We start from the raw sequence: 72,089 nt of genomic DNA on the forward strand, positions 1-72,089 counted from the left end.
GGTTTAGTATATGAATAAAGAAGATAATAGAGTAACATTCATAAGATACCATTCATATATCGAAGTGAATTCGTGGAGATATCTTTCCCAACTGTGGATTATAAACTCGAACAAGTAATGTGTTCAGGTGATCCAATTGGAGGATATATGGTCTTACTTTGGTGACTTACTAAAGGATATATGATTTATCCCAATGACTTAATTGGAGGATATGCGGGTTTTCTTGACGATCCCGATATAGGAATATGTGAGTTATTTTGATATTTCCATTTATGAATATGTTATTTATCCATGAGAGGATATGTGATTTATTCTAGTGATCTGATCAAATATAAAACTAAAATATGTATCTTTATGAACATTAAACTATTAAATTAGCAAATATTTTAAAATATAATACGTATATATATTTATAAAAAGTACACACATATATATATATATATATATATATATATATATATATATATATATATATATATATATATATATATATATATATATATATATATATATATATATATATATATATATATATATATATATATATAATATATATATATATATATATATATATATATATATATATATCAACTGGACATAAGGAAGTAAACATAGAGTGGCCAAAAGTATGCATGGCAATGAAAATCAATGTGGTTTTCATAACCGATAATCTCAGAAAAATAAACACTCATCCCCCAAACATGGTTGAGCAAACTAAAAGTGAAACAGGGAGAATAAGCAGCGACTAGCCCATTTGGTTATGTTATTATTTATTATTTTGAATTATACGACTTGTGTAACTATTGACATACCTCAATTTTGTCAGAATATTTTAAACTTGCATGCCTTCAATTTTATTTTGTTTTATTAGAATACAATTTCGGTGTTATAGACATATCGATTGAATCGATTTTCATTGTGTGTAGAGTTTGTGGACAAAAAATATCGAGACCAGACTTGTAATTATTTGTTTCATTGATCTACGGTTCGCGTAATTTAACCCAACTTATTCGTTTAATTTTATTATCCCATTTATATTCGCAATATATATATATATATTGTTTCTTTTAGATATATTTTTGAAGTTTAATATAATATTAATTTTTAAAAAAAATTATTTGCTAAAATTGAGAAAATAGATGAAATGTATTTTTAATAAAGTATTAGATAATAATTATTTTTAATAAAATACTATTTAATTATTGTTTTCTTGATAAAGTGCTATTATTTAACTATTTGTTGTAAATAATTAAGATTATTATATAAAAAGACAAATAATATTATCAATAGTATATATATATATATATATATATATATATATATATATATATATATATATATATATATATATATATATATATATATATATATATATATAATATATATATATATATATATATATATATATATTATGAGAAAATATTAAAACAAAAAAATGAATAGAGTGAGAATCTTTTATTAGTTATTTTTGTAATAAAAAAAATATTTGGAGAGATACACCACATGTAAGGTCATGGAAAACCATCAACCTTATTGAAATTTTTTATTGAAAATTAACCTAGTCATATGTGACAACTATATTTGATACAAGTCTTTTCTTTTAAAAATAAGTAACTTAAGCACGTCAACTTCATGAAATTAATAGCAATAAATTACAACATTTATATTTATCAATGTATATATTTATTTATCTTAATGAATCTAACATAAAAAAGATATCTTTTCAAAAGAAATAGTGACCGGCATATTTGTTTTGTAATTTTTCATTAAAAAACATGGAAAAGTGATGAATGCATGTTTCATGGACTCACATTTGTCTTTAAACCAAGTTTGGTAAGAGACATTGAGTGAGTAATTTAAAGATAAAGCATTTGTTTCGATATACAATTGTTTATCAATGTAAAATAAAAACAACAAGCAAGAAACAGAAAGAAAATAAACTACAAACGGAGGAACCGAGCTCTCAAAGTATCGACTAAACAATATCTTGAAGAATATGCATGGATAGGAGATCAATCTTCCAATCCCAGTTGTAACAAACTTCATTAATATTGAGAGTTTATATCATTTTGTTCAATATGAGTAACTCTCACAAAGATGACCAGCTATGTTTATCAATAATATAGGTAAATTTTGCATTATTAACATTTCCAACAAGTAAAGGAAAACCGAGATGCTTACCAATGGAATAAGTGTGTTTAAAGTTGATCATACCTTCAAATTTCTCCACTTTAACCCGTGCCAAAGGAGAAACTTGGATTTATGAACATTGATCTTCATACCACATGCCTTGCATAGAGTTTGAATCACCTCACTGACTAACATGCCTTGGGAAACTTTAGCTATGGTAAAGTGTAAATAGTCATCGACAAAAAAAAGATGAGAAATAGCAGGTACATTATTATTAATTATAATAGGTAGCCATTGATTTGCATCCATCTTTTCTTGAATAAGCAATACTTAAGGAGACATAGTGTAACATCCCATATTCCTCCTTTTTTATTTATTTAATAGAGGTATTAAAATGTATAATTAATTGGTGACTTATTTATGAAGGATTAAGAAAGTTGAGTGTGTTTGAGAAAATCAATGATGTGTAGTGGATCGTGAAATTAGAAGATTAAGAGGGTAAAATGAACATTTTATCCTAAAGGGTATTTTAGCCTTTTCATAGATATTTTATGGAACTATTAATAAAAAATATTTTATCCCTTAAGTTATAATTATTAATCTAGGGGCAATTATGAATTAAATGATGAAGTGAGGGTATCTATATAATTTCACATTAACGAAGGGTGTTGAAGTCATTTCACAATATTATAAGATATCTCAAGATAAATCAAGATTAATCTAGTAGTGATTTTGTTTTAAGATAAAAGGTATAATAAGGATTTCACATTTTCAATAAAGGAAAAACTAGTTTTTTTTGCCATAACCATATATAAAAAAAGTTTGTAGAATAAATTACATTTTATTTCTTCTTCTCTTCTCCTTTTTCCTCCATCCACACTCGGAATTAAGAGAAAAATCATGGAAGACGAGTTTGTGTCTGAGCTTTTTTTTTTATTGAATGCAATGTTCATTTCCACAATAATCACCAAATCAAGAAGCAATTGCTTATGGTTGGTGGAGGAAGCAAAATTTTAATCGAAATGCATAAATGATCAAGGAAAGTTCGAAGATAAATAAGGATATTTCTTGGGTACAAGGGGACACGAAATTAGAGTAGAAAATGGAAGATTAATTCATATACCAAGTCATTAATGTAATGAAAGCATGATCACCATCTTCTTTAAAAAAGAGACAGATTTTCTTTTAGTATGATCTTAGTTTGGTTATTTAGGATTTATTAGTATACATGGTATTGAAAACCACTAGTTAAGGAATTAAAACTATGAATGTAGGATGATGAAAATTGCAAGATAATTAACCTTGCATTTGTGTGACTTACTGTATTTTTATGTATATTTGATGTGCGATCATGTATCTTTTTATTCAATAATGTTAGAGAGTAATTAGATATGTTTTATGGAGAAAAATTGTATTTTTATGAGTTATGGATTTGGACTTCGAGTCAAGGAAGTTCATGACTAAAATCATGGTCATTTTAGGCCTTTGATTTGAATTAGGGGATGTATGATTCGAATTAGGAAATCAAGATTTCACTATGAGATTTGTGTTTTGATTTGTGGGATTTCATTATTCGAATCATGAGCCCATATTTTTCCAAAAACCATATTTAAACCCTACAACACTAGTTTAAGGTAGATAATGGTCCCTAATTCTAACTTAACGACCTTAGCCTCAATTATCACTCAAAATTGACTTAGAAATGTGATATTAATAACTGTTAAGGATTAAGATGCATTTGTGTTTAGAATTATGACTAATCACAACTAGTAAGTGTATATGCATAAGGTCTAATAGAAAGTATTAGACTGAGATGAATTTTATGGTTTCTACACTACAACATGATCACTGAATGAAGAGGTTATTATGGTTTCTTATGTAGAAATTATGCACATAGATTAATGGTCCAATTAGAATATATCATGGCCAAGTGGGTTCTCTATTTATACAATAGGACGGGTAAGTCATGGTATGTGTGACACTGCTTATGGAACTAATTTATCTCCAACCTTGCCAAAATAGAATATATATCCAAATTATGATGATATTTATAATGTCACAAATTCATAATTGACTCGTTAGGGTAACTTTAAATATTAGGCTCCTTCATGTTCACTTGTTAAATAAGTTTAGATTCTTGAATTATTCTCTTGTTCAGGGATCCAAATATTCATGCTTAGATTGTGTTAATACCAAATTCAAATTATAATAAAATTACCAGGATTCTTAAGATCTCAGTTATTTATTTTTAGACTATAAATTAAGTATTTCTTAAGATCTCAATTAGTTATTATTATAATACTAGTTATGTTATTCTTAAGATGCCTGTTGTTGGAGTATTAAACATGTTATCATTAAGTATATATAAACAATGACAAGAGGCTTCAATATAAATTAAGTGAGTAGAGTTTTAGATTCTTAGTAGGAAATTCATAGAAAAATTAGTTTCACCCAATGTTATTTATTAATTTTATTCAAGAATGAGAGTTCATGATCAACAAGACAACACAACTGAAGAATCAAAGATAGAAAATTTATAAATTATGTTTTAGATTTTAAAAGAGAGATTGTTAATCATGTAACTCCACTTATGTATTTTTTTTCATTTGTGGATGTCTTACCGATTAAATTGTAGAGGACCACCTCTGAATACATTTATGTTTAACATTATATAACTTTGAAATTCTTATTATACGTTGTTACACATGGGGTTCCATTGCCTCAACCCAATGTTTACTCCATTTAAATATGGGTTTAAAACATGAGTTATTGCTATTATAATTTTTTTTGGATTTTATATAAACAAAACAATTCCGTGTCTAAAATCAATTTTAACCAAAACTTGATTTCAGAGCTTATAAGATAACACAAATGTTATTTGAAATTTATCGATCAAAATATTTATTTTTTGTATAACCTACAATTTTCGTAATAGTTTATAAAACATTTTGTGGATCTATGTGGTTACACATACAACTTTCTGCAACCGTCAAATAACTGTGGTGTTTTTGATGATGACAACATTCAATGTCAAACGGTGTTCAGTTAAGTCCCTCATGATCTCTGGTCCAATAACTTATGGTAATAATGTCTATCAAAGAAGCTATATCAAGTCTCATCAGTTAGAATATTCAAATCTAAAATGAAGTGTTAATTCAATGATGAATCAAGCAAGGGATCTTAAAATTTCAAGGTTTTAAAAAAGAGGAAGTGTGTAAGCTCGACCGATCGTGTGTCTGAATGATCAGTATAATGTAAATGTATAAGAGTAACTCTCAAGATACTAAGATAACTGACACACACACACGCACACGCACGCACACACACACACTTAAAAATGATTTTAAACCTTTTTTATTTTTATGTAACATTTGGAATTTGTTTCATACACATATGTGTGATTATTGACTTGCTTAAACAATTAGGAGTGATTTTTACACTAGTTAATTGATTGACATATTAGGTTTAATTTATTACTCTTTTGTAATGTCTTTAATTTAATCGATTAGTGATATCGAATTTCAAAAATCTTCCTTATTTAACTTATCTAATAAGATTAACAATTATGGTTTATCAAGTAGATCTTTAAAAAAACTCACGATTATTTTTCTTTTTGAGTCATATCTTATCCTATAAATAAATGGTTTCTCCTCATTCTTATGTTACACTATTTTTCAAAATGAAATATACTATACTATTTTCTACTCTCTTCTTCTCTATTTTCTTACTCTTCCCTAAGTTGCATTAGTGCCTGAAAGGTGAACATACATGTGAGTTTGATTATACTGAAAGGGTTTTGCGTTTGCTCTTGGTCAAGGATGCAACTATCTTGAGCAATATTATTGTTTGGTTCTTGAGATTAACCTGTTAAATCTCTATTTGATTCTTGAGATCAAACGGTTAAAATATTTATTTGATTTGTGAACTCAATCTGTCAAAAGCTTTGTTTGATTTAGGGATTGTGTAAAACCTATCATTGTTATAAAAGGCTCATTGGAATATCCTTACAAGCTCAAGACTTATTATTACTAGAACTCTCAAAAAGAAACTATTAGGGATAGGAATAGGGCAAATGGTAGATCGAACCTCTATAAATCTCTAGTGCACTCTCTCTAAATCTATCTCTTTTTTAATTTTTGTCACTTACTTTCATTTTTCCTCTAATTTCTTCTTATTCTCAACTATTTTATCTCTTGGATTAATGTAAACTATTTTTGAGATTTTTTTTTAAACAATCTTAATTTCTAAATAACATAACTCACTCCCCTTCTTATGTTTAAAGTCATTTGGTTAACACATTTTATTGTCAAAATTCTTTTTTTTTTCTTCTAATGACCTTGAGCCAACACACACTCAAATAAATATTTATGTAAATGATTTTAAACTTTAAACTAGAATGTGGTGAGACAAAAATAAGGTAAGTGAACACATATACTCTATGCTTTCAAATTTGAGCTTTATGTTTTGTTTGGAAATGTTTTTTACTATTTATTTAGCAACTAACTCCGATATTACTTTTTTGTATAAAAACATGTATATGGTTAATATTTATACTTTTTAAATTTAAAGAAGAATTTATTTAGAAAGTTATATCGACATAACATTTCAATATTATCTAAAATTGTAGATGTTTGATTGGCTGCATTTTGTGTTAAAACACTAACTGTACTCTGATGTCTTGACTGATGTCATGACATGCTTGAGTAGTATGCTGCAGGATTAGCTAATACAGGATTTACTGAATGTCAAACTGGATGTTATGACATTCATCCATGACAGCAGATACTGAACTATAGAATAGTTGGTTTTTCTGTTATAGCTCAGTATTTAGTTCAGTCTGTTTTTCAGGAAAGTAACAGACCTGACACATAGTCTATTGTCTGAATGTCAAACTAAAAGTTATGACATTCATCCTTGATAGCAGATATTGAATTATAGGCAGGTTGGTTTTTCTGCTACAATTCAGTATTTATTTCAGTTTGTTTTTCAGGAGAATAACAGACCTGGCATATGGCCTATTGTCTAAATGTCAAAATGAATGTTATGACATTTATCTTTGACAGCTGATACTGAATTATAGACTGATTGGTCTTTCTGTTACAGTTTAGCATTTAGTACCGTCTGTTTTTCAGGAGAATAACAGACCTAGCATATGGCCTATGTTCTGGACGTCAAACTGAATGTTATGACATTCATTCCTGACAGCATATGCTAAAGTATAAGCTAGTTAGTTTTTCTGTTTTAGTATTTTTCTCAGGCTATTTTTTCAGGAATCCAACAGCTGAGCTAAAATCCAGGAAACTAACAAATGAGCTACAATTAATGGACCTAACAAATAGCCTATTTGTTAGCATCCTAATATGTGGAAATTAGGTTAACTTGCTTAACCTTATTTTTAGGAAATACAAGTACAAGGCCCAAGTGCTGCAATATAAAAGGATGGCAATCCTGCTTTCAGCAACTCAGGGGTTTTAAGCGTGAAGCATTCATTGTACCATCATACTTCACTGTTGTATGTTATTTGTGTCTTGTATTAGGTTTAACTTGTGAGCCAATCAATTATCACCTAGATGATTGCATTGGACTAGGGTGTTCATTGAGTTGTAAGTGTTGTGTCACTCTAAGCTTTTAAGCGTGAGTGCTGTGTTTCTTGATTAAAGCTGTTAAACACAATCAAGAATTGTTTCAAGTGTAACTTCACCATTAACTTTAAACCAATTAAAGGTTGTAATCACTGTGGTGATTGAGGGGGGTGAGTAGGAACTCTGGTCTTAGTTTAGATTGAAATTGCATTGGGTAGGTATTAAGTAATAGGATTAAACAGTTGGTTTAAGGCCTGAATTAATACTACTAATAGTGGATTTCCTCCCTGGCTTGGTAGCCTCCAGACGTAGGTGTGTTTGTCACCGAACTGGGTAAATAATTCTTTGTGTTATTTACTGCACTTTACATTTACCTGCTGTATACATTCCTGTCTGCGCAGAATTGGATGTCATAACATCCAGTGTGACATCGAAAGTCTGCTAACTAGATTTTTAATTGGCATCAGAGCAGGCACCCTGCCTGTTAATTTCTGGGTGAGATCTAGGAACGTTACTTTCTAGTACCATGGACAAGGATGTAGGATTCTCAAATAGACCACCTATGCTGGATGGTTCTAACTATGATGACTGGAAACCTCGTATGATAGCCTTCTTGAGGTCTCTGGATAACAAGGTCTGGAGAGCTGTCAACAAAGGATGGGAACATCCAACGAAGACAGGTAAAGATGGAATCATTATGCAAGTTCCTGAAGAAGAGTGGGACAAAGAGCAAGAGGCATTAGCCATTGGAAACTCTAAGGCCTTGAATGCACTGTTCAATGGGATAAATAAGAACATTTTCAGACTGGTGCATCATTGTGAACTCGCTAAAGAAGTTTGGGATACTCTCAAAACAACTCATGAAGGTACCTCCAAGGTGAGGATGTCTAAACTTCAGATGCTGACTACCAAGTTTGAAAATCTGAGGATGAAAGAGGATGAGACTATTCATGACTTCCACATGAATATTCTTGAAATTGCCAACACTTCTGGTGGCTTAGGAGAGAAAATGTCTGAAGAAAAACTTGTAAGAAAGATTCTCAGATCATAGCCCAAGAGATTTGCCATGAAGGTCACTGCTATAGAAGAAGCTCAAGATATCTGAAATATGAAGGTTGATGAGTTTATTGGGTCCTTACAAACCTTTGAAATGGGCCTGCGTGAGAATGTTGAAAAGAAGAACAAAAGCATAGCTTTCATATCAAATACTGAAGAGGATTCAGAAGAAGGAAGTATTAGAGGTGATGAAAGCATATCAGAAGTTATAGCCATGCTTGGAAGATATTTCAACAAGTTCATAAAGAAGATTAATCAAAAAGGGAGACCAAATGTCAAGAACATTTCTTCTGACTTCAGTAAAAGATCAACATCTGAAGAAAAGCTCAACCAAGGCAAGGGAATCTAGTGCCATGGATGTGAAGGTTTTGGTCACATTAGAGCTGAATGCCCTACCTTCCTCAAGATGCAAAAGAAGGGGCTATCTATCACCTGGTCTGAAGGAGACTCTGAGAGTGAATCTGAAGGAGAATCTGCTAAACATGTCACTGCACTAACTAGTGTTTGTGCCTCTGATGATGACTCAAGTGGAGATGAACTTACATTTGATGAACTTGCTGCTTCATATAAGGAGCTATGTGTCAAAAGTGCAGAAGTGTGTATACAAGGAGAAAAGCAGAAGAAACTCATCAAGGAGCTGGAAGCTGAGAAGAAAAAGCATCTGACAGTCATAAATGGTCTAAATGGTGAGATAACCTTGCTGACCTCTAAGCTAGATCAAATGACAAAATCCATCAGAATGCTGAATAAAGGAACTGACACTTTGGAAGAGATTCTAAAGGTGGGTCAGAAATCAGGAACCATGTCTGGTTTAGGCTTTGTTAAGAAATCCTCAACTGAACTCAAAAGCTCAAAGGCTGAAGTTCAGAAAATCAAGCAGAAGTTACAACCAATGTCACAACATCAAGGAAACAGGAGGAGTAACCATCAGAAGAAGAAATTTCAAAGATGGAGATGTCACTACTGTGGTAGATTTTGTCACATAAAACCCTTCTGTTACAGGTTGCATGGTTATCCTAACCAGACCCCTCAAGTCAGTCCTAAGCAGAAGGTAGTTAAGCATAATGCCCTCATCAAGAAACAAAAATGGGTTGCTAGGTTAGCTCACACAGCTCTAAGGGCATCCACCAGAGAAGACTGGTATTTTGATAGTGGTTGCTCAAGACATATGACTGGTACGAAGAACTTATTGGTGGATATACAACCTCATACTACCAGTTATGTGACCTTTGGTGATGGAGCTAAAGGAAAAATCAAAGGTATTGGTAAGCTGGACAATCCTGGAGTTCCAGAACTGAATAATATGCTGTTAGTAAAAGGACTAACTGCTAATCTCATTAGCATAAGCCAGCTATGTGATCAAGGGTTCTATGTTCAGTTCACTAAGGAAGTATGTGTTGTGATGAATGGAGATAATCAGGAAGTTATGAGAGGATCCAGATCCAAAGATAACTGCTATCTATGGGAACCTAAAGTCTCAAACTACTCCTCAATGTGCTCCTCAGCCAAGGAAGAACAGGAGGTGAAGCTGTGGCATATACGACTTGGACATCTTCATTTAAGAGGAATGAAAAAGATCATCTCCAAGGAAGCAGTGAGAGGAATCCCAAAGCTGCTTATTGATGAAGGAAGACTTTGTGGTGAATGCCAGGTTGGTAAGGAAACCAAGATGTCACATCCTAAGCTGGGACGTCCTACAACATCCAAAACTCTGGATGAGTGTGAGTGTGCTGCAGCTTGATGTTCAACTTCTATATGTGATGAGTGTGAGTGTGTTGCTGTTTACTATCTACTTGTGCTGCTGCTGTTTGAAGTTTTTATTTAACTTCTATGTCTGCTGAGTGTGTTGTTGTTCGTAGTGTATTAGCTATGTTAATTCATCTGCATGGATGTGTGTTTTCCGCTGCTGTGAACTCTGTTGTGATGCCAAGTTGTTTTAGCCAAAAATTTGCCAAAGGGGGAGTTTGTAGATGTTTGATTGGCTGCATTTTGTGTTAAAACACTAAATGTACTCTGATGTCTTGACTGATGTCATGCCATGCTTGAGTAGTATGCTGCAGGATTAGCTAATACAGGATTTACTGAATGTCAAACTGGATGTTATGACATTCATCCATGACAACAGATACTGAACTATAGAATAGTTGGTTTTTCTGTTATAGCTCAGTATTTAGTTCAGTCTGTTTTTCAGGAGAGTAACAGACCTGGCACATAGCCTATTGTCTGAATGTCAAACTGAATGTTATGACATTCATCCTTGACAGCAAATACTGAATTATAGGCAGGTTGGTTTTTCTGCTATAGTTCAGTATTTATTTCAGTCTGTTTTTCAGGAGAATAACAAACCTGGCATATGGCCTATTGTCTAAATGTCAAAATGAATGTTATGACATTTATCTCTGACAGCTGATACTGAATTATAGATCGATTGGTCTTTCTGTTACAGTTCAACATTTAGTACAGTCTGTTTTTCAGGAGAATAACAGACCTAGCATATGGCCTATGTTCTGGACGTCAAACTAAATTTATGACATTCATTCCTGACAGCATATGCTAAAGTGTAGGCTAGTTAGTTTTTCTGTTTCAGTATTTTTCTCAGGCTATTTTTCAGGAATCCAACAGCTGAGCTAAAATCCAGGAAACTAACAAATGAGCTACAATTAATGGACCTAACAAATAGCCTATTTGTTAGCACCCTAATATGTGGAAATTAGGTTAACTTGCTTAACCTTATTTTTAGGAAATACAAGTACAAGGCCCAAGTGCTGCAATATAAAAGGATGGCAATCCTGCTTTCAGCAACTCAGGGGTTTTAAGCGTGAAGCATTCATTGTACCATCATACTTCACTGCTGTATGTTATTTGTGTCTTGTACTAGGTTTAACTTGTGAGCCAACCAATTATCACCTAGATGATTGCATTGGACTAGGGTGTTCATTGAGTTGTAAGTGTTGTGTCACTCTAAGCTTTTAAGCGTGAGTGTTGTGTTTCTTGATTAAAGCTGTTAAGCATAATCAAGAGTTGTTTGAAGTGTAACTTCGCCATTAACTTTAAACCAATTAAAGGTTGTAATCACTGTGGTGATTAAGGGGGAGTGAGTAGGAACTCTGGTCTTAGTTTAGATTGAAATTGCATTGGGTAGATATTAAGTGATAGGATTAAATAGTTGGTTTAAGGCCTGAGTTAATACTGCTAATAGTGGATTTCCTCCCTGGCTTGGTAGCCCCCAAACGTAGGTGTGTTTGTCACCGAACTGGGTAAACAATTCTTTGTGTTATTTACTGCACTTTACATTTACCTGCTGTATACATTCCTGTCTGCGCAGAATTGGATGTCATAACATCCAGTGTGACATCGAAAGTCTATTAACTAGAATTTTAAAAATGAAAGAAGCAAATATGGGCTCTAACGTCAAGCATTGCCTTCGTATGGTTGCAGATGGTCACTTCACGGCAGCTGTGAAAGTGTTGGGATCTTATGATGTAGCCCTCTATAATACCCATATTATGAAAGCTTTGGAGGCTAAACACTCGTTCAAATAACCTCTTTGCATGCCAACCATTTTGTTCTCTAAAGCTCATATAGTGGTGGAAGTTGATATTGTCTTAAGGTGCATTAAGTTATTCCCTAAAGGGAATTCATGTGGTAGACATAGTTTACGAGCTCAACATTTATTAGACGCAATGTATGGAGAAGGTTATGATGTATCTAGATATCTCTTATGTGCAATCACTCTAGTTGTTAACCTATGGTTGAAAGGGAGATGCCCGATGATGACTTTAGAAGAGTTTGATGCCTCAACACCTTTGACACCATTATTGAAGTCTTATTGTGGGATACGACTAATTACCATGGGTTTTATTTGGAGACAGTTGGTATCCAAGGTTGCAATGAAAGGGGCCAATAAGGATGTGGCACAATATCTCAATGACTTCTGGTTTGGGGTCAACATATCAGGTGGTGTTGAGGACATTTTTCATAGTGCCAACAGGGTGTTAAGCAAGCGACACGAAAATGACTATTTGACTATGCACATGGTAGATTTCACGAATGGTTTCAACCGAGTAGATTGACCAGCTATTTGGTGAGAGGTGAGGGTTAGATGTCCATCTATTTCCTTATGGTTTGAGTTTCTATATGCTCAGGCGATAAGGTTATACCTTGGGGATGGACATATTATGTCAGCCACTAGAGTGTAACAAGGTGACCTGTCAGGGCCACCCTTCTTTGCCTTTATGTTACACCCAATTATTCATCAAATAAGTGGCAACTATAAGCTTCTTCTTCATGCCTTGTACCATGATAATGAGGCCATCATAGGGGATTCAGAGGAGGTGGCTAAAGCCCTTATCATCATTCGGAAGACCAGTCCAAGATTAGGTCTCGAATTGAATATTCATAAAATTGAGATCTTTTGGTATTCGTGAGATGTTATTAAGCTTCGTGGAGAGTTATTTCCTTAAGACAATGGGAAGTCGATGTTGGGGATGAAGTTGCTTGGAGGGGTTGTTAGTAGAGATGAAGGTTTAATCGAGGGGTTGTCCATGAAGAGAGCGGTCATGGTTGTTGAGCTCATGCATCTTCTGCCATAACTAAGGGATCCTCAGAGTGAGTTTCTTCTACTTCGTTCTTGCATGGGTGTTAACAATCTTTTTTTCACCTTAGAACATGTTGATTAGTCACCATTTATATTAGTTTTATTGTCATTTAAATACCTAAAGTAGGTGAATTGTTGTGAGTTTGGGTAGTAGTTTAACCTTATTTTGGTAGATTTTATCATGTCTTGATCTATTGAGGATTTTATTGATTTTGAGATAGTTAACACGCTTAAGGTAATGTTGCATGTGTTTACAGGTCTGAAAATTCAAGAGGAAACCAATCAGAGAAGAAACCAGACAAAGATGCATGAGTAGGAGTGAAAAAGAAGAGTTTACACATCTCCCGTCCATACGCGTATGGCCACTTAGCCACACCTTCCAGAATACGCGTATCACCTGGAAAGGTGTAAAAATCAAGTTTCTGCCCATACGCGTATGGAAAGGCCCATACGAGTCTTAGGCCAGTTAGCCAGGGGCCCTTCTGTGAAGCCATAGCCTTACGCGTATAGATCCAACTGGGCCATACGCCCTACCATAGTCCATACACGTATGAGACTATGAAAAAAGAAGACATACACGTATGGCACGACCCATGTCTAAAAATCCTAAATTTTATCTATTTAACCAAAAAATGCAAATTTCCAAGGGTTGGACGATTTTTTAGTACAAGAGGAACGTGTTTTAAAGGCTAGAGCACTGAAGAATTCATGGTGGATCAAGGATTTCATGAACTTTAGTGATTGGAGACCTCTTTTCTTCCACTAATTTGTAATGTTTACACTTTCTGTTATGTTTCTCTTTACTGTTATGAGTAGTTAAACCCCCTAATGCTAGTGGGTGTCATTGATTCAGATTTATGATACAATTCTAAATTTCTACCTTGTAATAACTTTAATTTGGCGATAGTTGATTTATTCGTGATTTGTGTTATATGCTTTCTCTTTTAGACAAATTGAGATTGATCTATTATTAATATTTAGGCTGGACCGCAATGTTAACTCTTAATTATAAGTAGTTCATAGTAGATATTACCTAGGCCTAGGGATATCCCGTGGAAACCATAATATAGTTGATTAAAATAATGTTTAATTTCATCTGTAATTTACTATGGACATAGAGATTAATTTGAATGATTAAAGGTTTTCTCACTAAGGACTTATGAGTAAACACCCTTAAGGACCGGTAATCAGTATTATTGAATTAAGTTGTTGCAAGGTTAATTTACTATTCTTGATGAATCCAATCACACACCTTCCCTAACATGTTCACTCGTAATATCTTTAAACTATTCAACTTCTTTCTTTACCTTTTATTGCATTTTATTTTCAATTATTCAAACAAACAATCCAAAACCTCCAAAACTTTTGCTTAACTAAGTAGAACCATAACTTTGTATCATCTAGAAGTCATTGAGATTAATACTTGGGATTTCCCATTATTACTACATTGGCCGACTAGTACACTTGCTAATTTACCGATCAAGTTTTTGGCGCCTGATGACTTTTGGCAAGTGTATCGATACTTTCGAAGTAATAAAAAGATCAAATCCACATGGACTGCCTTCAAGTAAGACAAAATATGTGCAATTTGGAAAAACTAGTAAAAAGGGGGGAGATTTTCAAGTTTTAGTGTGAAAAGTAAATAAACGCATAAACAATATCGCGAAAGCAGTCAGGTTGTGTTGTAGAATCCCTTATTACTCTCTTGTTGATGTTTGATGCCCTGTATGAATTATCTAATCACTATAACCTCACCGTGAATTAACAAAATCGTTATAGTCAATCCTTCATGAAATAACTCACTAACCACTACCAGGAGCTTTCTTTTCCTAGTCCGCCAACGTAAGCAGGGTTAGGCGATATATAAAACGTTAATTCTCTATGCCACTACTTGGGGTCTTCTATCCCTATTTAACCATCATAAGTACAAAAATTTCCCTAGATCCAACATATAGACTAATAGTCAGTATTCCCTATGTGCCCAAAATCAGATTAAAAGAGTATCTCCCATAAAAAGCATTACGAAGCAATTGAATAAGATTATACATCAATAGGTTCATACAGTGGTCAAATCAACATAATCCAACAATTAAGAAACATGCCCGTCATAACATAATCTAACCTAGAAGAATTTAACTATTCATGGTGTAATTGAAAATACCATAATTGATAAACAATGATAACATAAGAAATCCCTTGGAGAGATGGCCTTCAATGGCTTCAAATTCTCCAAAAATTATCACTTGTTCTCTCTAATTTGTGCTTCAACTTCCCCAAATCGTAACCCTTGTGAAAGTGCTGAAAAACCTCTTTTAAAGGCGTCATAATGGACCATAACGTGTTAGACACAGTGGTAGCTCAGTTTGTTAAGATCCAAATCCCCAAATTACCTTTGGAAAAAGTTCTCAGTTTGTCAGCTCAAGAATAGAGGAAAATGAGGATGAGAAAGAGAAATAAGTGTTAGCCATGTTGGAAGCACAACCTCAATGGATAAGATCCAAACCACGCCATTTGGAGAATTTAAGAGTTCCATTGGAAGTTCAGAGCAAAAAGGAGTCTGAAACAGGTACAGAGCTGAAGCAGCTATCTGAGAATCTGAAGTATGTTTTTTTTTAACTCTGAGAAGAATTATCCGATAATAATAAGTTCAGGGCTACAAGAAACATATGAGGAGAAATTAGTACAGGTACTGAAGAAATACAAAGTGTTATGGGATGGATCATTGGAGACTTGAAAGGAATTATCCCCACAATATGCATGCACAAGATATTGATGGAGGATGATCACAAACCAATGGTACAACCTCAAAGAAGACTAAATCCAACAATGAAAGGGGTAGTGAGAAAGTAAGTGGTGAAGTTGTTGGAGACATGTTTGATTTATCCGATTTCTGACAGTTCATGGGTAAGTCTCGTTCATGTAGTTCCAAAGAAGGGAGGAACAACGGTGATACTGAATGACAAAGATGAATTAATTCCCACTTTCATAGTAACTAGATGGAGAGTGTGTATTGATTACAGAAAGCTCAACACCACAACAAGGAAAAATCATTTTCCTCTCTCTTTTATTGATCAGATGTTAGAGAGGCTCGCCGATCATGAGTATTATTATTTCCTGGATGGATACTCGAGGTACAATCGGATTGTTGTTGCCCACGAGGATCAAGATAAGACATCGTTCACATGTCCTTATGGTATTTTTGCCTATAAAAGGATACTAATAGGTTGTACAACGCCCCTGCTACTTTTCAAAGGTGTATGACATCCATATTCGATGACATGCTTGAAAAGCACAAGGAAATGTTTATGGATGATTTTTATGTTTTTGGTTCTTCTTTTGATAACTGTTTAACTAACCTTGTTCTGAATTGGGTAAAGTGTCATTTTATGGTATAAGAAGGTATAATGCTAGGTCATAAAATTTTCCACAAGGAAATAGAAGCTGACAAGTCAAAAGTGGAGGTCATTGATAATCTCCCTCCCCCAGTGAATGAAAAGGGGATATAAAGTTTCTTAGGACATGCAGGTTTTTATCGCAGGCTTATAAGAGATTTTTCAAAGATTGCTAAACCACTGTCTAATTTGCTTGTGAAAGACAAACCTTTCACTTTTGACAAAGAGTGTAAGGTGGCATTTGAGATTTTAAAGAGTAAGTTGATTTTTGCACCAATTTTGTTTGCCACAAATTGGTATATCCCTTTTGAGATCATGTGTGATGCAAGTGATATTGCAGTAGGGGTTGTGTTAGGACAAATAAGAGAATTGTTTTTGCATGTGATATATTATGCTAGTCTTGTTGTTAACCCTGCTCAAATGAATTAGAGAACTACCGAAAATGAGTTATTAGCTGTTGTTTATGCTTTTGACATATTCAGGCCTTACTTACTAGGGTCAAAAGTTATTATGTATACTAACCATGCTGCTTTGAAGTATTTGTTTGCTAAGCAGGAACCAAAGCCAAGACTCTTAAGATGGATACTACTTCTTCAAGAGTTTGATCTCGAAATCCGAGACAAAAAGGGGTGTGAGAAAACCATGGCTGATCACTTATCTCGCATGTCCTTGATTGAGGAGCCAGAAGAGACACACCGTATTCATGATGCCTTTCCTGATTAATGCATCTTGTCCATTATTGGTGTTCCATAGTTTGTGGGTTATGCAAGCTATTTGGTATATGGAGTTATACCTGATGATTTTGACTATAAAAAAAAGAAAAAAGTTTTTACATGGTTGCGGGTTACATCCGTGGGATGACCTATTCCTTTATAAAAAAGGATAGATGGGTTGATTCAAATATGTGTTCCAAAAGGAGAGTAAAGGGTAATTCTCAAGGTTTGTCATAATTCTGAATATGGAGGACACTTTAGTGGAGATAAGAAAACAACCAAAGTTTTCCAATAAGGGTTATATTGTCCTACTTTATTTAAAGATGCCCACTTCATAATGCAAGAATGTGATAGGTTTCAGAGAACAAGTAATATCTCAAAGAGGAATCAGATGCCCCATAATGCTATGTTGGAGGAGAAATTGTTTGATGTATAAGGAATAAATTTTATGGGACCGTTTCCACCATCATTTGGCAAGAATTACATTTTGGTAGCAGTCGATTATGTGTCTAAGTGGGTATAAGTTGTGGCATTACCGATAAATGATGCCAAAATGGTAGTGAAGTTCCCGAGAATGAATATTTTTGCTAGGTTTGGAGTTCCAATATCACTAATAAATGATGAAGGTACACATTTCCTAAATCACCTTATGGAAAAATTGCTGAGAAAATATAATGTGAAGCACAAAATTGTCACCTCATACCACCCTCAAACAAGTGGGCATGTAGAAGTTTTGAATAGACAAATCAAACAAATCCTAGAAAGGATTGTGAGTGCCTCCAGGAAGGATTGGGCAACAAAGATGGATGATGCATTATGGGCGTACATAACTACATTCAAAACACCCATAAGTATGTCTCCCTATAAGTTAGTTCATGGGAAAGCTTGTCATTTACCTTTATAACTGGAACAGAAGGCGTTGCGGGCCTCAAAATTCCTGAACTATGATATCTCCAAAGCAGGTGATTCCAGAATCCTTCAGCTCCATGAGTTGGAAGAGTTTAGGAACCAAGTTTACGAGAATGCCAAACTTTACAAAGAACAAAAAAATGGCATGATGGAAAGATTCAGAAAAGGAATTTTTGGGAAGGATAACTGGCTCTCTTGTTTAATTCCAAGTTAAATTTGTTCCATGGAAAGCTTAAGTCCAGATGGTCTAGTCCATTCATTATCCACAAAGTATTCCCTCATGGGGCAGTTGAGTTGAGAAATAACACTAATGGGGACACCTTAAAGGTCAATGGCCAAAGGTTTAAGCCTTATCACTAGGGGCATGGGAGTTTCCTGGTGGAAGAGGCCTAGCTTACAGCATCGTAGATTGGTCATACATCGAGCTATAGACGTTAAAAAGCACTTCTTAGGAGGCAACCCAAGGGAGGTCATAGTAGTTTAATTTCAGTTGTGTGATTTACATTCTTGTGTGTTTATTTTATTTGTTAAAAGTTGTGTGTTGTAGAGCCAAGTAGAGAGAAAAAAAATCCATAGCCAAGGCAAAGAAAAAGAAAACATTTTTTGAAAAAATGAGCCTTCTGCCCATACGCGTATGCCTAGTCCATACGCATATGAGGATGCCTACATACTACATTATTGAACCAAGTTGAAATAAGTTGAACCAAAACTTTGTATTGTCAAGCAGTCCTTGAGATCGATACTTGGGATTTCCTATTATTACTACATTGACAGATTAATACACTTACTAATTTACCGATCACATGTCAACCTAATCATATGGAGAAACAACTATTTGGTTTGATAAAGAGTTGTGAAAAGAAGTTGAAGACATCATGGTTGGTGAAGGTCATTTCTTCGGGGACCTTCAATGGAGGGTGACTTCTTTACCTATTAGAGTTGAATGATTGGATTTGTACTCGGTATTATAGGTTGCCTCATACGCATTTGTGGTTTCTAGGGCCCAATCTTGAGTGTTACAAGAACATATATTGAGAGACAGTGGGATATATGATATGAACCTTGATTTCGACAGAGTTGGATGGTCTTAGTGCGTGATTCCAGATTTTGACCTTAGCAGTTTTACTAGAAAGAACATCATCCTTCCTAAAGCACAACATGATTTGGCGAATGCCCTGTTTAGTAAAAGTGTTTAGGACATGGATGTAAAGTTTGACATTACCACAAGACAAAAAGTAGTTTTTGGTTGTTTGCAAGCAAGCAGCACATGCTCATGATTTTCTTCTACCTATTATTATTGACGGTCTAGGCCAACATATGTCTCTGGTAGAGTATTGTACCATCCTTAAATATCTGCTTATGATTCCCTTGTTTCTTATTGGTGAAGTTTGTCATGTTTGCCACAAGGCGTGCTTTGATACATTTGGAAAACACACTATTCATTGCAAGGAGCTTTCAGGATTCAAATACCAACATGACTTTGTTATGGATGTCCTATTTGATATATTTAGGTGTGCATGAGTATCTGTGAAGAAACAAGCTTCTGTGAATTTTTTGACTGACCTACATGAGGGCAGATCGACTCTTACACCAACAAATATTATGGTGTATGCGTGGGTAGGAGGAAAACATATATGTTTAAACTTGACTATAATTTCCCCACTTATAAGAATGATGTAACACTTCAAAATTTGCCCTCCTCTCTTGGGACTAGCATAACATATTTGCATATCATTTTAGGTCATTAGGCATTGCATATTGCATATCATGTGGTTACATTGTGCAAGTCATCCTCATAAGTCTTGATCAGAAGATAAGAGGTCATGATGCAAGCTAGGGTTTCATTGATTGAATGGACTGGTCACTAACTATCTGAGGGTGGTGGTTCAAATTAGGGTTTGTGATTCTCAAGGAGATTGATCTTGATCTTGGTTGAAGTAATACATCATCATCATCATGGTCTTGTTATCATCCAAGAGATTCAAGAGATTGATCAGATACTTTGAGATTAGGGTTTTGACCATTGGTCAACCCTAATCAGTCTAATCATCTACATTGGGCCAATCAGGGCATGGCAAGGAGATGGGGTCTATAATGGATGTGGGGATCATAGTGTGAGTATATTGAGCTTATGAAGGCTAGGGTTTCATCATTGTGCCATTTCATCAGGAGTTTGGGGCTCAATTTGATCAGCGCATTGCCAAATTCATCTATCAATCAGAAAAGTCAACTGTGGTCAACTGTGCTTGATTTTATGGATTTGGAGGTGGGAGAGAGTTGGATATACTTCATTCATGTCTAAACAAGTTTCATTTGACATTTCAAACATCAAGAATGAAGAAAATAAAGTCAGACAAAAAGTTGCCAAAAATGGAAAGTGACTTGTAATGAAAGTTTCCAAAAATGGAAAGTTTTTCACCTCAAAATTACATATCTAAAAATGCTTCAAATGAAATTTTGTTCAACATGAAAGTTGTAGGTCTTGCTCTCACCTTTCCAAAAAGTCCAAGAACTTGAATTTCTCATGTATGGTTGACAAGTTATGGTCCAATCATTTTCCAAAAATGCCTAAAATCAAAGTGGCATAACTTTCACATGGAATGTCCAATTTGAGTGATCTTTTTTTGAGAAAACTCCATTTCACACGTACTTTCATGATGCATAATCAAAATTCATCAAAAATGGTCAAGGCAAAAAGTCATTTTTCAAGTGGTTTCTTTTGAATTTTTGGTGTGAACATGTGATTTTGAGAAATACTTGGATTTTTCACACAAGACCAATTCCAACACTCTCCAAATGGCCAATGTGACTTGTTCCAACTGTTATTTTACTGTTGCATTGAATATTTGGAAAGGTCATTTTTGGACTTTCACTAAAAATGCAATTATGCTAATCAAGCCAATTTGCTAATTGTGATTAACAAAGTGGATTAAGGAGTGAGTATAAGTTGTTAATCATAACAGAATTGGTAATGACATTTCATTCTCCAAGAATCATAACAGAATTTCCCTCCAAAACCTCTCAAATTCTTCAAAACTTCAACACACTTTTTTCATCAATTTCATCACAATTCTTCACCAAACTTGTTCATTCTTCGTGGATCCATGCTCCATAAACCTTGAGGAAGAACTGTTTCATTGAATTCGTGGCCAAAGAGTGAAGAATTCCAACTGTCCAAAGCTTGCATTTCCATGGCATTTTGATGATTCTCGAAGCTGAAGCTGTGTTGAGCTAAACTACTGGTTGTAATCACTTTCCTAAGCATTGATCTTCATCTGTTTTGAAGTTTTGCACGAGGAAACACAAGAATTCATCTCTGCCATCTCCAAGAGGTAAATGCTCGAACTCTTCGATTGTTTGAATCATTATATGGCTTTTGTAGGTCTTTGAATGTAGATTATCATGATGTTTATAGTTTTTGATTTGGTTGAGAATTGAATGAGAAATCTGAATTTGAAGTTTGATATGCATTTCTTTTTTGGATCGATCCCGTTGCTATGTTGAGAATTAGGAGAAATCGTTAGCATATCCCTAATCCTTGTTGAAAGACGGTCACGATGATATATAGTTTGTGTATTTTGGATGAAAAATGTTCATGTGATATTTCTGGATTTTCTGGTGATGTTCTTGGTGAAGAACATGAAGAAACGCGTGCTAGATCTGTTGCCTTGGCTTTCCGTTTGAAAATTGTGTTTACCGCCCAAACCAACGAATCACGCTTTGCCATGTAATTTAAATGGAGCGACGCCGTTTTGGCCTGGCTCTTTAGTATTACGAAAATGCCATTATCCAATAATTATTAATATTATTTCAATTTCTTTTTCATTTGTTATTTCATTTTGATGCTTGAACTTCAAAAATTCATAGGAGCTTCATTTTTTATCCAAATTGAGTGAGGTTTTTTTCATGATGCTCCTTGTGATGTGTAGAATTTAATCATGATTTTTGTGATTTTTGTGCACGTGTAAAAAATTAAAATGCCTATGGTTTTCTTGGTAGTGTCACATTTGTACATGCTTTGCCATATCATTCATAAAATGCTGATTGCTTTCAAAGAAATGGATGAAATTTTTTGTGCATATTCTGGACACTTTGATGGTGATTTTGATGTAGAGTTTGTGGTTTTTGGATACCTGGTTGTTGAGATATGAATTTTTGAATAGAGGTGTGACAATTTGTGTCACACCAAGCATTGTGAATTTCATGATTTTATTTGCCTTGTCTAGGAACCTTGAATTGAGCCAATTTTTTGCATGGTTGAACATATGTATGTTGAGATGACATGTGAATTTTTTTTGGATTTATTGATGGCATTTCCTAATTGATTGGAATTTTTCCCTCTGTTTGGTCATTTTGTTGATTGTTTGTGACACATGTTACCATTTGCTTTGTGAAATGCTGGTTATTGATTGTATGAGTGTGAAATTTGACATGTGGATTGTAGACACATTATAGGTCATTGTGGTTTTGATCCCATTCATTTATCTTGTTGTGTCACTGTTTTATGATTTATGGAAGTTGATAATTGTTTGGATACCATGTGTTGGCTTGCTTGAACTTGTCTGAACTTAGTGAATTTAATTTCCATACTTCCATTGATCCAAATGAGCTGAAAATTAATATGCTATTCATTGAATGTGTCCTGTTTAGGTTGGAATTTTTGTGGAATTTATTGAGCTGTTTTGATATTGATTTGATTGAGATCTTTCTGTTTGGTCTTTTGAAGTTGCAAATTGCATGTTTGGTGCTATTTTGTGCATAAAATGATAATGGTGATTGATATGAGTATTGGACCAATTGGTTTTGATTTTAAATTGTTTGATTGTGGTTTTGATTGATTTTCACTTGCTGTTTTGAATTTTTCACCTCCTTTGGACCCTAGGCTTGGCCTAGTGGTCTTGTTTCTCACTTTTGAATTGTGTTTCAGGTTTGAAATGCAAAAGGCTTAAGGAGAAAATTGCAAGTTGATTAAATTGAGTTTGTTTGATGTTGTAAACTAACTTGTTTTGTTTTGTAGGGTTTGATGCTTGAGCTTGGGCTCATGGCTTGCACTTGTGTGCATTAACTTGTGTTTGACTGTACAAATTAACTTTTGCTGTTTAATGTTGGTTTGTCTGAGTACTGATGATACTTGATTGATTCCAGGTACCATAGTCGCTTTAGTTCTTTAAGAACTTGATGTGCTGCTGCTTGGTTGTATAAACCAGTTGAGGTAGACTCTCTTGTCTCCATGTAGTCTGGAAGACCTGGCTTGTTATTTAGCCAGGCAACTGTCTGAAGTCCTCCTTAAGAGGCGATGTTTGTGATTGTTTACTTTTGTCCCCAAGCAGGTTAAGACCTCTATGAGGCAATTGGTGGAACCCAAGGGATATGCAATCTATCCCCCACTATTCTGTTGAGTCGTCCCTCTGCTCACACCACTGTGTTGATGCATTGGGACATTAACCCAAGATCTTGTGCTGTTGCACAGTCGAGTCAGAGTCTTGAGCGTAGAAGGGTCCCTCCATTCTGGACCCACGCTCCTTTGTCTGAAGCTCTCCCTGACTAGGGATAAGAGCTGTGAAGTCTCATCTTCACTCACCTTTCATCAGCTTCACCTTAGCCTCTCAATGGCAAGGTTAAGAGCTAACTCTACCCTTGTACAGATGACTTGCCTTGGCAGTCGAACCCTTTGTTTGAGCCCACTTCTGACTGGATATAGTGTGTGCTATGTGAAATGTTTGTTTTATTTTGATTGATGCTTGCATGCTTGTTTTTCCTGGTTAGGATTAGCTTGCTGTTGTGCAAGTAGATAGAAACCATAACATAGGGCAATGATGCATGATAACACTAGGCTCGAGTCCAGCTCCCTAGTAGTGTGTCTCCCCTTGGTTTCTGGCTAGAATTTCTTTCCCGTTCAGGGGAACTACGTCGCCCTGATCCTCATACCCGATGAGGTACGTAGGCAGGAGACCGTGCGAGGTCTTTCCGGGCACTTTTTTTTCTTTTTGTGTGTGTTTGCTTGTTAACCCTGTTGTGTGTCAGGATATGGATGTAAGCCCAACGATTGGCTGTCCGTATCCTGATTGTGTTTGTTTGGTTCGGAAGTCGATGTAAGTCCAGCGATTGGCGTTCGGGTTCCAGGTTTGCCCTTGTTTGTGTGTGTCTTGTTTGGCGTGCGTGAGCCGAACTACGGCAGCTCTGATTCTCGTTCCAGACGAGATACGTAGGCATAGGATGCGACGTCCTATCGAGCCCTCTTCCTCTTAACCCCACCTGTGTTGTCTTCAGTGTGTGTGTGTGTGATGTTTTAGCAACCTTTTCTTTTTCTAGGACGTGGATCCCGTCGAGTACGACGGACGTGAGGAGTGCTAATACCTTCCCCTTGCGTAACCGACTCCCGTACCCTTTCTCTCTGGTCGCGAGACCATTTCCTTTCCAGGTTTACTCTGAGCGTTTCCTTTCCCTTTTGGGATAAATAACGCACGGTGGCGGCTCTGTGTTGTTTTTGTTTTAGCCCGCCGGTTGTTTTTCGCGGATGCGACAAATGAGAATCGAAAATTTTAATATGGAACAAACAACTATCAAAGTCGCTTCAAGTAAAGTGGTCAAATATGAGAAATCATTTTTGAACCGGAGGTTTTATTATGGATTATTTTGGGAAGATTTTTTTTAAAATTAAATAGTAAAATATATATTAGTAATTACACACTTAAAAAATCATTTTTGATTAAAATATCTCAAATACCTAAGTATATTGGTTTATTATTATGAGTATAATTCTAAAATTTTAAAAATATTTGATATAATTTAAGAATTTGAAAATCAAAGATAAATAAAAACAATTATTTTTACAAAACACTACAACTCAAAAGAAAAAGAAAATACAAAGTAACTTAAATATGTACTATTGTCCTTATATATAATTTCATTTGGCATTTTTCTATACCTATCAAGAAACTTTGTAGTCCAATTGTTGTACTATCTTTAATTTCAAATAAAAATAAAAACTCAAATGTATTTATTCCAAATTTAAGTAAAAACATTTGACTCAAATAAAATAAAATAAAAAATCATTTTACAAAATGATGTATTGAAAACCTATTTTTCAAACACACAAATGTTTTAGATTGTGTGAGTGTTCTACAAATCTTGTACTAGAATCTTAGCAAAACCAAAAGTTTAACATGCCACATGCCATGGTTAAAATAGGGTGTTAGCAAACGTAGAAAGTCTCCGAAGATGAAACTTGAGCATCATGTTTACCAAATACTCCCATAAATAATGGCACAAAAGAAAGAGTGAACATTTTCAACTCTCTCTCTTTCTCTCTCTCTGTTCTTCTTCTCTCACTCACTCACTCATGCCTCACATTTCTCATCTTTCTCTCTCTCACTTTCACCCTGAAATACAGGACTCATTTTAATGACTACCCACCATTTTTGAACCTCTTTTTCTCTCACTCTTCTTCTTCACACTCCCTTTTCTCTTCATTGCTTCTGTCATCCTTTCCAAATCTTCCAAACTATAAAACCTCTCTTTACCTTAATCTCTTATATTTCTCATATCACAGTTTCTCAGATCTGTTCTCACTCTTTCTACATTTCCTCATCTTAGTTACAACCCTTTTGTAAAACATGAGTAAAGAAGAGATTTTGAAGATACAGGTACCATTTTTTTCTTCATAGCTTTAACTTTAAACGGTTACTTTTGAACCTTTTTTAACTTGTTAAGCTTAGTTTCTTGTTTTTCTTTTTCATTTTTGTCTTGTATGTTTCTATGTATGTGTTTATAAGCATATGTCATTTCCGATAAAGTAAAGAGTTTTGTTTTATCCTTTTTGTTGTATAATTCTTGTTATTTACGATGAAATTTTCTCTTTATTCTGTTTTTGGTTTTGGGATTGCTTGTGCATGCAGAAATGTGTTCTCAAAGTGAACATACACTGTGACGGTTGCAAGCAGAAAGTTAAGAAAATCTTGCAGAAGATTGATGGTATGTAATCCTTCTATTCACTCTTCTAATTTTTCAACACAACTAAAAAAAGTGTTTTTTTTTTCATTTCATTCACATTCATACTCTTAAAAAATGCTCTATTTTTCTTTCTTATTCATATCACCACCATGAAAATATTTGTGAAAAGGTTTGTTTTTTATGAGAAAAATCTGATTCTTCCACCACCCAAATCTTGAACATATAGGGGTTTTTACTACTGAGATAGATGCTGAGCAAGGGAAGGTGACCGTTTCTGGGAATGTGGACCCAAAAATTCTCATCAAGAAGCTTACAAAATCAGGGAAACATGCAGAGCTTTGGGGTGCTCCAAAGGCAAACAACAATAACCAGAACAATAACATTGCGAATCAGATGAAGAACATGCAAGTTGACAATGGAAAAGGTGGAGGAAACAACAATAACGGTAACAAGGGTCCAAAGGGTGCTGGAAATAACCAAAATCCACCAAAGGGTGGTGGTGGCGGCGGAGGTGGTGGTGGGCAAGGACAGAATCCTCAACTACAACAACTTCAGCAGCAACAACAACAGCAGCAACAGCTTCAGCAACAGTTGCAGCATCTGCAACAACTTCAGCAGATGAAGGGGTTTCAAGATCTGAAAATGCCTCAATTCAAGGACATGAATATGAAGATGCCACCGGGTAATCAAAACCCAAATATGAAAGCTGTTAAGTTTAATTTACCTGAAGATGATGATATGTCTGATGAGTTAGATGAGTTTGATGATGATGAGTATACTGATGATGAGTATGAGGATGAAATGGAACAACATCCTTTGAATAAGATGAAGCTTCCAATGGGTGGTAATGGTAATGGTAATGGTCCTCCTCATATGATGATGGGTGGTGGAAATCATCCACAGCTTATGAATGCTCCAAAGGGTGGTGGTGGCGGCGGTGGTGGAAATCATCCACAGCTTATGAATGGTCCGAAGGGTGGTGGTGGAGGTGGAGGTGGAAATGGTGGAGGTAATGGGAAGAAAGGTGGCGGCGGTGGTGGACCTGTGCCTGTTCAAGTCCATGGCATGGGTGGTGGAAATGATGGTAAAAATGGAGGAAAGAAAGGTGGTGGCGGTGGTGGTGGTGGTGGAGGGAATAATCCAAATCAAGGTGGAGTTAACAAAAACAATGGTGGTGGTAAAGGAGGTGGAATGCCAGAGGGTAAAAATGGAAACAAGAACGTTGGTGGAGGAGGTGGAGGTGGTGGTAATGGTGGAATTCCAAATAATAATGGGGGTAAAAAGGTAAATGTAATGGGAGGAGAAGGTGGTTTTCAAGGTATGATGAACAATGGATTTCCAAACATGGGTGGTGGTGCTGGTCATCATCCTAATATGGGCCCCATGGGCAACAACAACATGAGTGGTATCCCAATGGGAGGTGGTGCAATGGGAAACAACATGCCAATGATGAACCAAATGGGAGGAGGTAGTAACATCCCAGCTGTTCAAGGCCTACCTGCCGCCGCTGCCGGTGTCGGTGGTGGAGGATATTTCCAAGGCGGAGGTGGTGGCGGCGGCGCTGGTCAGGAGATGATGATGGGTGGAAATCCTTACCAACAACAACAATACATGGCTGCAATGATGAATCAACAAAGAGCCATACCTGCTGGTGGAGGAAACGATAGATTTCAACCAATGATGTATGCAAGACCACCCATGGCGGTCAATTACATGTATCCACCACCGTATAGCTACCCTCCACCACCACAACATCCTCAAGATCCATATTCCAACTTCTTCAACGACGAAAATACTTCAAGTTGCAGCATCATGTGAAATGTGACCAAGAACAAGATCAAGATTGTGACGAAGCTGACAAGAGAAGAACAAGAACAAGAAGTTTTAATTTTAGTTTGATTTTCAATTTTCTTTTTCTTTTGTCCTTTTTTTTTTCATCCAAGTTTTTTAAAAGTTAAAAAACCTGAACTTTAAATTACCATAGGGGAGTTTTAATTTATAGATTTTATTATTATTATTATATAATATAATATTTTATTATCTTTGGGAAGAAAGAATTATGAGATGTAATGGGATATGGTCCTCCATGTGAGATGTCTATGTATGTGTTTATATTCTGCAAAAACAGAAATAAAATTTCACAAAAAAATGGGGGAGAATGGGGTCAACAACAAAAAAAAATATTACAAAAGACTATCTCACTCATTTGTTAAACTTTTCAATTCTCAAGAACTAATTAGTAATTTATCTTTATCCTATAGTATTTTTGTTTATGATTTATTCTGGCACGCAGAGTAATGTGGTAATTAATTAAAAATTGAGTAGTACTAGTACTAGTACATAGCTTTTGGAGTATTATAATTATATAAATTGGTAGTACTGGTCCTTGTTTCAATGTGAGGAAATCATGGATGTGTGTGGGTGGTGGGGTGCACACTGATGAATTTGGGAATGGACCCCAACAATATAAACCTAAAACACTGTTTTTAATTTATAGGCTCTTGTGACTAGTGGGGTTTTATGGTGGGCCATATACATCATCACCATCGCTACAATTGTGATAAACACCAAATTCTTCTGTCAGGACTCTATTTAATTTATGCCATTAAAAATGTTACTACATTCCATTTAATAATACTAATAATCACTATTACTGTACACCCACTCATATAATTTGCACTACTAGCTAAACTAATCATTTAGCTCTACAACTCACTTTGCAACTCTTATTCCAAACTCTAAATCACTTTACAATTTTAATTTTAATAGTACAACATTAACAATATCTTTTTTAATAGGATTATATATATAATAGATTAATTATTTAATATATTTTTATAATAAAGATAGGAGAAAATATTAAATAATCCTTAGCTGTACAAATTGGAAACTCCACTAGCTAGGTGGTGTATTGTAGAATATATAGGATATTCATGCGGTTTGACTGTTAAATCTGATTAGCATTTCTTATATATATATATATATATATATATATATATATATATATATATATATATATATATATATATATTCTAAAATAAGAGTTAAAAAATTAGCTTTTAGTTTTTCAGTGTAAATAAATAAAAAAATTATGTTTGATAAATATATTTATATAGGATATTCATATGGGTTGACTGTTAAATCTGATATTAGTATTTCTTATATATATGAAATAACATTAAAAAATTAGCTTTTAGTTTATTTTTTAGTGTAAATAAATAAACAAATTGTGTTTAAATATATTTTACAAGAGTTAAAAAAATTAGCTTTTAGCAATTGATATTATATTTAATTTTATTTACATATTTAAAATTAGGTTTAATTGCAACTTTAGTTCTCTTATTTTATTTTTTTAAAATGGGATCAAAATTTCAAAAAAAATAAAATAAGAGGATTACAATTGTAATTAATCTTTAAAACTATATTATATATTTTTTATTATATTAGATTTCATTAATAACATTATAATTAGTTATCGGATCCCTTAACCTTTCGTTTTTAACTAAAAAACATTATACTTTAATCTTTTAAAATATTTCCGCTAATTGATATAGTTTTTTCCATCAAATTTTTGTCAAAAATCATTAATTCAATTGATAGGGCTTAACAAGGTTCAATATATATTGCGGACTCATCATATATATATATATATATATATATATATATATATATATATATATATATATATATATATATATATATATATATATATATATATATATATATTAAAAATTAGATTTAAGCGGTATGAATTTTATATTTGGAGTTTAAATATTTTTAAGAATTGTTATAATGTGTAAAATAAGTAAATTATGGTGCAAAACAGTAATACAAAAATTAAAGTACAGATACAGTATTACAAGAAACACAGTAATATTCTAATAAGATTTATAATTGCTTCCAGTTTCGTAGCATTTTCCTGGATGGATGAAGTAAGAGTAATACAAAATTTACAATTGCTTCCAGTTTTACACAAATTCTGCTCTAGGCGATCTTGGCCTGATGAAATTCGTCATAGTTACACATGAAACAGAAGGAGATATACCTGTCTACTCATAACTTCTTGATTGGTGCCACTCATTAATTTCAATCAACATGTCATGCCATCAAATGAAACAGCTTTTAAGTATAACACCTCTAACCAAAATATTGTTTCCGCCACGGAAAAGATCTTTGAAAATTGCTTGAGGACTGAGGAAGAAATAAAAGACTAGTAACATAGGAAGCTCATAGGCTTGTCCAGTGCTAGATTCATTATAGTTCAACTTAGGAAGCTCAGAGGGATGCGTAACAGGTTTTGATATGGTCTAAGAAGAAAAAAATACATACAAGATGATCAAACAATACCGTAGTATGAATGGTTATTAACATGCCCTTGATTTGCTTACCTGTTTTCCGGCCATTGCTCCACCCAGAAAAATGCTAAGAAACCTCATCTGTATCAACATAAAAAATCACATATCATTAACCAAACATCAAAATTGTTCGAAACGAAAATCCAACTTGTTCATTAGGAAGGTCAAGCGACGAGAAGTAAAGAAATGGTGTTAGGTTTTTGAGTTTCATGGTGGCCGGAGAGAAGAGAAAGAGAAGTAAGGAAATGGTGTTAGGATTTGATATTGAAAAACAAAAAATCCAAAAAAAAATCAAAAGTTAGACAAATATTAAAAGTTCATCAAAACTGTCATGAACACAATAGTTAAAGTTTTTTCTTGAAAATCAACGGAAAAGATCAATTAGACTAACAAAAAAAATTAAATAAATATGTTTTTTATTTATAATGAGTGATTTAGTTGATTATTTTAGATAAATTAAAAAAATGAATAAATAACAGAAAGAATAATGTTTTTACTAGATTACTTTTATCATATATCATAAATAATGAAAGTAATATAAAATTGAAAAAATATATTAAAAATTAAAATTGATAATTCTTTTTAAAATATTATTTTATTCAAAATAAATCATCATTGTGAGATTAAAAGTAGTATGTAACGTTTTTCTAATTAAAGAATTAAAATAAAATATTAGATTAAGTTAAAGATTAAAAATGTATTAAAACTTAAATAACAACTAACCCAATAATAGTAATATATAAAATATAATATAATAAAAATTATTAATTAAAAAACATTTTTATATCATCTTATATTTTCTTTATTACTATCATCTTACATTTATCAATTATTGGAATCACTTATATATCAAATATTTTAATTTATTTACTAATTACTAATTATCAATTATAAACTATTTTCATTAAATAGATTTTAAATGCACAATTAAATTTAATCTCTGGAGTCGAAAAAAAATACAATAGAGAAGAAATCTTTAAAAAAGAATACAACAAAGAAGAAATCTTTAAAAATAATAATAATAATGTAAGAGAAAGCACCCGAAAGAAGTTACTCCGCCAACGAAGTATTAGCTGTGAAAATCAGAAAAACACTTAGAAGATTTTTTTGACGACAGAGACAATCTAACAACTTTTATAAACAAGATCTAACGGCGTTGCGTTGACACTAATTTGACACATCCATGTTTTTGTAAGAGTCTAGTCGTGTCAATACAATACAAGGACAAACAAAGGGTATCAGTACACTATCATACACTATCATAACATAACAACTTTTTTTTATAAAGAAAAAAAGACCTATGTGGGGTCCATTATTCGTGATCATCATAGATAGGTCACATGATTATCATGATAATGATGGGGTCATCTAACTCCATCCATCCATCTAAATCTAATCACCACAGTCATTGTCTGATTCCATTGTGTGGGCTCCATCTATTTCTATGTTTTTTGTAACATCATTAATGGACTAATTAGGGTTAAGCTAAATTCAACTCTTGATCATTTTATGACTAGTTTATTGTGGACAGTTATTGAAAGTCACTAGTCAAAAATGTTGAGGAAGGAAACTATTTAATGTGATATAGTAATGATTTTATTAAGCGTTGAACTTTGACTCGTTTCTTTTATTTTTCAATCGGCGTGATCAATCGCTTTCTCACTTCATATCAATAAGGATGAATGAATGCAGGTGACATCATCATTAATATTTTCAGTCTTTTTGTTTAAGTAAGTTATTTATATCAATAGTAATATATATTCTTTGATATAAATATAATATCAAATGAATTTGAATGTATTGTCATTTTTAGATGCATTGCCAAATTGGTTTGACTTGGATTAAATTAAAATAAATTGGTTAGTGAAGTCATTTAAAATCTTGTAGTTGAGTTAAATTTATATAATTTAGAAGTTCAATCTAACGAAAATTTAGTAGTTTAGGGTTTGATAAATTAAATCATGAGATAAAACGAATTCTAAACTTCCAAAAACAAAATATAAAAAAGTTGTGTTATTATTAGTCAACTAATAAAAGTTATATTGTATATCAGATTTCTATGTGAACATTGAACTTTACAATTATATTTGTGAATTTTTAATATATATATATATATCCTGAAAGAATAGTAATTCTTTTAAAATATTTTTAGTATACAAGAATTCTTTTTATGACGCTAACAAAGATCTCAATTATAAGTGTATCAAACGCTCCATGCATTTCATTTTAATAAATGGTGAGCTCGTTATTTTATTTTTCTATAAATACAATTTTAATTCATTCTTTTTCCTCGTATACTGATTTGGACGTTGTAGTGTTAATTTTGCAAGTCTTCATTCTCCACCACGCCGAAAGCTTAAATCTATCATCATTTTCGATCCTCACTCCATTTTTGGTTCTAGAATGGAAAAATGTGCCGACTGTGGGGAAGAAAACTTTTGATTCATGTGATTTCCACGCCCACACATTTAATTCATAATACATTAATTTGTAACCTCATTAGGTCACTGAAACAAGAGCATTCAGAATCGAACATGGAGATCCTTCGCATTCGATCCAATCAAGCATCGTTTTAACTTAAATTTCTTCGAATTTCCAAATCTCTAATTCCTATGATTTCAAGTGATGGTTGAGTCCAAAGCTACTCGGTCTACCGTTACGAGTGAAACTATTGTTGTTGCTCAAGCAATGATCAATCAACCACCTATACCTCCACCTCCTCAGCAAAGCGTCGTGAATCTAGAAGCAGCGATTCCACTGCATCCAAACTTAGTTCAAACTCCTCAAATAGTTGAATTTGTCCAATTACCTCCGATTAGACCTCAAATTCCCCTTTCCAGTTGCACAGTCAGAAGTCTTTCATGGTTTCCATTTGCAAGGCGCTAACGAGTCATTGAAAAACATGCATTATATTGTTCAACAACATAACTCGCTTGCGTTTGAAGAAAGGTTGATATGCCTTGAAGAAAGTCTCCACAATACTCCCCCGCGCGGGAACCCTATCCAAGAGACTATATTAAGAAGGAATCATGTTGTCATCCCGAAGCTGACCAGGGCGAAGAAGAACGAAACTGATAAGTCAAAAAAGTCAACATAGGAGTAGGAAACATCAAAGTACCCTTCAAAGTCCCGAGGCATACAGGGACAATCACACTTATTCCCCTGACCAAGAAGAAGATCGGTCGGTGAATGTTCAACCAAAACATCCCATGTGTGCCTTGGAAAGTAAAATACCACGATCTATGGAGAATCCGTCCAAACTAAGTGAGTACGATGGAAAGGAAAATCCATACGTGCTCGTGCAACTCATAAATGAGCGACTGAACTACTTCAACACTGACGAAGCATCTAAATGCAAGTTGTTTGCTCTGACCCTGATCAGATCGGCCAGATTGTGGTTTAATAGTCTACCTGATGAGAATATTCAATCATTGACTGACTTCTGTAAACGATTCTTCGAGCATTTCACTTTCGAAAAACGACAGTTGATAACTAGAGCCACTTTAAACGGAATTGTCTCTAATCTTTTAGTTTTAGCAACCACCATAATCACCATAAGAGGAGAGTTTTGACCTTATCTTCTGCTTGATTCTTTGTGGAAAAGGTACATATATCTAAATTCTCACATTAATGCATAAGCTTCATTGTCTAACTTTTGTAAATCACATAAGTTTTAACATTAGAATGCATAGTATTTTATATAGAAATACAATCCAAACAAATACTATATTTATTGGGAAAAAATCCACACAATCATATAAAAGTAGAAAAGAAATTTTTAATCAACATGAAAACTATCCAGATAGGGGTAATTTCGGAAGAAAAAGAGTTTAATATTTTTCTCAGTATAGTACTAGTACTAATTAATTGCCTTAAAAACAAAGCTGTACTACTAGTATTAAAAAAAAGTACCAGTAGTATTACTGGTATTAGATATGAGAGAGGGGTGTGGTAAAGTGCAGTGAGACTCATCAAAAGTAGCAATGTACAACCATGTTTGACACGTTAGATTATAAAGAGAATCATGATGATCAGTAAGAGTCGTGCGCTACTGTACTGTGTGCTTGCTTACGCAACTTGCGGTACAGCCTACGCTTCGCACGGGTGCTGCTGCTACCTCAACCAACATTTAATGTGATTCCGACCCGATCCGGTAATTCTTCCGTACCCATTTTGTAACGGAGTTAACGTCGTTATTATTTATTCCGTTAGATGATATTCCGATTCTAACTAAGTACAACGTGTGTCGGTTTGGTTTTTTTTTTTTTTAAGGAAAAGTGGAATTAAATTGATTTTTCTAAAAAAGTTATGCAAATTCTAAATTGATTGAAAATGGATTATTTTGGTTTGTTTTTTTATGAAAAAATTAAATAAAGCTTTAGTTTATATAAATATTTTGTGACTTATATATTTTTGATGTTTACATCACAAGCTTTGTCTTTAGTGCTTCTAAGTTTTTTAACAAGCTTAAGAATGATTAGGGTTTGATCAAAATCTGTTTGATTTTTTATTATTATGTTAAATTATAATTTGTAATTTTTGTTTTTAACTCACATGCATTTAATTGGGTGTTGAATTGTAATTTCTTATGTCAAAGCAGGTTGCTCGACAAAGTAAGGAAGTGTCGAACCACCTAGTGTGTTGAGTTGTGTTAGTGTGTCGAAGTGCCGAAGCATGTTGCTTCACATAGGATTTCGACTTAAGTCTATTTTAGTAGTATTAGCTATTTTGGGCTTTTATAGTTTTGAGTTTTGATTTGAGATCTAAATTAATCTAAATCTATAAATAGATAGAGTAACCCTTATTTTTGTAATGAGGTGAAGAGAGTATTCATAACACATGTAATTCACAGTATTTTGCAGTTGCAAAGTGAATAAGAAGTTTTCCGCAGTTTGTGAGCAGAGAGAAACTCTGCAAAATTCTAATTTTTCTTCTCTTTCATCGTTCTTTACACTCTTTCTTTCTCTATTGTTCTTTCTTTTTATTGCTATTGTGTGGGTGATAACATTCTTGTTCATCAAGATTGATTGAAATTTTCCATAGGTTTTGGAGGATTTCTAACATCTGGTATAAAGAGCCCCGATTTAATCGATTTGTGGGAAGAAAATCACCATGACAACGAATCATCCAAACAGACATTTTCCAGCAAATCTTCTGATTCTCAAGAACAACAATTATGAGAATTGGTGCAAGCAGATACATATTGTGTTCTGTTATCAATATCTTTGTGATCTTGTGAAGGAAAGAGTAGCAACGCTTGCAGAAGCCGCAATAGATCAAGAAAAGGCTGCACATAAAGAATTGAAGAAGAAAGATTATAAAGCTCTCTTTATAATCCATCAATATGTTGATGCAGATAACTTTAAAAAGGTTAGTGATGTAGAGTCAGCGAAAGAAGCATGGGAAATTCTGAAGAAATCGTTTGGAGACACGGAGAAGGTGAAAGAGGTGAGGTTACAAACTCACAAAAGAACGTATGAACTGCTTCAGATGGAAGACAATGAAAGCATAACTGATGTCTTCACCAAGGTTACGAAACTGGTGAATCAAATCAAGGTATGTGGAAAAATATTGATATCAAGATCTGTTGTTGGAAAGATCTTGAGGTCGTCGGCTCCAAAGTTCAACCACGTGGTAGTAGCCATAGAAGAGTCGAAAGATTTTTCAAAATTGGCAAAGGAAGAGCTTCAAGGGACGCTTGAATCTCATGAACAAAGAATGGCTGAAAGAGTTGCAGGAAAGTCGAAGAGTGATATGGCTTTGTAGGCTCAATCAGCAAAAGAAAGAAAAGGCAAAGGAAGCTGGAATGACAACAAAGGCAGAAGAGGTTACAACAATTCGACTGGTCGAAATCAACAAGAAGGAAACTGGTCGAATCAGAAAAAACCCTAGAACCAAGGCAACCAAAGAGGTGGTGTTGCAGGTAGAGGAAGAGGTGGTGGTTAAAAGCCAAACAAGAGTCACATTTAGTGTTACAATTGTCAGAAGTATGGTCATTATTCTAGTGATTATCCAGAAAAGCAGAAGAATCAAGAAACTTATGCAAAACTGGCGAAACATGAAAAAGAAGAGAAGTTGTTGATGGTTACAACAAGAGAAGAAGAGAGATTCAAGGATCAATTGTACTTGGACTCAGGATGCTCATCACACATGTCTGGAAGGAAAGATTGGTTTGTCAACATAAAGCCCTCAATGAAGAACATGGTGAAATTTGCAAATGACAACACTCTAGCAGTTGAAGGTGTTGGTGATGTTCTGATTATGAGGAAAGATGGCAAGAGGTCAGTAATTTCAAATGGTTTGTACATACCAGGCATGAAGAGTAATTTTCCCAGCATAGGGAAGTTGGTCGAAAAGAAATACAAGGTGTCGATCGAAGACAAGATGATGAGAGTTCTCGACTCAAATGGAAGGTTGGTCTTGAAGGCTCCAATGTCTAAGAATAGAACCTTCAAGATTGAGCTTAATGTGATGAAGCATAAGTGCCTTACAACAACAACCATCAGAGATGAATGGATATGGCATTATAGACTTGGCCATCTCAATTTTCAAAGACATCAGAGATTTGAAGAGAACAAATATGGTTTCAGGATTACCAGAAATCGATATTCCAAACGAAGTGTGTGAAAAATGCGTGCAGGCGAAGCAGCATAAGAACAGCTTCAGTAAGGATGCAGGAAGCAGGTCGAAGGAAATTCTTGAAGTTATATACTATGATGTATGTGGCCCTGTCTAGGTGGATTCGATTGGAGGTAACGAATACTTTGTTACATTCATAGATGATTTCAGTCGAAATTTGTGGTCTTACCTGATCCAAAAGAAAAGTGAAGTGATCAAGGTATTTTCCAAGTTTAAATTTATGGTCGAAAGATAGAGCGGTCGAAAGATCAAGGTTTTGAGAACTGATGGTGGTGGAGAATATGTGTCGAAAGACTTCGATGCATTATGTATGAAAGAAGGGATTGTGCATGAGGTGGTGTCACCCTACACTCCACAATAAAAAATGGAGTCGTAGAGAGGAATAATAGAACCATTATGAATATGGTTAGAAATATGTTGAAAGGCAAGCATCTACCCAAAGAATTATGGGGAGAAGTTGTGTCGACTGCGACATATATCCTGAACAGATGTCCGATGAAGAAGCTAGAAGGCTCACGCCAGAAGAATGTTGGTCTGGTGTCAAGCCTAACTTGAGTCATCTGAGGGTGTTTAGATATATAGCACATAGACATGTGCCAGATGAGTTGAGAAGAAAACCTGATGACAAGTCGAGTCAGATCATCCTGATGGGATATCATTCGACTAGAGGATACAAGTTGTTCGACTCAATGAACAAACAAGTGGTGATCAGCAGGCACGTGATCATAGATGAGCTTAAGGAGTGGGATTGGACTGATAATGTCAAGAAAGATTCAGTGAGAACCTTTTGTGATGAACCAGCTAGTGAAGTCGAAAGAGAAGTTCGACAGGAAGAAGTCAGAGGTGAAGCAAGCACAAGCAGACCTCAGAGAACAAGACATATGCCTGCAAGATTGCAAGAATTTGTGATTACATTAGATGATGTGGTCGATGAAGAAGGTGAGCTGGTACATTATGCTTTCTACGCAGATGTCGAACCTGTCAATGCAATTGAGGCATTGAAAGATTCAAAGTGGATGAAAGCAATGGACGAAGAACTCAAGTCAATCGAAGTCAACAACACTTGGTCACTTGTCGAATTGCCCCAAGACAAGAAGGAAATCGATGTGAAGTGGGTATACAAGGTGAAGTTGAATCCCAAAGGAGAAGTGACTCGACACAAGGCGAGACTTGTGGCGAAAGGATTTCTTCAGAAAGAAGGAATCGACTTCGATGAGGTTTTTGCACCTGTTGTGACGCATCCGCGAAAAACAACCGGCGGGCTAAAACAAAAACAACACAGAGCCGCCACCGTGCGTTATTTATCCCAAAAGAGGGAAAGGAAACGCTCGAAGTAAACCTGGGAAAAGCATGGTCTCGCGACCAAAGAGAATGGGATCGGGAGTCGGTTACGCAAGGGGAAGGTATTAGCACCCCTCACGTCCGTCGTACTCGACGGGATCCACGCTCAAAAGATAGAAAAAGGTTGCTAAAACAAACATCACACACACACACTGAAGACAACACAGGTGGGAGAAGAGGGGAGAGGGCTCGCTAGGACATCGCATCCTATGCCTACGTATCTCGTCTGGAACGAGAATCAGAGCTGCCGTAGTTCGGCTCACGCACGCCAAGCAGAACACACACCAACACAGGCAAACTTGGAACCCGAACGCCAATCGCTGGACTTACATCGGCTTCCGAACCAAACAAACACACTCAGGATACGGACAGCCAATCGCTGGTCTTACATCCATATCCTGGCACACAAGAGGGTTAACAAGCAAACACACACAAAAAGAAAAAAAGTGCCCGGAGAGACCTCGCACGGTCTCCTGCCTACGTACCTCATCTGGTATGAGGATCAGGGCGACGTAGTTCCCCTGAATGGGAAAGAAATTCCAACCAGATACAAAGGGAGACACACTACTAGGGAGCTGTACTCGAGCCTAGTGTTATCATGCATCATTGCCCTATGTTATGGTTTCTACCTACTTGCACAACAACAAGCTAATCCTAACCAGGAAGAAGCAAAACATGCAAGCATAAACAAAGCAAATCAAACATTCACAAGTAGCACACACTATATCCAATCAAGTGAGGCTCAAACAAAGGGTCAGACTGCCAAGGCAAGTCATCTGTACAAGGGTGGTGTTAGCTCTTAACCCTGACATTGAGAGTCAGGGTGAAGCAGATGAAAGGTGAGTGAAGATTAGACTTCACAGCTCTTATCCCTGGCCAGGGAGAGCTTCAGACAAAGGAGTGTGGGTTCAGAAAGTGGGAACCCTTCTACACTCATGACTCTGACTCGACTGTACAAATGTACGAGATCTTGGGTTAATGTCCCAATGCATCAACACAGTGGTGTGAGCAGAGGGACGACTCAACAGAATAGCGGGAGATAGATTGCGTATCTCTTTTGTCCGCCAATTGCCTTAATCAAGGTCTTTTCCTGCTTGGGGACAAAAGTAAACAATCACAAACATCGCCTCTTAAGGAGGACTTCAGACAGTTGCCTGGCTAAATAACAAGCCAGGTCTTCCAGACTACATGGAGACAAGAGAGTCTACCTCAACTGGTTTATACAACCAAGCAGCAGCACAACAAGTTCTTAAAGAACTAAAGCGACTATGGTACCTGAAATCAATCTAATACAGTCAGTATTCAAGTCACACAGTCAAAACAGACAGCATAAGAATCAACAGTCAATGTAATCAAACAATGCAATGTGCAGAGCACAATCAACTCAAGTGAGCCAAGCACAAGCTCAAAGCAAGTGAGCCAATCATCCTACAAAACACACAAGTTAGTTCACATCAAGCAACCAAACTCAATTTAATCAACTTGCATTTTTCTCCTTAAAGCATTTGCATCTCAACCTGAAACACAACTCAAAAGTGAGAAACAAGACCACTAGGACAAGCCTAGGGTCCAAAGGGGATGAAAAATCCAAAACAGCAAGTGAAAATTATCCAAAACCACAATCAAACAATTTAGAAACAAAGCCAATTGGTCCCCTGCTCATATCATTCATTATCATCATTTTATGAAAGAAAAGGCATCAAACATGCAATTTGCAACCTCAAAGGACCAAACAGAATGATCATCATCAAAAGCATATCAAAACACTTCAATAAATTCCACAAAAATTCAAGTCTAAACAGAACATATCCAATGAATAGCATATCAAATTTCAGCTCATTTGGATCAAGGGAAGTAGGGCAATGAAATTCATAAAGTTCAGACAAGTTCAAACAAGCCAACACATGGTATCAAAACAAGCACCAACTTCCATCAAGCATAAAACAGTGACGATACATGATAAATGAATGGGATCAAAACCACAATGACCTATAATGTTTCTAGAATCACTCCACCAAATTTCACAATCATCCAATTAACCATGAGAATTTCACAAATCAAACACCAACATGTGTCACAAAAAATCAACAAATGACCAAACAGGAGAGAAAATTCCAATCAAATAGGAAATGAACTCAATAAATCCAGAAAAATTCACATGTAATCTCAACATCCATATGCTCAATCATGCAAAAATTTGGCTCAATCCAATGTCCACAAGTACATCAAATAAAATCATGAAATTCACCAAGCATGGTGTGACACAAATTGTCACACCTCTAATCAAAAATTCATATCTCATCAACCAGGTATCCAAAAATTGCAAACCACATATCAAAATCACCAGCAAAGAGTCCAGAACATGCAAAAAAAATTTCAAGCATTTCTATGGAAGCATCATCATTTTATGAAGGAAATGGTAAAACATACACATGAAGCATACATCCAAACAATCCCTAGGCATTTTATTTTTTCACACGTGCACAAAAAATCATAAAAATCACCATTAAAAACTACACATCACAAGGAGAATAATGCAAAAAACCTCACAAAATTTAGACAATAAATGAATTAGTTATGGATTTTCTAAGATCATGCATCAAAGTGAAATAAAATGAAAAAGAAAAATGAAATAACAAAAAGAATATTGGAAAATGGCAAATCTGTAATATTGAACAACACGACCAAAACACGGTCGTTTCACTTAAAGCAGTGGCGCGCTCCTATTGGTGGACGATGGCGGTAAACAGAATTCAAAAACAAGGCCAAGGCATTTTGGATCAAACGCGTATCTGGACATGTTCTTCATCAAGAACAAACACAGAATTTCCAGAATTTGGACATGAACATTTTTTAACCAAAATTGACAAATGATACATCAAAATCACCAGCAAAGCACGTACATCATGGATATGCAATTGGTTTGACCTAATTCCTATCATGCTAACCGGATCGAATGAAAAAAGGATTGCACATCAAACTTCAATTCAAGATTTCTCATCCAATACTTAATCAAATCAAAAACCACAAGTTGCATGATGATCTACATTGAAAGATCTACACAAACCACCTAACAATTCATGCAATTAAAGAGATCGAAAATTTACCTCTTGGAGATAGCAGTGGTAAATTCGTGCTCCTCAATGTCCAAACAGCTAAAACAGATGAAGTTTATTGATGAGGAAAGTGATTGGAATGAATGCCCTAGCTCCACGATGCTCCAGATCCTAGATTCACTAATTTGCCATGGAAGTGTGAGGTTATGACAGTCCAAAATCCTCTATGTTCTGGCCTTGATTTTGCAAAACAGTTCCTCCATGATGATTATAGAAGATAGATCCAATAAGAATGATCGAAAATGATGAAGAAATCACTGAGAATTGATGAAAAAAGTGTGTAGAAATTTTGGAGAATTGAGAGGTTTTGGAGGGAAAATCTGTTAGAATCTTGAAGAATGTGAAGTGATTATGATATTCTGTTATGCTTAACCTCTTATACCACATACTAATCCACTTGTTAATCACAATTAGCAAAAATCAAGTGTATTAGTGAAAATGAGTTTTAAGTGAAATAACCAAAAAGTCCTTTTCCAAATTAAGCAATGTAACAGTCCAAACTTGGTTCAAGCAAGTTTTAAATACCATTTGTGATGTGTATGAAAAGGTCCCATGTGCATATGGCTTGTATTTCTCAAAATCACTATTTCACACCAAAAATGCTAAATAGTCCACTTGAAAAATGCCATTTTGCCTTGATGATTTTTGATGAAATTTGACCATGCATCATGAAAGTACATGTAAAATGTGGTTTGCTCAAAGAAAGATCACCCATTTTGGCCATTCCATGTGAAAGTTATGCCACTTTGAATTTAGGCATTTTTTGGAAAATGATTTGATCATATCTTGCCAACCATTCATGAGAAATTCAAGTTCTTGGACTTTTTGGAAAGGTGAGAGCAAGATCTACAACTTTCATATTGAACAAAATTTCATTTGAAGCATTTTTGGACATGTAATTTTGAGGTGAAAAACTTTCCATTTTTGGAAACTTTCATTACAAGTCACTTTCCATTTTTGGAAAGTTTTCTCCTGACTTTATTTTCTTCATTCTTGATGTTTGAAATGTCAAATGAAACTTGTTTCAACATGAATGAAGTGTATCCAACCCTCTCCCACCTCCAAATCCATCAATTCAAGCCCATCTCCTTGCCATGCCCTGATTGGCCTAATGCAACTGATTAGGGTTGACCAGTGGTCAAAACCCTAATCCCAAGGTATCTGATCAATCTCTTGAATCTTCTGGATGATAACAAGACCATGATGATGATGATGTATCATTTCACCCAAGATCAAGCTCAATCTCCTTGAGAACCATGAAACCCTAGTTTGATACACCAACCTTCAGATGATTAGTGATCCAGTCCAATGAAACCCTAGCTTGCATACATCAACCTTCTCATCTTCTGATCAAGACCTAGGAGGATGACTTGCACAAGGTTGCCACATGATATGCAATTATGCAATGCCTAATGACCTAAGAAATGCAATGCAAAATGTTAAACTAGTCCCAAGAGAGGAGGGCAAATTTTGAGGTGTTACAGCTGCCCCTATTCAATCCACTGTGAACCTGTCGATATGAATAGCCTCGGCTTTCAGATGATCAGGATGAAGAGTGATTGAATACCAAGAACAGACGAACAATTTGCACTCTGACGGGAAAATAATTAACAATGCCTGTCAGAATCGGCAAAGAACACTCTTGAAGAAAAATCCGTCTGGTACGGAGAACAGTCGGCATGATCACCGAAACAGCAACATCGACCTGGATACCAAAATAAATGGTAACGCAGGGATAACCATGGCCTGAACACCACATCCGCTGGGGATTATTATTTTTTTGCTTTTTCTTGAACCCCGAAATTTCTTTCGCGCAAATGATCCCGGATCATTGCATTTGAACCCCGATATCTTGTTTGCCAACATAATGAACCCCCATTCCCCATTTGAACCCTAGTCGCCTGACGATAACTTGTGATCGCCATTGTGAACCCCGTTCTCCAGAAAACACCTCGTGTCTCCCCTTCTCCATTTGAACCCCGTTCTCCGCTTTCTTGTGATAATTCCGCCGGCAATGTCGGAAATAACACCAAACACCACTCTGAGGGCGACATATCAGAGGGTACACCTTCGACCAGACACTTACTGATGACTGGGAGGAAACTCGACGTTTACTGGACATCGAACAATGATGTTTACTTGACACCGAACAATGATGTTTACTGGACATCGAAGAATGATGTTTACAGGACATCGAAGAATGATGTTTACAGGACATCGAACAATGATGTTTACAGGACATCGAACAATGATGTTTACAGAACATCGAACAATGATGTTTACTGGACATCGAACAATGATGTTTACAGGACATCGAACAATGATGTTTACAGGACATCGAACAAGGATGTTTACAGGACATCGAACAAGGATGTTTACAGGACATCGAAGAAGGATGTTGACAGGACATCGAACAATGATGTTTACAGGACATCGAACAATGATGTTTACAGGACATCAAACAATGATGTTTACAGGACATCGAACAATGATGTTTACAGACACCAAAGAAAACTCGACCAGACATTAACTGATGACTGGGAAATACTGTTGCTCCAAAATCACGATGCTGAACTCCTCAGAGTAACATCTTCACCACGGTTAAAACCAAATCTCAAGCGGTAACCACGGCTCGAATCGCGCTGATCGCGTAACATTTCCATCTCTGTCCGACGGAAAAGTTTCCTCCAGTATCGCACTACTGGGGAACATTGCTGACCTGACGTCATGATGTTAAACTCATCCGAGCAACATCTTCCAACTTCTGTCTCGCACGGCAGAAATCTCCTTTAGTATCGCGCTACTGGGGAACATTGTTGACCTGACGTCACGATGCTGAACTCCTCGGAGTATCATCTTCACCTTTGGGCAAAACCACCTCTCAAACGATGACCACAGTCTGAGACTAGCCTATGCTTGCAATATGATGCATGATATTTTTTAGCGTAATGCTCCACAATTATGGAAATGCTACGCGATTTATTATGCAATATGCTATGCTTATTCTACATGATGAATGCATAAAAAGTATCCCCCTCAAGGGACTCTTCTGGGGAGCTCGAGACACTCTGCGGAGGAACTCGTCAACACTCCGATCTCCATCCTGATGGGGAATAACACTGCTGCTGGGAAAAGGCAACCCTTGCTGGGGAAAAACCTCCTTTGCACCCGATCCGCTTGGGGAATTGCTGGGGAAAGATCCACCAATGCACTCTGTGGGGATACAACAGTCTTTGACTTGTTGGGGATATCAATCCCGACTCTGTTTGGGGAACCACCACTCACAGATACCTCCGCTGGGAAATATCAACCTTCAGACCTGGCGACTGGGGAAACATCGATCCGAAACCTGCTGGGGAATTAGTCATTCTGACCCTGCTAGGGAGACCTTGAATCTGCTGGGGAGTTAGTCCTCACGACTTTGCTTGGCGAGATGAGGAAATTATGGTACTGAACACCCGACGACTCGTCGAACCACTGGTATTCATATCCAAACCCCAATGTCAGCTTTCCACTTTTGAGAACTCCCAGACTCATCTGGACTTTTCTGCTCCATCATCTTGTATTCCAAACCGCCCCGTACTCGACGGAGAGCGAACCCCTGGGATTTATACAGACTTTTCAATCTTCCGACTTTGAAGAGTCTTCTTGATTAAAATCAAGGATCGTCGTACGTCTCGCCGTCTCCTCACCATTCTTCTATTCATTCGTCCCTGATTGGACTCCATGAGGATTTGTTTTGTCAATAGCTTCCACATCACAACCTGCAAGTGAGTGAAAATACCTAACAGTACCTGCAAAACAGATCGTTAGATAAAACCATGCCCCAGGCGTGTCAAGATTTCAACACTTGGGTCACCCAACCTTCCGAATAAGATTTCAAATTCTCAATCTTATAAGCATGCACTGGAAGGGAATTGTATGTCTTTAAAATGCAAGATCTTGTATCAAAAATAGCCGGACGTTTTTGCAATCAAAGCGGTAATGAAAGACAAAAACAAATTTTTTTTTGACTGAATATGCATTTTATTGATTGAAAAAGTGTGGCTCACATTGAGCAATACAAAGGAAGCAATTCCTGAAAAGAGGTAATTGCCCACAAAAGGAAAAATCTATCCTAATGGCAATGTGAAACCCGCGATCTCATCGAGTTCCAACTCGGTTACACCCCATATGTCCTCAGACTCTCTGTGCTTTCTGCCTTCTGAACAAGACGCTTCTGATCAATCCCTACCGGGTATTATTCATGTGCCTTAACCAAAGCGCCAACGATCATGCCGGACGCAGTTATTCGTTTCAATCCCTCTTTTGCCTGGACCGCCCTTTCGGGTTTTCAGTCCACCGGGATACCCTTTTTTGCCCAAGTCGCCTTTTCAGGTTTTCGACTTGCCGGGTGTACATTTTTCCTTTTATCCCTAATTTTTGCCCGAACCTTTCTTTCTGTTTTTTGGTTCGCCGGGATGCCCATTTTTGCCTGGACTATTTTATTCTTTTCGTCCAGCGGGTCTCTTTATACGAAGTATTTTTTAACTGCGTCCTCATTCACAGGGGATGGAAAATCTTCGCCATCCATGGTCGTTAGCAATAAGGCTCCGCCAGAGAAAACCTTCTTGACCACGAATGGACCTTCATAATTGGGTGTCCATTTGCCCCTTCGATCGTTTTGAGGAGGAAGGATCCTTTTCAGCACCGTATCACCCACGTGATACACCCGAGGTCGTACCTTTTTGTCAAAAGCACGCTTCATCCGCTGTTGGTACAACTGCCCATGACAGATGGCTGCCAGCCTCTTTTCTTCTATCAGGCTCAACTCTTCGTACCGGGTCCTTACCCATTCCGCCTCTTGCAATTTCACGTCCATCAGGACTCTCAAAGAGGGAATTTGAACCTCAACCGGTAGCACGGCCTTTATATACCAACGAGAAAGACTTTGCCCCAGTAGACGCACCGAGGTTCGATACCCAGGATATCAGCTTCATTCTTGCCACATCGTCGGCGCATTCAAATGCTAGTCAGGCAGCACAAGGAATGTGGGAATCTCTTTGGCATAACCAAAGCAGCACCAACTCCGCTTCCATTCATGTTAATGGCCCCATCAGACATTAGAATCCGTTCGGATTCGGGGTCAGGCCCCTCCTCCGGGATCGGTTCCTCACAATCTTTCGACATGAGCACCTCGAGATGTCCTCATCAGGGAACTCAAACTTTCTCGGTTGATAACCCTCAATAGGTCGCAGGACGATGTAATCAAACAATACACTCCTCCCTCGATTGCTTTCCGAGAGTATCACAACTCAGTCAACCTTCTTTTGCTCTTTCGCAACCCGTCCGGTCAATGCTGGCTTCTCATGCTCATACTTGATCGGATCCGTCTTGGAAACCCACTAAGTAATATGAACCAGCACATACTGTCTCAGTCGGCGAGCAGCCTATGCCAAAGTACAACAAGTTTTCTCGAACAGTGAATGTATTGTTTCACAGTCGGCAAACTTTTTGCTAAGGTAAATTGCATGCTCTTTTCGACAAGACTCGTCATGCTGACCCAATACACCTCGTAGACCCCTCGAGGGCCGTCAAGTACCAGATTAACAATTGCTCCTTGAATCAGAGGTTCCTGCAACTTACTCTTTCATTTTTCAATGCCCCTTGGCAATCATTATTTCACCTGACCGTTTGATCTTTTATCTTTTTCAACAGCTTGAGTATAGGTTCACACGTGGCTGTTAGAGGAGATGTGAACCATGACACGTAGTTCAATCTACCTAATAGACCACGAACCTCTTTTTCTGTTTTCGGTTCAGGCACTTTCTTGTATTTTTTCTATATTATTCTTTTGTTTTTTTTTAGCAGGATCGACCTCGATTCCTCTTTTCCAATGAACCCCAGCATTTTACCGGACCGCACTCTGATAGTGCACTGATCTGAATTCAACCTCAGTTTGAATTGTCTTAACCGATCAAACGACTTGCCCCGGTCTGCCAGATGCCCCTCTTCTGTCTGGGAACTTTGCTATCATGTCATCAACATAGCATTCAATTTCATGATGAATCATATCATGAAACAAAGTCACTCTGATACGTGGCACCGACGTTCTGCTTCTCTAGAGGACAGTCTCCTCTCCATGGTAGCTTGTGCACAACGACACTGGTATCCGACCCTGGCATATCCTGACACGACCAGGTGAAGGTGTCCACATGCTCTTTTAACATGGCTACCATTCTGCTCTCGACTTGCCTCTGAAGCGGCCTCAATTTTCATTTCCTTTCTGACCTCCGCGGTATACAGGTTAACAATCTCAACTCGCTCTTCCTGCGGCTGAATCACCTTCTCCTCTTGTTTCGCCAACCTGGCTAATCTTCCAGCAGATCACAATCTTCTTCGCCTTCTTCCTCGGCATGATAGATCGGATTGTCGAGGTCATACAGAGATGTAACCAAATTGTTATCAATGAGATCCGGAGAATTATTTTTTCCGATGTCGGAACGAGACAAATCAAAAAGGGGGAAAAATGAAAACAAACATTGCCATTTTTATTTGTTTTTAAACTGCAAAAATAAATGAAAAACAGGGAACACCGCTTTTAATTGAAAAATATCCATTTATTTATGATGCAAAATGTTGCAAATATGAACATGAGGTGGCCCTTACAATGAACCATTACGTGTCGGGCAACACGCAAGGCTTTCATGCAGATAAAATCAAAACAGAAATCATTACTCTTCCGAATGAGTGACAGTGCTGATCTTTTTAGGCCTTCCAGCTTCCTGGTACGCACGATTTTATCCACGACTCCAGCTCGCGGTCGCTGTCAATCTCTTCACCCACTGTATAGGCGTGATCTGAATCTAGCATTCCAGCACTGACAAAGGTGAACGACGGACGACGTCCTCTGTTCTGCTCAGACGAGTCTTGACCTGGATGATAACCAATCCCAAACATATCCGCCTTTACCACAATGCCTATGATCTGTCCCCAGCCTGGGATCCCTCCATTTCTCACCACTTCCACCGCCTGTTTGTAAGAAGAAATGGACAGCTTTTTCTCTTTCTCAACACCAACGGCATTTTTCACCTTGATGGTTTCAACTGCCAGACTGGGTGCTTTACACCTTACATCGTCCATTTCTACTTTCATCTTTCTCTGGACCGATTCCCCACACCCCTTTGTAGCGATGGTCGCACAACAATCATCAACACGAGGGAAAGCTCCATTTTGTGTTGGGCGTTTTGGGACCACAGACATGGGCATTCTTAACTGATCCTTCTCAGTCACCTCTATCCCTTTCTTGTCCTTCGACATCATCTCCACTTTTACAGGACCATGCCTTGTCACGGGGTTAGCACTATCATCTGTCGTCGGTGCAAAATTGATTGCCTTAGAATCCACCAAGTCCTGGACCACATGCTTAAAAGCTTTGCAATCCTCAACATGATGTCCGGGTGCCCCAGCATGGAACTCACACCTGACATTCTCATCATAACTGGCAACCCTCTGATCCGGTTTCCCTGGAACCAATATCCTTGGCTGCACCAACCCAAGATCCTTCAACTTTTTAAACAGAGAGGCGTAAGTCACAGGCGGCTTATTGAAATGACGATCTGTCGTCCTCCTTTTCACTTGACCCACTGCTCTTTGTGTCCTCTGTTGAGGTGGTGGTTGCCGCTGTTGTGCAGATTGATTACTAGTAGGGATTGTTACCGTATCAGCATATGGGTGATAACGATCCTTACCGCGTTCTCTTTTGGCCTGCACACCACCTGATTCAACTTCCTTCTCAAGATGACCATTGCCAGAGGGCTTCTTTGCTACAGAGCCAGAGGGATTTGTTACTTCGGATGACGGAGCCTTTCCCTGAACTTTCTCCTTGATCATCCAACCCTCAATCCTTTCCAATCTCTCGGCCATGGCTTTCTGCCCCAAGGCAAGCCCTTGCACAACACTGAACAAATCCCTCACCATCTCTTTCAGTTCGAGGATGTCGGCGTTGGGAGAATCCATCAGTTTGGATTTGTTGCCCCTAGCAGGATATCTGAGCAAACAAGCTATGCGCACCGGTTGACACCTACAAAACAACAAATGGGTTAGTATGACTCACGCATGCACCATCTATCCATATGAGGAAGACTCTGTCCTTTGATTCTGGCTTCATCGAGACAGATAATATTTTGACATCCACATTCTGAAATTCAAGATGTCTCTCAACCAGATTCTCAATCAATAATACTCCCCATATGGCTAGACATAGGTTCGATGCAGATGTATGAATGCAATGCATTGCCATCCTCCAAGTCCTCTGATCATCTGTTGCTCTGAATCACAGCCCTGATCTCTGAACCGATCACAACCATCTGAAGGAAAATGTAACCACAAATCCAACTTGAGATTCCGAAATAAACGGAACTGAAAGGTACATCATCATCATCACCAGACAAAACTCTGAGCAGATACCCATAACCATCTCTGAATCGGCCCGGGGAATCCTGAAATAAACGGATCCCCACTGATAAATAACTCGGACAGCACTTCGGCGTCTCAGAAACAAATGGCCATAAATCCGACTTATAAATAAGACTCTGATCAACGGAACCAATAGTTACCATCAAAGTCACCATCTGAACATGCATCTGAAAGAAACACCCTCCCCTCACAGGTAAATTCTAATCAGGTCATCCTAAGGCGGATAATAGTCTCGACAATCGGGCGGAGATACTCAATGGGTTTGCCCTTTCGGGTGTGCCATTGTAGCTCTCCTGAGATCGTCTAAACCAAAGATCCGGGAAATGATCGGTCACCGAAGTCAATAGTTCAGATGAAGTGACACAACCAAAGTGGATACTCCACAGAGGAAGGGCACTATCAAATGAACCTCGTCCGGCTTGTGGTATGTCACGTTGCAACAATATGCTGATAAAGCAAATGAGGAACGTGAGACCACACTAATCCTAGGTGTATACTCGGGCCTGGGTTTTAGCCCCACTCAGAACACCCACCCCAAAATAGAGGAACCACCTGCACAGAGGACAGCAACATGATAGTATGATGCATGCAAATATTTATGCAAATATATACACAGTCAGAATAATAAATGCAATAAATAAAGCACAAGCAACCTAAACTATCCTAGAGCGCTAGGAGAGACTCGCTTAGGGAAGATGGACCAGCGATAGGTCAACTTCTTTATTCCCCAGCAGAGTCGCCAGCTGACGCATCCGCGAAAAACAACCGGCGGGCTAAAACAAAAACAACACAGAGACGCCACCGTGCGTTATTTATCCCAAAAGATGGAAAGGAAACGCTCGAAGTAAACCTGGGAAAAGCATGGTCTCGCGACCAAAGAGAATGGGATCGGGAGTCGGTTACGCAAGGGGAAGGTATTAGCACCCCTCACGTCCGTCGTACTCGACGGGATCCACGCTCAAAAGATAGAAAAAGGTTGCTAAAACAAACATCACACACACACACACTGAAGACAACACAGGTGGGAGAAGAGGGGAGAGGGCTCGCTAGGACATCGCATCCTATGCCTACGTATCTCGTCTGGAACGAGAATCAGAGCTGCCGTAGTTCGACTCACGCACGCCAAGCAGAACACACACCAACACAGGCAAACTTGGAACCCGAACGCCAATCGCTGGACTTACATCGGCTTCCGAACCAAACAAACACACTCAGGATACGGACAGCCAATCGCTGGTCTTACATCCATATCCTGGCACACAAGAGGGCTAACAAGCAAACACACACAAAAAGAAAAAAAGTGCCCGGAGAGACCTCGCACGGTCTCCTGCCTACGTACCTCATCTGGTATGAGGATCAGGGCGACGTAGTTCCCCTGAATGGGAAAGAAATTCCAACCAGATACAAAGGGAGACACACTACTAGGGAGCTGTACTCGAGCCTAGTGTTATCATGCATCATTGCCCTATGTTATGGTTTCTACCTACTTGCACAACAACAAGCTAATCCTAACCAGGAAGAAGCAAAACATGCAAGCATAAACAAAGCAAATCAAACATTCACAAGTAGCACACACTATATCCAATCAAGTGAGGCTCAAACAAAGGGTCAGACTGCCAAGGCAAGTCATCTGTACAAGGGTGGTGTTAGCTCTTAACCCTGACATTGAGAGTCAGGGTGAAGCAGATGAAAGGTGAGTGAAGATTAGACTTCACAGCTCTTATCCCTGGCCAGGGAGAGCTTCAGACAAAGGAGTGTGGGTTCAGAAAGTGGGAACCCTTCTACACTCATGACTCTGACTCGACTGTACAAATGTACGAGATCTTGGGTTAATGTCCCAATGCATCAACACAGTGGTGTGAGCAGAGGGACGACTCAACAGAATAGCGGGAGATAGATTGCGTATCTCTTTTGTCCGCCAATTGCCTTAATCAAGGTCTTTTCCTGCTTGGGGACAAAAGTAAACAATCACAAACATCGCCTCTTAAGGAGGACTTCAGACAGTTGCCTGGCTAAATAACAAGCCAGGTCTTCCAGACTACATGGAGACAAGAGAGTCTACCTCAACTGGTTTATACAACCAAGCAGCAGCACAACAAGTTCTTAAAGAACTAAAGCGACTATGGTACCTGAAATCAATCTAATACAGTCAGTATTCAAGTCACACAGTCAAAACAGACAGCATAAGAATCAACAGTCAATGTAATCAAACAATGCAATGTGCAGAGCACAATCAACTCAAGTGAGCCAAGCACAAGCTCAAAGCAAGTGAGCCAATCATCCTACAAAACACACAAGTTAGTTCACATCAAGCAACCAAACTCAATTTAATCAACTTGCATTTTTCTCCTTAAAGCATTTGCATCTCAACCTGAAACACAACTCAAAAGTGAGAAACAAGACCACTAGGACAAGCCTAGGGTCCAAAGGGGATGAAAAATCCAAAACAGCAAGTGAAAATTATCCAAAACCACAATCAAACAATTTAGAAACAAAGCCAATTGGTCCCCTGCTCATATCATTCATTATCATCATTTTATGAAAGAAAAGGCATCAAACATGCAATTTGCAACCTCAAAGGACCAAACAGAATGATCATCATCAAAAGCATATCAAAACACTTCAATAAATTCCACAAAAATTCAAGTCTAAACAGAACATATCCAATGAATAGCATATCAAATTTCAGCTCATTTGGATCAAGGGAAGTAGGGCAATGAAATTCATAAAGTTCAGACAAGTTCAAACAAGCCAACACATGGTATCAAAACAAGCACCAACTTCCATCAAGCATAAAACAGTGACGATACATGATAAATGAATGGGATCAAAACCACAATGACCTATAATGTTTCTAGAATCACTCCACCAAATTTCACAATCATCCAATTAACCATGAGAATTTCACAAATCAAACACCAACATGTGTCACAAAAAATCAACAAATGACCAAACAGGAGAGAAAATTCCAATCAAATAGGAAATGAACTCAATAAATCCAGAAAAATTCACATGTAATCTCAACATCCATATGCTCAATCATGCAAAAATTTGGCTCAATCCAATGTCCACAAGTACATCAAATAAAATCATGAAATTCACCAAGCATGGTGTGACACAAATTGTCACACCTCTAATCAAAAATTCATATCTCATCAACCAGGTATCCAAAAATTGCAAACCACATATCAAAATCACCAGCAAAGAATCCAGAACATGCACAAAAAATTTCAAGCATTTCTATGGAAGCATCATCATTTTATGAAGGAAATGGTAAAACATACACATGAAGCATACATCCAAACAATCCCTAGGCATTTTATTTTTTCACACGTGCACAAAAAATCATAAAAATCACCATTAAAAACTACACATCACAAGGAGAATAATGCAAAAAACCTCACAAAATTTAGACAATAAATGAATTAGTTATGGATTTTCTAAGATCATGCATCAAAGTGAAATAAAATGAAAAAGAAAAATGAAATAACAAAAAGAATATTGGAAAATGGCAAATCTGTAATATTGAACAACACGACCAAAACACGGTCGTTTCACTTAAAGCAGTGGCGCGCTCCTATTGGTGGACGATGGCGGTAAACAGAATTCAAAAACAAGGCCAAGGCATTTTGGATCAAACGCGTATCTGGACATGTTCTTCATCAAGAACAAACACAGAATTTCCAGAATTTGGACATGAACATTTTTTAACCAAAATTGACAAATGATACATCAAAATCACCAGCAAAGCACGTACATCATGGATATGCAATTGGTTTGACCTAATTCCTATCATGCTAACCGGATTGAATGAAAAAAGGATTGCACATCAAACTTCAATTCAAGATTTCTCATCCAATACTTAATCAAATCAAAAACCACAAGTTGCATGATGATCTACATTGAAAGATCTACACAAACCACCTAACAATTCATGCAATTAAAGAGATCGAAAATTTACCTCTTGGAGATAGCAGTGGTAAATTCGTGCTCCTCAATGTCCAAACAGCTAAAACAGATGAAGTTTATTGATGAGGAAAGTGATTGGAATGAATGCCCTAGCTCCACGATGCTCCAGATCCTAGATTCACTAATTTGCCATGGAAGTGTGAGGTTATGACAGTCCAAAATCCTCTATGTTCTGGCCTTGATTTTGCAAAACAGTTCCTCCATGATGATTATAGAAGATAGATCCAATAAGAATGATCGAAAATGATGAAGAAATCACTGAGAATTGATGAAAAAAGTGTGTAGAAATTTTGGAGAATTGAAAGGTTTTGGAGGGAAAATCTGTTAGAATCTTGAAGAATGTGAAGTGATTATGATATTCTGTTATGCTTAACCTCTTATACCACATACTAATCCACTTGTTAATCACAATTAGCAAAAATCAAGTGTATTAGTGAAAATGAGTTTTAAGTGAAATAACCAAAAAGTCCTTTTCCAAATTAAGCAATGTAACAGTCCAAACTTGGTTCAAGCAAGTTTTAAATACCATTTGTGATGTGTATGAAAAGGTCCCATGTGCATATGGCTTGTCTTTCTCAAAATCACTATTTCACACCAAAAATGCTAAATAGTCCACTTGAAAAATGCCATTTTGCCTTGATGATTTTTGATGAAATTTGACCATGCATCATGAAAGTACATGTAAAATGTGGTTTGCTCAAAGAAAGATCACCCATTTTGGCCATTCCATGTGAAAGTTATGCCACTTTGAATTTAGGCATTTTTGGAAAATGATTTGATCATATCTTGCCAACCATTCATGAGAAATTCAAGTTCTTGGACTTTTTGGAAAGGCGAGAGCAAGATCTACAACTTTCATGTTGAACAAAATTTCATTTGAAGCATTTTTGGACATGTAATTTTGAGGTGAAAAACTTTCCATTTTTGGAAACTTTCATTACAAGTCACTTTCCATTTTTGGAAAGTTTTCTCCTGACTTTATTTTCTTCATTCTTGATGTTTGAAATGTCAAATGAAACTTGTTTCAACATGAATGAAGTGTATCCAACCCTCTCCCACCTCCAAATCCATCAATTCAAGCCCAGTTGACCACAGTTGACTTTTCTGACTGATAGATGAATCTGGCTATGCACTGATCAAGTTGAGCCTCAAACTCCTGATGAAATGGCTCAATGATGAAACCCTAGCTTTCATAAGCTCAATATAATCACATGATGATCCCCATATCCATTGTAGACCCCATCTCCTTGCCATGCCCTGATTGGCCCAATGCAACTGATTAGGGTTGACCAGTGGTCAAAACCCTAATCCCAAGGTATCTGATCAATCTCTTGAATCTTCTGGATGATAACAAGACCATGATGATGATGATGTATCATTTCACCCAAGATCAAGCTCAATCTCCTTGAGAACCATGAAACCCTAGTTTGATACACCAACCTTCAGATGATTAGTGATCCAGTCCAATGAAACCCTAGCTTGCATACATCAACCTTCTCATCTTCTGATCAAGACCTAGGAGGATGACTTGCACAAGGTTGCCACATGATATGCAATTATGCAATGCCTAATGACCTAAGAAATGCAATGCAAAATGTTAAACTAGTCCCAAGAGAGGAGGGCAAATTTTGAGGTGTTACATGTTGCTAGGACCGAAACAATCAGGTTGGTTATTGGTCTAGCAAACATGAACAACTAGAAGATGTGTCAGATGGATGTGAAATATGCATTCCTTAATGGCCCATTAGAAGAAGAAGTTTATGTTGCACACCCAGCTGAGTTTGTGAAACATGGCGAAGAAAGAAAGGTGTACAGGCTGCATAAAGCCCTGTACGGACTTAAACAAGCTCCAAGAGCTTGGAACAAGAAGAAAGATGGCTTTCTAAGGGATAAGGAATTTGTGAAGTGCACAAGTAAACATGGAGTATATGTAAGAAGAATCAAGAATGAATTGCTTATACTATGTCTCTATGTCGATGATTTGTTGATAACAAGTAGTTGCAAGAAGGAGATCGAAGACTTAAAAGGTGATCTCAACAAGGAATTTGAAATGTCAGACCTGGGTGACATTTCATATTTTCTTGGCATCGAATTATCCAAGAGTGATAGAGGTTTGATGATACATCAAAGAAGGTATGTAGGAGAAATACTCAAGAGATTTGAGATGCAAGATTGCAACCCAACTTCGACTCCAGCTGAGCCCAGATTACAACTGTCGAAAGATTCAGATGAAGATGATGTCGACCCAACCCAATATAGAAGACTTATTGGGCCACTTTGATACCTTTGTCACACAAGGCCTGACTCATCATACAGTGTAGGTATGATGAGTAGGTTCATGCAGAAGCCAAAGGTATCACATTTAGCAGCGGCGAAGAGGATACTAAGGTATCTGAAAGGAACTCTCGACTATGGCATTTTGTTTCCTGCAGCTGATGAAGGAAAAAATGCAAATTAATGGGATAAACTGACTCAAGTTGGTGTAGTGATGATGAGGATAAAAAATCCACATGCGAAGCAAAATACATATATGCTTCTCTTTGTGTATGTCAAGCAACATTGATGGTTAATCTGGTCGAAGAGATACAACGAAGAGTCATTGAGCAATTACCATGAAGATCAACATTATGTCAGCTATCAATCTGGTGAAGAATCTGATAGCACATGGTCAAAGCAAGCACATCGAAATGAGGTTCCATTATCTTCGAGAGCAGGTAGCAGATGGGAAGATGAATGTGGAACACTGCAGAACTGAGAATCAGATTCCTAACATCATGATGAAGGGAGTGCAGGTCGAAGTGTTCAGAAGACTAAGAGCTATGATAAATGTAGAATCGAGGTCCTAATAAATGGTCTTCGAATCCTGAGAGAATTGGGAGCCAGTAGAATAAGGTGAGAGGAGATTCGGAGTTGGTAATTAAGCAAGTCACACGTGCATACAAATTCATTAAGGAAAATCTATTGAAGTATTTCGTGATGGCAACACAGTCGTTAGAGTACTTTAAGGTCGCTGACATTACGCATGTGCCAAGAAATGAGAACCAAGAAGCCAACGATCTAGCCCAGATCAGCTCTGGGTATAAGATATCGAAGTCGAGATTCCTAGACTATATTGAAGTTCGGGAGAAGATGGTGTCAGACACACCATCACTAAGGGAAGACATCCTCGACGGGAATATCAGCTGTGGTGAAGGTTTTGACGACGAGCGCCTCGAAGATTTCGAGTTTGAAAATTTATGGGGAGACGAAGTTTTCACTGTTAGCAATTCATAACCATCAGGTTGGAGAAAACCAATTTTGGAATACTTAGAGAATCCAGTCGGAAATACTGACAAGAAAATCAAATATAGAGCCTTGAGCTATGTGTTGTTGGGGAATGAATTTCTGAAGAAAACACCAGAGGGAGTATTGTTTAAGTGTCTGGGAAATATGGACGCATATTTGGCCATATCTGAGGTGCATACTGGAGCTTGTGGTCCACAACAAGTAGGCCACAAGATGAAATGGCTACTGTTCCGACAAGGCGTTTATTGGCCCAGTATGTTGAAGGATTGTATCGAGTTCACCAAAGGATGCCAGGAATGCCAGATGCATGCAGGTGTTCAACACGTACCAGCAAGTGAGTTGCATGCGGTTATCAAGCCATGGCCTTTTAGGAGTTGGGTGTTAGATGTCATTGGTGAGATTAAACCAGACTCATCGAAGCAACAAAAGTTTATCCTGGTCGGGATAGACTACTTTACTAAGTGGATCGAAGCCGTACCTTTGGTAAAAGTAGATCAAGAGGTCGTGATCGAATTCATTCAAAAGCATATTATATATGGATTCGGCATCCCAGAAACCATTGCCATAGATCAAGGTTCGGTTTTTGTGGGGAAAAAGATGTAGGAATTTACCATTGAAATAGGTTTCAGGTTGGTCACTTCCACACCTTATTATGCAAAAGCAAATGGCCAGGTCGAAGCGGCCAACAAGGTGATAATAAGTTTAATCAAAAAACATGTTTCCAAAAAGCCAAAAAACTAGCACAAGACTTTGGACCAAATCCTATGGGCTTGTCGAATGTCCCCAAAAGAGGCAACAAATTTGACGCCTTTTCGGTTAACATTTGGGCACGATGCCGTATTACCAGTAGAAATTTGTTTGCAGTCAGTCAGAGTGCAACGCCAGAATGATGTTCAATTGGAATGATATTGGGAGCTGATATTTGATGAACTGGTTGATTTGGACGAAGAAAGATTGACTGCGATGGAAACATTGGCATGACAAAAAGAACGTGTGGCTAAAGTGTACAACAAAAAGGTAAAAACAAAAACCTTTGTGGTGGATGATTATGTTTGGAAAGTAATCTTGCCTTTGGATCGAAGAGATCTAACCTTAGGAAAATGGCCTCAAAAATGGGAGGGACCATTTCAGGTAATCTGAACGTTTACCAACAACGCTTATGAAATCCAAGAACTCGATATGGATAAAAAGGTTTTGAGGGTTAATGGAATTTTTTTGAAGAAATATAAACCTATGCTACAAGAAATCCAAATCCAAACATGATGAAAAATTCATTGATTCGTTAAGTGGCTTGAAAGGCATTACAAAAATGGTCTATTTACCTTAAAAGATCAAAACAAAAGAAAATCATGCGGGAAATCTAGATTTGAAATCCTCAAAAGAGGTTATCTCATAACGAATCCTACTATCTACAAAAATTTTCTTCCCACGCAGCTGCTTGATGCTGGCCTCGATTTTAAGGGTCTTTTCCTCATGAGAGATTCCCTTCAAAACTTCGCGGTCGATGGCTTCTTGGGCAAGAATCTCTTCAGTCGTCTCTAAGGAAGCCTTTTGCACTTTCACATTAGCAATTTTTCTATTAAGATCGACAATCTGCACTTGGTAGTCTGAAATTTGTTGGTCGAAGGCCTATTGTCGACAGATGCATTCCTTTTTCTTGGCTTCAAATTCACTGAGTTTTTACTCACATGCTTCACTGGAGTCCCACTCAAGCCTCATTTCATTGAGCTTCATCTTGATTTGAAAGTCAGCATTTTGGCGGAGGTAAAGGTCCTTGACAATTTGAGTGAAGAAGGCCTCAAACTCGACAAAATACTTGACCATCGAGGCAGGAAGCTCATGAAGTGCAAGTGCGTCAAGGGATTTGAAGATGTTACGGGCTAGCCCTTCTTTTGTTTCAAGGGCAAGAAAAAAGTCGTGCTTGAATAGTGACACCTTCAGTTGTTAGAGTGTGAAAGTGGCTTCAGCATTCAACTCTAAGGAATGAGTCATAGTCGAAGACGAAGGTGGCACCTCGATCGAAAGATGACGGAGTTGTTGTAGTTTCCGAAGAGCCTTCGTTGGGTTCTGTTGTTTAATAACCCTGATTTCACCCGGAGTCAGAACGCTGGTGGACGCACCTTCGTCAACAACATTTGGAGGATTTTGAGTTGGTTGGGAGGCAGAATTCTGTTGGACATTTGGAGAGACACTTTGGAACTCAGTCTGCCTTTGTGGACTCAAGACAACTTCGGCAGTTAGATTATCGGCCCTATCTTCTGCCACCGTTTCGGGCGGAATCGAAGCTGCCACATGTTCCTGGGGTATAAAAAATTAGAACTCACGTCAAAAAGAAACCCATCGGTTGTTGAAATAAATATGGACGAATACCTGAAGGGCCACGTGAGGTGGAGAAACTGTAGGAGTCCTCTCTGGATCATGAGGGGCGAAAACCTCCTCGAGGTCATGTTAGATTGCAGGAGTCGAAGTGGAAGGAGCCACCTTCGAAGGAGTATTTTTATCCTGAGCCTTTTTCCTTCAGATGGGAGTAGGGGGTGTTTTGGGTGGTGCCTTCGACGTCGGGAAAGTGTGCGAATGCACACTACCGTCGCTCCTCTTTGTCGACCGAAGGGATTTTTTCAGGGACCTGAATTGCAAGACAAGTAAGAGGGTGATGAAAATTGTTAAGATGGAAAACCTTCTCGAGAACATTGATGCAAAATACCCGCGGTTTCGGAGTCGATGGCGCCTGTTGCTTTTTTGAGGGCTTGGCCAAATCTGGTTCAGATGAGGCAGCAACCCTCTTTCGATCCTAATAACAGAAACTTTTAGTTTTGCGTCCAAAGGAAAAGAGGGAATAAAAGAGTAACACGTACCTTTCTTGGGCCTTCATCGACATTGTCTGTTTGCATTATATTGTCGGGAGCATTAACAGACGGTGGCGGATGCGGTATGTCACCGACGATGGTGGAAAGAGCATCAATCATATTCTGAAGAAATTGGTCAATAGAAAAGGCTTAACTCTGGTAGGCGGCCCACCATTCGTCAAAATTGACTGTGGTTAAAAAGGACTATTGAAATTTGAACACAGGGAGTTCATAACGTTGGGTAGACTTGCAGAAACAAAGGCAAGCTTTGTGGTCATCAACATTTAACGATCGACCGGACCATACAATGTCGGTCACATGTGATACTAGAGGCTGCATGACAATATGACTTCAACCAAATTGGCGAGCCACCAAATTAGGTTGATAGCTCATAAAACCGTACTGTCATACCCCAAAATTTGCCCGTTCATATTACAAGGCATTTTTCAAGGCACTCCAACTTATTTTTCAAGGCATTGACCTTAAAGGAACAAAAGCCCAGCTCACAACAGACCCAATCCAGAAAAAGGCCCAAACTGGCATGCTCGTTAGGCGAGCAAATCCTTCGCCTAGCGAACCCTTCGCTACAACGCTCGCCTAGCGAAGCTTGCGATATATCAGAATTTTCGGGCTTCATTCTGAGCCCATTAGGTCACCACAATCACTATAAATACCGACACTTCAGTCACGAAAATGGACAGACTAAGACGGACAGAAACCCTGGCACAGAAACCCTGGCATAGAAACCCTGGAGACCAACTCAGAGAATTCCGAGTAAAGAAACCCTGAAGGCCGCTCATCCGCACCAAGGTTGCCTCCGCCCAATTCGACCCGATTTGCCAATCCAAAGCTGCAATTCCATTGCAAACAGGTTTGCGCATCACTACTGTTTTATGCTTTTAATCGGTAATCGCTACATACATAAGGCATCATGATTAAATTTTCGGATACGTAATTTGATTTCACATGTGAATTTAAATAGGCCTGAATATCCTGAATGTTTGTCCATGTTATTCCTGTAATTAAATGCCATAAAGTTCAGGGTGCCGGAGATCATGCTGCTATCAAACTCAAAACCCGTAGCAGCTCGCTAGCACATCGCTAAGCGAGCCTGGGGCGAGCACTCGCTAAGCCTTCGCTAGGCGAAGCAGGAGCGAACGGGACAGTGGCTGTTTTGTTTCTTTTCTGTTCTGCCTTATGTTTATCTAATCAAGATTTATTATAATTCTGCATCATTTGGCCTGACTTTATGACTGTTGTGGTTATTTTATGGTGCAATTTTCAATTGTACTTTATCTCGATGTTCTAACCCGTGTGCTGAATTGTGTAAAGGCTTACATATTCCCGAGGAAACGGCCGGCTAGGTATTCCACTTTATGTGTGGGATACCCTTATGGAGATGGATTCTGAATTACTTAATTTTAATGTGGAGATTCATCCTACATTACCTAACTGATTTTAATGTATTGATTTCATCGATTTTAATGTGGACCTAATTACTTAATCGATTACGGCTATCTAATTAATTGTAAAACTTTGCCTTTAAATATGCGATCTTGGACCTCTCTTTGTTACCCTACGATATTACGGTATTATGGTCATGTCCCGCGAATGTGGGGATACCCTTAGCCAAGACCCTTCGATTAATCATCATGTCCCTCTAAAATAAATCATAGTCCCTCGGATGTTGCCCTCGAATATATGATTTTGTCCCTCGATGACCCTTCGGTGTAGCCTACGGTTAAATGATGATAGTCCCTTCGAATGCTAAGGTATCCTTACAGCCGTTGCTTTTAATGACCAATCGATGACCCTACGATGACCCTTTTACATCCAAAGGATAGAACTACTTATTTCTCAATAATAATGACGGTTTTACCCTCACAAGGATAGGAAATGCCCATCAAGACCTTGGGTAGGTATAACTCTTAATTGTTTACTCACAATTTAAAAATACTTTTCACACTTCACAAATACTAGAAAATCACCACTTGGTATACATTCACACTAGAATCATTACTGAGTTATATTTTTCTAAACCATTTTCAAAACTAAACGAGATAACCACTTTGTATACATTCATACGAGAATCATTACAAAGTTAAATTCTCTTTTTCAAAACATTTTCTAAACAATTCACGAATCCTTTTTCAGACAAGGAAAATAATATAAGTGATCAAGCAATTAGGAGCCCATGGATAACCATGGATACAAAGGGTGCTAACACCTTCCCTTTGTATAATGTACCTCCCGAACCCAAAATCTAATTAAGGTCTTTCCTGTTCTTTTCCACCTTTCCTTATTGGATAAAAGAAAAGTCGGCGGCGACTCTTGGTAACCGCGACATTTGCTTTCCAAAGCAAAAACACACAAAGTCAGTTCACCGTATGACACGTACCCTTTCGACCATGTTTTGATTCTGTAAGATAGCAATGTAGGACTCAAAAATGCTCCCCATATTGCATTCGATTGTGCTACGGCCTAAGGAGAGCTACCTGGGAAGGGATCTTTAAACCATTTTGGGCCAAAGCTTCGATCAGCGAATGGGGCCATTCCAGGAGCAAACTTATCGACCTCGATAAACATATTCAGGTACTTCATGAAGAGGTGTTTGTTGGGAGTCTCCTGGCATGTTGTCAAAGCCAACCTAGCCCATTCGATTGGTCGATCTTCATTTGACCTCATGATGCATTCTGACACGGGGTAGCCCAACAGATACTCGAAGGTGGCATTTAACCAGTGTTGTAGGATCCACAAGGGACCTGACAAATTCAGGGCTTTGGGAGTGTTATATAGGAGTTTTAGTTTCAGGGTTGCAAGCCCCAAAGATTGATACAAAGAGGCTAGTAGCACTTTACTCAAAGAAACCTATTGGCCCTCATGAATTTGGATCTCCAGGTTGATGTAGCTCTTCGCTATCTGCAAGGGGATGGGACAAAATACATAATACGAAAGCCACATTGTGAGGAAGGCTATGTGTTCTTCGTCGGATACTTCGACGAAGTCTTTGTTGTGGTGATCTTTGATGTAATTTTGGAGACTAGCTCGACTGAACGAGAAAGTGTTTTACGTCGGAAGTGTGGGGTCGAAGGTATCTCTTAACGTCGAAAGACCAATAATGGTCGATAAGTCAAAAAAGGTGGGCGTCAGCATCCCACATGGCAGTTGGAAGGGGTTGGTCGAACCCTCCCAGAAGTACATAGAAGCCAACAACATGCAAGCATATGGTTAAGATTAAGTCTGAGTTACTTTATCATGTTTTGATTCATTAAGATTAACAAGCAGATCAATCAAACAAGATAAGAAGCAACAGATGAATAACGCAAGATGAGTAGAGTATGAAATGATATGATGATTAATGAGACATGAAATTAAAGTGCATTAAGTAAATGACATAATATTAAATGACATAAACTAAATGACTTGAATTAAATGATATTAATATAATGAGTAAGAAGTAATGTTAGGAGTTAGTGGTCAATTAATTGTGTCGGGACAATTTAGCGCTATGTTAAGCAATAGTAAGTAGACTTATGTAGAATCCATACCTATCTGAGGTCGGTCAATAACATTGTATGTGTTAGACATGTTAGAGAATTAACACAAAGTTAATCTCTTACAACATGTAACACAATGATTAAAGAAGAAAAAAGATGAAGATAGAAAGAGTGAAAGGGAGAATCAAGGAAATCACATAGGGATCATTCTATCCACAAATCAAATGACTCAAAATATGGCGCATTGAATGTTAACCTATCATTGATGCATATTTGTCATACCCCAAAATTTGCCCATTTATATTTCAAGACATTTTTCAAGGCATTCCGACTCATTTTCATGACACTGATCTTAAGGGAACGAAGGCCCAGCTCGCGAATGACCCAAACTGACCTATTCGCTACACGCTCGCCTAGTGATAACATGAAAGTGGTTTATTTGGAAGCACAAGTAAAAATGGAGGAAAAGAGGTGCAAAAAGGAGAGAAAACGAACCAAATAGCAAAGCCCAGCCCAAAGCGCAAGCCACAAATGCTGTGCTTGTGATGGACGTCACGGAGGGCGTGACGAACGTCACGCAAAGCAGCCTTGTGACGGACGTCACACATGGTGTGACGAGCGTCACACCACTACCCTACTTTTTGGGCGCAAGTAACGCCTCAGAGACTTGAAGAGACGTTGAGGAGTGTTGGGCCCTATATCCACTCCATGAAATTAGCCACGTTGAAGAGCTCTTGGCAGCAAGTAGTTACTTAATGGTACCAATATAAATAGCCACGAAGAAAACCTAGAACAGGGGGGCTTTTTCCACATTTTTCCTTGGCCGTTTTCACTTTTGCATATTTTCTTTTCCAGCAGCTTAGGCATTGTTTTTCCTACGAGTTCTACACTATTTTCCTTGCAATTTCCTATTTCCTTTTCAGCATTTAGTTAGTTATATTCACACAATAGTTTCTACAAAGGAAACTATTGTGTACCTTTTTATCGGATCCAACCTTACGTTAGGATCTAGTTTATTTTCTTCGTTTTAATTTGTGGTTTAGTTGACGAATCCAAGGACAAATCCTGCCAGCTTGTGGCGGAGGGTTCAGGACTACTGTTTAACTTATTCCGAGTAACCCTAAAGGAAACCCGGAAGGAAAAGCCTACGGCAGCAAGGTCACTTCCGCTCAATTCGATCCGATCGGCCAATTCGAGGTTGCAATTCAATTGCCAACAGGTTTGCGTTACTATCACCGCTTTATGTTCCTAATGCACATGTGATATCATAATTGAATTCATAAATATATTTGAGGTTTTGCATGTGGACTTAATTATGCCTGGATACCTTGAATTGTTGTAATGGATGCCGTTGTTTTTTCGCTCTGTTTTGATCTTTGCCCATCTGACCTGTTTTATCATAACCATGCTCTGTTTACCTGATACTATTACTGCTTTGGTGCAACTCTTGATTGCACCCTGATTTGGTACTCTAATCCGTTTGCTGAATTTTGTAAAGGTTCACCTGTCCCAGGAAAGGATTGCTGTCTAGGTCTTCCACTTTATTTGTGGGATACCCTTGTGGAGATTCGCCCTAAATTACTTGATTAATTTTAATGTGTTAATTTTAATGTATTAATTTTAATGTATTAATTTTAATGTGGAGATTCACCCTAATTACTTAATTAACTTTAAAATATGGACTTTCAATATGTGATCTTGGACCTCTCTTTTGCCTTACGATTACGGTATTACGGTCATGTCCCGCGAATGTAGGGATACACTTAGCAAAGACCCTTCGGTTAAATCATCATAAAATAAATCATGGTCCCTCGGATGTTGCTTTCGAAAATACGATTTTGTCCCTCGATGACCCTTCGGTGTAGCCTACGGTTAAATGATGATCGTCCCTTCGAATGCTAAGGTATCCTTACAACTGTTGCCTTCAATGACCTATCGATGACCCTACGATGACCCTTAAACATCCAAAGGGTAAGATTACTTACTTCTCAATAGTAAGGACAGTTTTACCCTCACAAGGATAGGAAATGCCCATAACGACCTTAGGAAGGTATAACTCTCAATTACTGGATCATAACCTAAAACATTTTCCACCCTCACACTTTGCAAGTCCTAGAAAATCACCACTTGGTATACATTCATACTAGAATCATTACCAAGTTATATTTTTCTAAACTGTTTTCCAAAATCCAACGAGATAAATACTTTGTATACATTCATACGAGAATCATTACAAAGTTAAACTCTCTTTTCGAAACATTTTTAAACAATTCACCAACACTTTTCAGACAAAAATATAAGTGATCCAGCAATTAAGAGCCCATGGATAACCATGGATACAAAGGGTGCTAACACCTTCCCTTTGTATAATGTACCTCCCGAACCCAAAATCTTTTGAGGTCTTTCCTGTTCTTTTCCACCTTTCCTTATTGGATAAAAGAAAAGTCGGTGGCGACTCTTGCTATCCGCGACATTGCGATAAAAAGCAAAACACACCAAGTCAGTTCACCGTATGACAGAACTGGCGACTCTGCTGGGGACCTTAAAAAGAGAGGTTACCTTAAAACAAGATCACTTATTTGAATTGTTTGATTTACTTTTAAGGGATTGCTTGGGTATCCTATGCTTGAGTGAAAGATCCTACACCCGGATCTAGTGTACCTTAGGTAAGTAGCAATAGATCATCGCGACTATCCGGCGTATACTGGAATGGTTAAAATGATGGCTACGGTTAATGTGACACTTTGGTTGTCCTGATGGTCCTCATGTTATTTGAGGAAAAATTTGGCTTCCGCGTGGTGTCATCAAAGCACTAACCAGACCTTTAGAACCCTAATTGACTCATCCTAGCCATTAGAAAGTAGTGAGATAACTGGCTTCGGTTCCGACTGAGGTTGGTTGATACTCGATACTACACTCTTTGAGATTGGACTTTAGGGAAGCTTCAGTCAACCACTTGGCGTTGCACTGAAGTGGACTTAAAGAAAGGTCGATGATCTGAGATCCTTCTAGAACCCGGTTACTATTCTAGGACAGGTTGAACCAACCAAACTTCAGTGGGGAGGGTACTTACCTATGGAACTCATGCAAGCCTTAAAACCTAGGAATAATTGTTGTGTGACATGCTTGTGCTTGCATAACATCATGACATCATAACATTGTACTAACCATTTCAAGGACTTAGGGATTTAACTTTGCTCTGTTTTGTATAAAAAATAAAAAATAAAAAAATAAATAAAACAAAAAACAAAAAAAAAAGTTTCCTTTTTTGGTAGTTTATGCAAAGTTAAAGTCCAAAAGTCCTTGAAAACATTTCATGCATTGCATAGCATAACATAGCATAACAGGTACTCTAAAGGGATCAGTGTTCTCACGGTTTTCCTCCACACAGAAAAATGGACCTCGAACAAATTGTCAAAGACCTCCAGGCTCAGAATGCTCAACTCCAGAAGATAATCTTGAACTTATCCAGGGGGCAGAAGGAACTGAAGGCTCTTTTGCTCGAGAAGAAAAAAGACAAGAAATCTGTGAGGCACACTAACCCGGGAAGAAGGCAGTTTACGAAGATCAATATGACTTTAGCACAGGCACTGCAGGGTATGCTAAAAGCAAATTTAATTACCCTCAGAGATCCTCCTGCAAAACCCAACACTACTTCTCCTCGTTATAATCCCAATGCCAGGTGTGCCTATCACTCCGATAGCCCCGGGCATGATACAAACAATTGTTGGTCGCTGAAGAACAAAATTCAGGATATGATCGACGCTGGAGAATTTGAATCTGATCCGCCTGAGACTCCTAATGTCATCACTGCTCCTCTGCCTAATCAGGGCGAGACTGTCAATGCTGTGGAAGACACTGATAACGATTATGACTTGGATAGCTGGATTTTCCCAACAATTGGTGACGGACTCAATAATTGGAAGGCGGAAGACACTATCCCGATGTCCTTTAGTCAGGAGTAATTGTTAGTGCTATTTTAGTGTTTTAAAGCATTGTGTCTATACCCGGGGCACAATAGCTAATTTTTCAAAGGGTTTTGTCATTTTCATAAGCATATTCATATTCAATAGATCAATGGACTTTTTGCATTCAAATATTGCGCTCTTTATCTTTCCTGTCATTTTTCAAACAAGCTATGTTTTCTTGCACACACTCACGTAACAATTTGCCGATCCATATCCACTCTGGATCCTGTTGGTAATGACTCTGCTACTGTTCATTATGACTTTGAAAATCCGATCTACCAAGCCGAGGATGGAAGTGAGGAAGATTGTGAAGTACCTGGAGAACTTGCCAGACTGTTACTGCAGGAAGAAAGGACTATACAGCCACACGAGGAGTCAGTTGAGACTGTAAATCTGGGTACTGAAGTAAACAAGAAAGAAGTCAAAATAGGAGCAGGCTTGGAAAACAGTGTCAAGGAAAGATTGGTTCAGATGTTACGCGACTATGTAGAGATTTTCGCTTGGTCTTATGAAGACATGCCGGGATTGGATACTGACATAGTAGTGCATCGACTGCCAACGAGGGAAGACTGCCGTCCTGTCAAGCAAAAGGTTCGCCACATGCGTCCTGAAATGTCTGAGAAAATCAAAGCCGAGGTTATGAAACAATTTAACGCCGGTTTCCTAGCCGTTACTTCTTATCCTCAATGGGTTGCCAATGTGGTGCCAGTGCCAAAGAAGGATGGTAAGGTGCGAATGTGCGTAGATTACAGAGATTTGAATAAAGCGAGTCCCAAAGATGACTTTCCACTCCCGCACATCGATGTCCTGGTAGACAACACCGCTCAACACAAAGTATTCTCATTCATGGATGGATTCTCGGGTTATAATCAGATTAAGATGGCACCTGAGGACATGGAGAAAACTACGTTTGTGACATAATGGGGCACTTTCTGTTACAAAGTAATGCCATTCGGCTTAAAGAACGCCGGGGCAACGTACCGGCGTGCTATGGTGGTTTTGTTCCATGATATGATCCATCATGAAATAGAAGTATATGTGGATGACATGATAGCTAGATCTCATACTGAAGAAGAACATCTCGATCATTTATGCAAACTGTTCGAGAGGTTGAAGAAATACAAGCTAAGATTGAATCCGAGCAAATGCACTTTTGGAGTAAGATCTGGTAAACTCCTGGGCTTTGTTGTCAGTGGTAAAGGAATTGAGGTTGACCCAGCTAAAGTGAGGGCTATTCAAGAAATGTCGGTTCCCCGTACGGAGAAAGAGATCAGAGGCTTCTTGGGACGCTTGAACTACATTGCTCGATTTATCTCCCACTTGACCGCTACCTGCAAACCCATCTTCAAATTACTGAGGAAAAATCAAGAAATGATATGGAATGACGAATGCCAAGAAGCTTTTGACAAAATCAAGAAGTACCTCCAGGAACCTCCGATTCTGATACCACCAGTTGAAGGAAGACCTCTAATCATGTATTTGACCGTATTAGAAAATTCAATGGGGTGCGTATTGGGGCAACATGACGAGTCTGGTCGAAAAGAGCATGCCATATACTACCTGAGCAAAAAGTTTACCGACTGTGAAACAAGATACTCACTGCTCGAGAGAACTTGCTGTGCTTTGGCCTGGGCTGCTCGCCGACTAAGACAGTATATGTTGAATCATACCATTTTGTTGATTTCTAGGATGGATCCCATCAAATACATGTTCGAGAAGCCCGCCCTCTCCGGAAGAATAGCGAGATGGCAGATGATCTTAACAGAGTATGATATACAGTATACTACCCAGAAAGCAATCAAAGGAAGCGTGCTCGCTGATCATTTGGCTCGTCAAGCGGTGGATGATTATCAATCTATGAATTTCGAGTTCCCAGATGAGGATGTCATGCTTGTTACGGATGATGAAAAACCTAAACCGTATGAAGGACCCGAACTGGGATCCCGATGGACTATGGTTTTCGATGGATCTTCTAATGCATTGGGCCATGGTGTTGGGGTTGTACTCATTTCTCCCGAGGGTTACCATACGCCTCTCACAGCTAGACTATGTTTTCATTGTACCAATAATATGGCTGAGTATGAAGCATGTATTTTTGGACTCAAAGCTGCTATAGATTGGCGAATCAAGTTTTTAAGTGTGTACGGAGACTCAGCATTAGTAATCAGTCAGATCAAAGGAGAATGGGACACTAAGCACCCGAATCTCATCCCTTACCGAGAACGGGTGATGACGTTGATCCCATACTTTGAAGAGATTACATTCGAACATATCCCACGAGAAGAGAATCAGTTGGCAGACGCATTAGCTACTATGTCATCTATGTTCAGAGTCAGATGGGGCAGCGAAGCTCCCATGATTACCCTTGGACGGTTAGATGAACCGGCATACTGTTATGAACTTAACACTGAGGGAGTACGGGAAAAACCTTGGTTCCACGAAGTAAAAAGATATTTAGAAGCTCAGGAATACCCTGAAGGGGCATCCATCAATGACAAAAAATTCCTGAGGAAGTTCTCCGCTAAATTCTTTCTGAGTAATGGAGTATTATACAAACGTAATCATGATTCAACTTTGCTTCGCTGTGTGGATAAAAAGGAAGCCGAAAGGATTATGGAAGACATGCATGACGGTATTTTTGGGACTCATTCTAATGGACATACAATGGCCAAGAAGATTCTGAGATCAGGGTATTATTGGTCTACCATGGAAGCTGATTGCCACCATCACTCCAGAACCTGTCATAAGTGCCAGATCTATGCGGATAAAGTACATGCACCTCCTGCTCCATTGAACGTGTTGACAGCACCTTGGCCTTTTGCAATGTGGGGCATTGATATGATTGGAGAGATTAAACCTACGGCTTCTAATGGACATCGCTTCATTCTCGTCGCTATTGATTACTTCACAAAGTGGGTAGAGGCAGCCTCATTTGCTTCTGTCACCAAGAATGTGGTGGCACGGTTCATCAAGAATAGCCTTATTTGTCGATATGGCATCCCTGAAAGAATTATCACTGACAATGGTACTAATTTGAACAACAAGATGATTACTGAACTCTGCACGCAATTCAAAATTAAACACCATAACTCCTCTCTGTACCGGCCAAAGATGAATGGCGCCGTAGAGGCTGCTAATAAGAACATCAAGAAGATCATACAAAAGATGACAGTAACGTACAAAGACTGGCATGAGATGTTACCGTTTGCTCTCCACGGTTATCGCACTTCAGTACGCACTTCGACATGGGCAACTCCTTTCTCTTTAGTCTACGGAACGGAAGCTGTTTTGCCAGTGGAAGTTCAGATTCCCTCTCTAAGGATCATGAAAGAGGCGGGTTTAAGCGAGGATGAATGGATTCAGACTCGACTCGATCAGATAAACTTGATTGATGAGAAGAGACTTGCGGCTGTTTGTCACGGGCAGATATATCAGAAGCGCATGACCCAAGCATTTTACAAAAGAGTCAAGAGACGAGTGTACCAAATCGGCGACTTAGTTATCAAGCGTATCATTCTACCATAAGGTGATCCCAGGGGCAAATGGACTCCCACATACGAAGGGCCATTTGTGGTTAAAAAGGTATTCTCCGGTGGAGCCATGATACTTGCTACAATGGATGGCGAAGACTTCTCACATCCTGTGAACGCGGACATAGTTAAAAAATACTACGCCTAACAGAGACCCGCTAGGTCGACGTACCTAGGCAAAATTAAGGGCATCCCGGCGAACCAAAAGGGTTCGGGCAAAAATTAGGGATAAATATATAAAGACGTATACCCGGCAAGTCGAAAACCTGAAAGGGCGGCTTGGGCAAGAAGGGGTATCCCGGTGGACTGAAAACCCGAAAAGGCGGTCCAGGCAAAAATTAGGGATTAAAGCGTACGACTATGTCCCGTTTTCTGTCAGCTTCAACCACGTTCCAAGGGACTGAACAAGCCAACCACCTCTATCCGACAGCGGGAGATGAGAGGCTTGAAGACATAATGACAGTAGTGGAATTAAAGTCAATAGGACGTTTTCGGCATAGCTTTCTCTTTGTTTCTTGACAATTTCCTCTTACTAGGATTTCTGTCTCCTTGTACACAGATTGCCTGTTCATAGGCCCTCTTTCAAAATCAATGCAATTTTATTTTTACTTTCCCGTTTTGTTTGCACGAACGTCCATTGATTTAATTTGAATTGATATATGTGTTTGAATATGATCAATGTTTATCAAAAATACATGCATAAAATAACAATGACAATTACTACACGACTTCAGGATCGAAGAGAAGGTCTAAC

General features: G+C 37.6%; 1 protein-coding gene and 1 long non-coding RNA gene across 2 annotated transcripts; one reads left to right on the forward strand and one right to left on the reverse strand.

Annotated features, from left to right (window-relative positions):
* The first annotated feature begins 25,533 nt into the window (after positions 1 to 25,533).
* LOC127078561 (heavy metal-associated isoprenylated plant protein 33) lies at positions 25,534 to 28,372 on the forward strand. Its single transcript, XM_051019008.1, has 3 exons — positions 25,534 to 26,025; positions 26,278 to 26,353; positions 26,559 to 28,372. The coding sequence occupies exons 1-3, from the start codon at positions 25,996 to 25,998 to the stop codon at positions 28,148 to 28,150; spliced, it is 1,698 nt and encodes a 565-aa protein (XP_050874965.1). The 5' UTR covers positions 25,534 to 25,995; the 3' UTR covers positions 28,151 to 28,372.
* A 1,816-nt stretch (positions 28,373 to 30,188) lies between these two features.
* Positions 30,189 to 31,920, reverse strand: LOC127078566 (uncharacterized). Its single transcript, XR_007787859.1, has 2 exons — positions 31,728 to 31,920; positions 30,189 to 30,768 (listed from the first exon to the last, which is right to left on the reverse strand). It is a non-coding gene; the product is annotated as an uncharacterized LOC127078566 (long non-coding RNA).
* Between the last annotated feature and the right edge of the window lie 40,169 nt (positions 31,921 to 72,089).

Source organism: Lathyrus oleraceus, chromosome 1 (genome assembly GCF_024323335.1).
Source record: "Lathyrus oleraceus cultivar Zhongwan6 chromosome 1, CAAS_Psat_ZW6_1.0, whole genome shotgun sequence".
NCBI classification, from domain to species: domain Eukaryota; kingdom Viridiplantae; phylum Streptophyta; class Magnoliopsida; order Fabales; family Fabaceae; genus Lathyrus; species Lathyrus oleraceus.

Excerpts from the sequence above, each read along its gene's own strand:
- LOC127078561 (XM_051019008.1), top strand. The coding sequence starts at position 25,996 with ATGAGTAAAGAAGAGATTTTGAAGATACAG. Across the intron at positions 26,026-26,277 it reads AAGAGATTTTGAAGATACAG|AAATGTGTTCTCAAAGTGAA; the intron begins GTACCATTTTTT and ends TTGTGCATGCAG. Across the intron at positions 26,354-26,558 it reads AATCTTGCAGAAGATTGATG|GGGTTTTTACTACTGAGATA; the intron begins GTATGTAATCCT and ends TTGAACATATAG.